Source organism: Lepisosteus platostomus, chromosome 5, assembly GCF_059453375.1.
Source record: "Lepisosteus platostomus isolate fLepPlt1 chromosome 5, fLepPlt1.hap1, whole genome shotgun sequence".
Taxonomy (NCBI): domain Eukaryota; kingdom Metazoa; phylum Chordata; class Actinopteri; order Semionotiformes; family Lepisosteidae; genus Lepisosteus; species Lepisosteus platostomus.
In genome coordinates, this window is record NC_142615.1 from 44,653,555 (window position 1) to 44,724,393 (window position 70,839).

General features: G+C 40.5%; 3 non-coding genes across 3 annotated transcripts; all 3 read left to right on the forward strand.

Moving 5' to 3' along the window:
* The first annotated feature begins 24,418 nt into the window (after window positions 1-24,418).
* On the forward strand, window positions 24,419-24,476 carry LOC148667028 (U7 small nuclear RNA). Its single transcript, XR_015938905.1, has one exon. It is a non-coding gene; the product is annotated as a U7 small nuclear RNA (small nuclear RNA).
* A 15,255-nt stretch (window positions 24,477-39,731) lies between these two features.
* trnaw-cca (transfer RNA tryptophan (anticodon CCA)) lies at window positions 39,732-39,803 on the forward strand. The gene has a single exon. It is a non-coding gene; the product is annotated as a tRNA-Trp (tRNA).
* Window positions 39,804-65,990: 26,187 nt separating this feature from the next.
* On the forward strand, window positions 65,991-66,067 carry trnaa-cgc (transfer RNA alanine (anticodon CGC)). Its single transcript is given in 2 exon segments — window positions 65,991-66,026; window positions 66,032-66,067. It is a non-coding gene; the product is annotated as a tRNA-Ala (tRNA).
* Window positions 66,068-70,839: the final 4,772 nt, after the last annotated feature.

Below are 70,839 nucleotides of genomic sequence, written 5' to 3' on the forward strand. Positions count from 1 at the left end.
TTCAGCCATTCAGAGCCCTTAGGGGGTGAGACTTCCTCTAGAAGCTTCAGGCTGCATTTTTAGCTGTCAATCATTGACTCAGAAGGGATAATCAATCAGTTTTTTATCAGTTTCTTATCAGTGCTCCTTTTTTTCACACCAGAAGGCAACTCTGAGGTTATTTTTCATTGCATAACAGCAGATAAAGGCTCTCTAGCAGTGTCTTAAGGTTTTTATAGCAATTGCAATGGTTTTTATTCTTATTTTTTCAATATTTTTATGATTTTTTATTAGAGGCGTGAAATTTCATTCCAGGTCCAGTCTTCACAAAACATGATGTATAATTTTTTCTAATTGATCAATTTGTCCCAAATTTTATCCAAGCTAGTAGCCACCTAGAACAAGGTTTTCAAATCATTCCCAGGCCCTTGACATGCATATAGTTGAAAAATCTGACATCTGAAGACCAAAAAAAAAATGTTCGCCAGCTTTTTTTTTTGTTTTTTTTTTTCATATGTTTGTCTGCTGAGTGGACACATTAAGAAATTTGACTATTCACACTCAAAGCCAAGGGGGCTAGCTTCAATTTAAGACCTGAACCAGGCTCCTGCTATGTTCTGCTGCAGAGATATAACAAATGTTTAAGGGGAGGAAATTCCAGGCAGACATTGGCTAAATATGTCACTGGTAGTAAAAGGTATTTTTAGCATATTGTAAGAGGATTTTTTGCAAACATTTTATTTTTTAAATCACATGAAACACAATCAACCCATTGTAACTTCACATTGATAATTCCTGAGCTTTATAACTGTGTATTATTTCTTTTTACCTTGTTTTAATATTTTTTTATTATTTTTTGCATTTTACAGAGCTTTTTAATATATTGTGAGCATTTTAGTGTCATTTTAAAATAGGACTATCAATGCTCCTGACTTTTAAACCTGTATTTATTCTGACATTATTCTCTCCACCTGCAGATGAGGGAGGTATTTGATTTTAAATTTGTTGATTTGGGGGGAAAATATACATTAATTTCCTTATATGTACCACCAGTGGGAAACTTGGCATTTTTGGATGAATTGCAAACATATGAAAAAAAAAACAAAAAAAAAACCAAAAAACAAAAAAACAAAAAAAGCTGGCGAAGCTGGCGAACATTTTTTGGATGAATTGCAATCTTTACTGCAAGGCCTTCAGACTGATATAGAAATAACTGGAGATTTAAATGACACATTTGATAAATCAGACAGGAACAGCATAACATCTAAAATGGCAAAACCCTCTAAAGTACTGAAAAATTTCCGGCACTTTCATAATAAATAAAATTTAATTTAAAGCATAAAATTTGCTTTAAAAAGAAAACCACAATTTTTACAATATCATATTTCAATATTGGCGTTCAGATGAAGAATTTGAGGATTTGAATATCAATGGAGAGTACATTGATTTTGGGACAATGTTTGCATCTGAATAATCCTTCCTCCTGGAAAGAAGGAAAAAAAAAGTTTTGAGTCTCAGTCTTCAGGATCCCCCCCAAAAAACGTGCAAATTTGTTTCCTATGTATTTTGGATAAAGATATAACTCTCATAGAAGATACATTTTATCAGTTGAATGCAGTCGATACTTTCGACTTTTTATATGATGATAGGACCTACATTTAGGGCTCAGTACTGATAACACTGCTGCTATTGATGGAGTAGAAATATCTGGCAGTTTTTTTTTTCTGAGGCAAGTAGTCCTAGAACACCTCCTATAAAAATGGTAAGATTCAGAGCAAGAAATATTTTTCCACCTCACCTAATGCTATTGCATTAACGAGGCTGAAGTTGGCTTCTTATTCGCCAGCTGCTGCTTTGCGTTTTTCGTTCCATATTAAATGCTGCTGCTGTGATGTTATGTCGTCTTTCGCCTGTAGATGGCTCTCTACAGTCATTTTTAAAAATACTTATCTGGATGTATTACTGTATATTTCCTCAGTAAAGGGGAATATGTAAGTAGAGACTGTCCAAATTGCATTTTTGTATGAAACACATTTCAGAAACACAACTCACAATAAAACAAACTGGCATGTTATACCACGAGTAAATAAGACAAAGGCAAAATGTAAATTCACTGGCACTTTCTGCATATTTTCCACGACCTTGCCTTCTGATCATAAAAAGACTCAAACTCTTGCATTTTACAAGAAATTTTAATATAGCAGTTTTAAATGGGACATTTAGAACATGGTATATGAGACTATATGGTTAACTGAGGATGAGCAGGGGGTGATCGAACCTACCTCCTGGTTATAAAAATGTCTAAAAGTTCTGACACAGATGTGTGAGAGACAATGGAAAAGACTATCAAAATCCTGAACTTCAGGACATTGTACTGTACCGTTTTTTAAATACAACCCTCTGAACATGGCATGAGAGAATACATTGTCAAATGGTAAATGCAATGTTTGCTATATTTCTAGGGCCCTCCCTCCTGATTTTAAAATCGTCTCATATTTCTGACATCAAGGTGTGAGACACAATATAACAGACTGTCAAAATCCTGAACTTCAGGACATTTTATGATACCATTTTAAAAATATGACCCTCTGAGCATGGCATGTGAGAAAATGGCATGTGAGAATGCATTGGGAAAAGGTGAATGCAATTTCTGCTGAATTGCTATGGCCCTCCCTCCTGATTACAAACTCGTCTCACAATTCTGACACTGAGGTGTGAGACACAATGTAACAGACACTATTAAATTGTGAAGTACAAGAGATTATACTGTTACGTTTTTTTTATATTGACCCTCTGGCATGTGAGGACTTGTAGTCAACAAAATAGCACACATTCTGCCAATTTGCTTTGTCCCTCCTTCCTCGTTACCAAAACATCTTAGTATACCGACACTAAGGTGAATGTCTCTAAATCCAGAAGTTAAGTTGTCAAAGTATATCGGAGTCAACCGATACTGATCAGGTTCTGCTGATGCTGAGCCCGCAGCCTTCACCATAAGGTCCAATTCCCCAAGCCTGCTGACCTTATATGTCCATCCCTTTGCAGTATAGAATGAAAAAAACTCCAAAAAGTTTCTCATCTGCATGTTGCAGAGCCTAACGCAACTCATACCAACAGTTGGGGTTTGATCCCTGCACGGGCTATTAGTTGAAAGACCATTGTAAATGACGTGTAACAGATTTATCCAGCTGGCTTTTATGTTTCATACTAAATTGCTATCTTGAAACCAAAATAATTAGAAATATGGAACACAACCGTTGTTCCCCATGAAGGAAAGCTGTTTTACACTGACGTCACTCCTTTTTATTTAATCCAGATTTTAAAAACAACTCCGACCTATCAAAGGAAAATGTTACACAAAAGTTGGAAAGCACACTCTGAATCCATCTGTATATTTGATTTCCGCAATCCGTTCAAGGCTGCCTATGTCAATCGTAAGTGTATAGATGAAACATTTAATATATTGTTCAGTTTAAAACAAAATGCTTTACTACTACAAGAGAGAAGTATAGTATGGGGTGTGGGTTCGAATCCCACTGCTGCTAGGTGCTTCTGTCGAGACCCCCTTTCAGCTGACTTCAGACGAAAGGGAGGGAACTGCTTTTTGGCAGTCTCTCGAGAATCTAAGCAAAGTGTTTAAAGATACTTTCTCAGCTTGACATCAAGGCACAAAACAAAAACCTTCTTGCGTCCTCTCAACCCAAAAGCGCTTTGCCACTTTTTGCGTTATGCAGGGAACGACATCTGCCCAGATCACTTTTGTGTCAATGCAAATCGTAGTGTGCCCTCCGTTTTAATGTTGGCTGTGATGGCGTGCTGCTTCTGTCTGTGAAACTTGAATGTTCTGCTTCTTCACACCAAATCGTCGGCGGGGGTTGAGCTTGTTAAATCTTTGCGCATAGCGCTCCTTTGGAAGTACTTTGTCCAAGTTCGAAAGCGATCGTGGGATTTACTTCATGCGTTCAAAAAGCATGCCTCGCACGACAGATTTAAATGGGGAATGGAGCCTGCTTCTTGCTGTTTTTCCTGTGGTTGCAGTTACAAAGTTGAATGCTTTCACATTCTGTTAACAGTATTCACTGGCTGAGCTTTATCAGTTGGTTCGAAAAGGAATCTGCTTCGGTTCCAGAAAAGTCATCTGTAGTGTGTTTTTTTCCGTGCCCATGGCAGTCTTTTAAAGCTGGTAGTAATGGCGGCGAAGTAAATTTTTTATCCTCTTTAAAAGAATAAGGACGGGCTGGGGCGAGCTCCATTTACCACTCTTTCAGCTAACCGCCGAACTCGCAAACTGATTAAACTGCAGAGCCACAGGCCCCTTGCTTTTCTCAATTCTCTGGGTCAGGGTGAAAAAAAGCTTTGCTGGTATTAGCTGGCCTGCTGGGAGTACCTCTTCTTCACTGATAAGCAAGATTTGTGTTTCATCTTTCGCAAGCTGTATAGATTTCTTTAAAAACAAGTTGTTCCAGAAAGGAAACGAACACTTGCATTCACCTGAATGCCCGTAAGGATAAATTATGTACAGTAAGACAGGAAGAAAGGCACCGCTGGGAATCGGACCCAGGATCTCCTGTTTACTAGACAGGCGCTTTAGCCAACTCAGTCACGGCACCGGCAAAGTGTTGTCCTTTGACAGCCACTTGGACACGTCTCAACTGCTCTGAGACATCTGCGTTCGGTGTGCACTGAGCCTGCTCGCCTTGCAAGTTGCCTCATTTACATGCGATAGCTCCACCACTAAGAGAAAGGATGAGAAATGGCTTTTATCTGGCACTTTTCATGTCAGAGGATCTCAATGTGCTTTCCGTGTACAAGAGGATGTCCAACTCATGTAGCTTAAGACACCTTAACACCTCTGGATAAAGTTTCATAGTGACTTTGTAGGTGACATTTTGCTAATGAGAATAAGGTTCGTAAGTGATCAATAACAGAACCAGAAAAAAATACCGGAAAGAAATTACCTGTCACGAAGAAAATTAATTGAATGAAGCCGAGACATAATTAGTAAATCGACATCAAGGAAATATTAATCACTTTACATGTTCTTTAGCTTTTTTATACATTATGTACAGTTTATGCTACATATTGCAATTTACTATATTAATATAATGATTAAAGCATTTATCATTACATTTTCATTAAAAGTAAGGTAAATATACCAAAATATAACAACAGAACTCTACAGTCCTAACCTAAAAATGCTGGCGATTTATCATTTTTGCGAAAGTTCAAGATTGGCAAAAAATCTGTGTGTAATTTTAAAACATTTTAGCTGAGGATACCAGTTCCATGGATGAATATGTTGGTCATTATTGGACATTCCCAGTGATATTGACTTAAGTACTCAATTGTTTACTTATTGTAGTTCGACCTGTTTTCGCTGAGATTACGCCACAGAAAGTCACAGACATTGCATTTCTCCATTTGTGGGTTTTTATTAAAGAAAATAAACCGCTGGAACTATCTTCACAGATAGAAGTTTTTCCTCAGCCCTGATGATCATGAACTGTACTTCATGTTTCACAACTTGCATGGATTTCTTGAAAAAAAAAGTTGAGAAAGGAAAAGGATACTTGTATTAAACTAGATCAAGACATTATCTGACTGTATTGGTTGTTCACTTATATTACTACACAAAAAAACAATAAGATATGTGGTTTTGGTTACTGCATTTTTTACTAGAACTTACTCTGACTTATCAGTAACTTTTAGATCAATGCGCACACACAGAAAAGGATAAAGATCCAAAAATGGTTCTTTCAATCACAGATGTATAACAAAGACATAAAAGTTGCTAAAAACTGAGCATCCATCAAGTTCTGCTACAGTTCTCAGTGGGTGGTCTTTATCAAATGGCTTGGAAAGGTGCACTGTGTTTCAGCTTGGGAAAAATCATCAGCAGTGTCGTTTTTGTTCTCTGTGTGTATAGCTGTCTTTAAAACCATGTAAAATCATGAATGCATTGATTTCTTAAACTAACAAGGGTCCGTTTTCAACCTGCCATAAGCATTCCAAATAATGGATTGACTGCGGGGGAAAAGGCAACAAACAACTGAGAGTTGTTAAAGCTTTCAGGGTTCTGTACCAGCTAGTGTGTGTGCAGACATCGCTCAGAATCCTGTCTGATTCTCCCTAATTCAGTTTTCGAGTAAAAGTCAGAGAAAGATTGCTTGCAACACTAGATGACCTCACGCTGACAAGGCTATTCAAATAGCGTTTCAAATGGAGACCGCTGCTGCCTTGTCCTCTACACTAGCATGCTGCCCTACTCCTTCACCTGCACTCACTGCCGGCCATGTGGAGTAGCCGCAGCGGCTGGACAGCCAGGACTCGCTCACACAAGACCCAGACATGCTGCACACGCAGCAGCTGTGTGAGTCTCCTCCCAGGTGCTGCGGGAATTGCAGTTCACCCTCTCACACCACCGGGGCGGTGCCCAGACCTCCGTGGTGAGGTCACCGCCAAACTTCAGAGGCTCCAGGAAGGGGACATCATTGAACCGGTCAACACCTCCCCATGGATGTCCAATCTGTTGGTTGCGAAGAAGAGTCCAGGGGTTTGCAAGTCTGCGTGGACCTGTAAGCAGTAAACAAAGCTGTCATACCAGATAAGTACCCACTCTCCACAGTGGAAGAGCTCACCTCACAGTTCTCGGGTTCCACTGTATTTACGAAATTGGATCTTCGTCAGTCCTATCTCTAGATTCCTCTTCACCCTGCCAGTTGAAACTTGACAGCTGTCATCACACACATTGGTGTCTTCCGACTGAGCTCTGCCCCCAGCTTTTTCAGAAAGTGATGTCGACTATCTTTGCTGGAATCCCAGGAATGGTCATCTGTCTCTATGACAGCCATCTTGCCAGCCATGAAGAGCACCACCACCACCACCTCACCCTCAATGGAGAGATGTGGCCACTGATGCCATCGGATTTGTAGGTTTTTGCCTCTCAGCTGCCGGCCTCACCCCACTCCAGTTCAACATCGATACCATTCATTACATCCCAGAACCTACCACACCAGCTCAGGTCACCTCCTTCCTTGGGATGACTGCCTACTACCTCCAGTTTCCTCCATACTACTCAGCCACTACAGCCCCACTGCGGCAGCTACTGCAAAAGGATGCCCCTTCGGTTTGGATGCCTGCCTGCTCTGAAGCCATCAGCTCACCTCACCGCCTGTCCTGGCACACTTCGACCTCTCCAGCCCCACCTTCATCACCAGTGACGCCTCCAGCACTGCTGTGGGAGCTGTACTGTCCCATCTTCACAATGGGGTGAAACAACCTATCACCAACCTATTCACCTCCTGGGCTCTCAGTCCAACTGAACAGAAGTAGTCTGAGAGGCCCTGGCCTGCGTCTGGGCATGTGAGATGTGGCACATGTATTTGAATGGTTGTACATTTACACTACAGATGGACCACCAGGCCCTCACTGTGCTGCTCGCCACTTCAGGAATAGGACATTGACCACTCAGACTCCACCACTGGTCTGAGAGGCTCTATCAATACTATTTTACACTAAAGTTCACTCCAGGATGTGAAAATGCAGTTGCAGATCTACTGTCCCGCTCCTTTCTAACCTGCCTGGAGGCCGTTATTCAGACACACTCGAGTCCGACCTCATCCAGATGCTCCACACTCCACTTCAGGCCACACTCACTCCAGGACCTACAAAGGGCCTCAGAACAGGACCCAGTGCTCTCCCAGCTGTGCACCTTTATACGCCTGGGCTGGCCCTCCAAAGTCTCTGCTGATCTGGGCCCCTTCCTTCATGTCAAAGACGAGCTCTCTTGCTGGAATGACTCCAGTGTTGCCCAGGGGACCTGTATGGTTATTCTAGCCAGTCTCCAAGTATGTGTCCTACACATGAAGGCCATCTGGGCATTGTTAAGGTCAAACAATGTTGCCAGGATCTCGTGTGGTGGCCAGGAATCGATCGTGATTTAGAGACACTGATCAGAAACTGTGGGGCCTGCCTCCTCTGCCACCTCTTCAGCCCCTGGGATCACCTCCAGGTGGACATCTGTGGGGAGCTACATGGTGTCCTGCTCCAAAAGCACTTCCTCATAGTGGTCTATGACCTACATACAAAATGGCCAGAAGTAGCCTCCACAGGATCAGTCACAACTCAGGCATTCACAGACTTCCTGGAATCCCTCTTTGCCTGCTGGGGGCTGCCAACTGTCTTCACCTCAGACAACAGGCCACAGTTTGTGTCTGGAGAGTTTGGGTCTCTGTGTTCTACAACCCAAAGGTGAATGGGGATGTGGAACGACTCAATCAGACTCTCAAAAATCAGAGCCCACCTGTCTGAGGGCTGTTCCTTCTCAGCCGTGCTCCTCTGCACTCTCACTACAGGGCCACACAGCATGCCATGACTGGCAGCTCACCAGCCTTCCTCATGCTCGGTCATGAGCTACAAACACCGCTGGACAGGCATACCCCTCCAGTGCGCACCCACAGCAGGATGGCAGAACAACCGCAGCAGATGAAAAGGTGGTATGACAGGTCACATAGAGTGAAGCTGCCTGGAATCACTGTGCAGGATTGGGTCCAGACCAGGAGACCCAAGCATGAGTACAAGCTCCAGTCTTTTAGTCTTCTCCTTTACAGGCCACAGAGCAGCTGGGTCCTGCCACCTTCCGCCTCTCTGATGGGTCATGCTAGTACACCACCTCCACCTCCAAAGCTATTGTTGAGACTGAAGGTGCCCCAACTAGACTCCCAGACGAGGTCGACACCCCTGTGGAGCCCTCCGTTCCTGTGAGAGAACAGTCCATATCCCCTTCTCCATGGCCAGACAGTCTTAAAAACTTTATAACTGACTTTTAATTGCTTTTGTTGTGCTTACCAGCCTACTTTAGGAAGTCTGGAACAACTAAGATTGTTTCATTTTCAGAAAGGGAATGTTATTCATTTCGGGTGAAGACACTTTTGCATTTTTTCTGTTACCACTTTATGGCACTTAGGTTTGTGCAGCTCTGTGACAGGAGCTATGCACAATAAAGACCAGATGTCCACGAAATCTGTCCCCCTCAGTTGCTGGTTTCCACGGTGTAACAAAACTATCACAGGGAAATGTTTCATCAGAATTATTTTATTAGAATACAAGTAAATCTTATCATTACCTATGTACTTTCTTAAATTCTTACAGGCAAGTTGTTTTTAAAGAAAACACTATTGTAAAATATTCTTTAAAAAGACAGGAGTTATTATTTTGAGTTTACAGATCATTCAGCTTTTAAAACCCGAACTGGAAAGTAGAACTGTGAGTTGCAGTGGGCTGTCAGTTGTGAGTTGCAGGGTGAGGTTACTGCAGGCTCCTGGATACAACTAACATACTATACATACATACATACTATAACATACTATACAACAGGATATGAGTACAGAAACAATAAAATCTCCTATACCATTCTAGATCTCTAGATCTCTAGTGACATTTGTCCCTTCTTCTTTTCAGATCCAGCCACCCTTCCATCCAGCAGAGCTCCCCTCCTCCCTCAGTCTATGGAAGGCCTGAAGGTGTTCCTCCTTATCACACAGTGACCGTTCAGCAGTAATTCTGTTAACTCCACCATCCAATACTCTATAAGAGGTGACCATGATTTCAGGAAATATCTTTCAGTTCCCTTCAGAACTGCACTAAGCCTTTCATGGAGCAATACACTAAAACATTCTCTAAACCAAAGTGTAACAGATGTGTTTTTCTTCTTTCTGATGATTAAGATACATTTCTTAGCTGACAGAAATTTATTTTAATCAACACAGCTGATTAGAAGGTAGGCCAAGGGTAGAGAGGCCAGGCTCCTTTATTTTAACATGAAAACCACCCCTCAGGTCCTGGGAAATAAAACCTCAGAAACATGAAAATAATCTGCAGTCTCAATAATAATGAATGTTTCGAGTTTGCTGCAGAATTGTACACATAAAGGGGCATCCTTCACTCTGTTTAAAGAAAGGTTGTGGTATGTAATCTCTGTAATAACATAAATATTGGGTTTTCCTTAATCGATTGCATGTAAACATTCATCAGACATTCATACCTGAGATCCCTTGCCCATTTATGAACTCATTTAGTCACATTACCTGTGTGTTACAAGTGTGTATAACACAGAGCAGAAGGAAGAAACAAAATGTGAAATTTTTATTCTTCCTAATGAAATTTCCTACATCGCTACAAGGAGAAATATCAGGGGATGCAGGCATCTACATCGTGACGAAGTGTCATGTGTGCAGAAAACCCAACAACGTTCTTGCAGAAGATTAAATTGTGATTGTAGTTGCTGAAAACACATTAAGATGCCATCCTCAAATAAATAAATCCCCAATCATGTGTATAACGTTTTTTTATACTATGTCTTAAAGATTCCCAAAGTTAGTTAATATGTTCATCAATCTTTCTTTAACATAAGAATGAAATGAAACCCACAATGACCAGGACAGACAAGCCCAGTTGTAAAATAGTTTGTCTGACAAGCCAAGACCACCCCTCTCTACAAGCAGCTGAAAGAAACTCAGCTTGTGTCTGGGCCTCTCACCTCATCAAATACACCTGGCATGTGGTTGTCAGTGATAACCCTCCTGGTCAGCCACATGGAGAGCAATGCATAAAAGACTTGATAATAATAATAAATATTTTATATAGAGCTTTTGAAGGTGGCTTCTCAAAGTGCTTTACAGAATGACAACAACAAAAAAATACACAAGACATACATAATGAAAACACACAATGAGAGGAGATGTTGGCACTGAAGGTACACCAAGACTTTCATTTGAACTAAACTGATCTGGCCCAGAAGGGAAAGAGGGAGATTATGCCAGAGTTCCAAGTGATTTTGGACATTTAGGATTATTGCTGCAATGTTTAGTTTCCCTAATTCTCTAAGGTTGGGTGAATTTAATCCATTTAAATGGAACATTCGGAAAGGACTCCGAAGTGTTGTTGGATCCATCTACAGAAACAGCCTCAAGATTTACTGTAATTCATTTTATCATCTGAAATGGAGTTAAATTCAGTAATGACCACCAGGACAGCTGAGACAGATGAAGACGGAAACAATAAAACAATGTCCACACAAAGGGAGAAGTTATGCGTCACGTCACCATGTTTTATGCCTTTTCTATCCCCAAGTAGTCCAATAGTTTCTGCTACTGGCTTGGCTGATTATGTTTTTAAGCAAAACAACTAGAAATGTATCAAACATATTTTTCACAAATCCTACAAATAAAAGATTAAGATTTCACTCCTGTGAAAAATGTAATGGTTCGATTTAGAGAATACTGGAGTCAATAGCATAAGCAATACTTTGTTTACCATTTACAAATATATTATGGTGACATGATAACAAGGTTTAACTTGGGAGTATTGTAATTTTGAAACCTTGATCAGACACTGTACAAATGTAAGCACCAGTGAGTTCTGCTAAGAGGCCTTAGACCTCAAATACTGATTTACTTCATGATCAAGTCATGCCACAATAGATTAGAAAAGAGACAGAGACTTAATTTTAAGGAAATCATTGTGCAACTCCACATTTCTGTGCATTGCATTATCTTGCATGAACAACCTGATGTCTTTTTAAGTGGCTTGGCTGATTAAAACTCTTCCCACACTGACCGCACCTAAATGGTCTCTCTCCTGTGTGAATAAGATGGTGGGTTTTTAAGTTGCCTGCCCGACTAAAAATCTTCCCACACTGACTGCAGATAAATGGTCTTGCTCCTTTGTGAAAGAACTGGTGGGTTTTTAAGTTCCCTGCCGAACTAAAACTCTGACCACACTGACTACAGTTGAACGGTTTCTCTCCTTTGTGAATAAGTTGGTGTTTTTTTAAACTGCATGCCACACTAAAGCTCTTCCCACACCGACTGCAAGTGAATGGCTTCTCTCCAGTGTGAACACGCTGGTGGGATTTTAGATTGCATGAGCGACTAAAGCTCCTACCACACTGACTGCAGGTGAAAACTCCCATGTGAGTGTGCTGGTGACTTAATTTACTTGATTGCTGCTTTTTGTGCTGTACAGACATTTTCTCTACTTTATCTGAACAAGGTGTTGATTGAGTCTTCCTGATCTTATGGCCTGTAGTGAGCTGGCGATGTTTTAATTTGTTTGAATGAAGTTTGGATTCCTGTTGGCCTCTCCGTTTCTCCTCCCTTTCCTCCCAGTACTGACTCTTCTCTGTGTGCTGTAACTCAGTACTGTTCTCTTCACCAGGTACATCAATCTGCTGCTCTGCAGGGTCAAACAATTGTGACTCCATCTTCTGCTCTGTAGGATTACAACAACCCAGTTCTTCTTTGTGCCGTGGTATACAGACACGGTCCAGTTCATTACAGCTTTCTGTGATATTCTTAGTTTCCAGATTACTAATCTTTTCTGTAAAGTCCTCAGATACTAAGAACTCATATGTCTCACTCTTAGGTTCTGTCTTTATCATGTGCACAGCATCCAGATCTTCGACACTCTGTCTGCTCTCTGTGTGCTGCTCACTGAGTGTCTCTTTCCCTTCTGCAGCAGTGAGCTCTGTCTCCTGCATCAGACTGAAGCCCCACTCCTCCTCACTGTACTGCTGTTCAAGAGGAGCCCTTTCCCCAGCATCAGGGAGAGCACTGTCCTCTGAGCCTGAAAATACAGGACAGGACCTTTAACATGAGCTTAGAGTAGTGCTCAAAAGGAAGTAAGACCCACACAAAAAGCAGCTTGAAATGTAAATTTGAGATAGCAAAGAATAATAGAAGAACATCTTAAATAAAACTCATTTTCAAACCTGATATATACAAAAGTCAAACACCTAAGAGCTGTTTGAAAAGAGAAAGATAAATGGGACTGAAAACTACATTAACCTAAAAACATAATAAATACACTGATAAGGAATACAGACGATGACTGGAATCTACAGTACATTAGCAGTACACTGAGAGAAGGCTTAAGACAATGAAATTCAGTTTCTGGCTGAACCATGATTTTTTTTATATATACTGTACATATGTTAGTTTATATATATACACATACAACAATGTCAGCAATGACACTACAATTATACAAGATAGATTCGGATGTACAATATCGAGTCAATAATCATCTATATACACAATACAATACACAAGTCTGCTACAATACTACAAGTCTTTCCCACTTCACTCTGCATCTCTCCACTATATTCTCACCAGTGAGAAAGTTAGACACTGTTTTTAAACACACACACACTGACTTCATAAAAGTCACCCCACTGACCTGACAACTGCAGTTTCGTGTCCATTTCTTCTTTCATTTCTGCAGTCACTTCACAAGGAAGCGTGTGTCCAACATGATCTGTCAGTCCCTGATCTCCTCCTGCTTCCGACTCCTTCTCCCACAGCTGCAATCTCCACTTCAGGCTCTCGTTCTCCTTCTTCAGCTGCGCAATTTCACTCCCGAAACTGTCCTCCAAAAACTGTGTGATTTTAACCATTCTTTTTCGGAAAACCTCTGACACTTCATCCACGATCGATTTGAGCAAAACCTCCATGAAAGAGAAAAGCTCGTCTTTCAGATTTAACAACGACTTCGCCATTTTTCTTCAGATTCGATCAGTGTTGATCTACTGCTCCTGACTTCCCCTGCAGGTCCACTTCCGGCTCTTATTCTTTTTCAGCTATGACATTTTGCTCCCGAAACAGAAGCTCTTGCGCAGAGGTGGGTTTTTATAATCGCTCTTTAAATTAACATCTGAAGCAGGAAGTGTCGCTCACTCTCAAACAGGAAGTGAGCGAATGATCCTCCCACAATCTAACACCGCAATTCGAGGTTGAAATGTGTCTCCTTAGTGACTATTGCTATGCATTACGCGAGAGGGACTTTCATATCCGACTGTTGTATCTTATTTGGATATGTTTCTCATTGAAATCTTTACTAGTATTTCCTATCCATTGCTGAATAATAAAAAAAATCATTATAAATCTTCAATTATAGAAATGTAGGGATCAAGCTATTCTAATGCAATAAGGTAGGTAGGTATTTCATTAATCTCCTTTGGGAAATTCAAGTGCTACAGCAGCCAGGCACAATCAACACAGTACAGTACAAATATAGTAATACAGTAATACAGTACAATAAATACATTCGAATAAATAAATAATAAATAATTCCACATATCAATAATATCTGCCAAATAGAATTTAAAGTGGTCATTTCTTGTTGTTAATTATTCAACACTGAGCAACACTGTACTGTACAGCACTACTGCAGATAACACTCCTGTATTGTGTCCTGAGATGCTGACAGCTACTGTAAATGTATAAATTACTGCTTCATTAAAACAATACTTACAACTATACAACAGCTTAAACAGCAGCTCTAATTCAATGCCATAGAAATGTAAATTAAATAACACCAACACATGCATGCACATGCAATTCTTATAGTTCTTATAGTTTTGTCTTATCTTGAGATATTTAATTGGATTGTTAATTGGATTTCATAATTAACATCCACATTCAGTTTATGAGGCATTCTTTGCCAGCCCTGATAGAACTGAACCTTTCAAAATCCTTAAAGGCATCAGGAAATTCAACTTATCTGTTGCATTTCTGGGGTTTTGTGCTCTAACTCATGCTCAGTGATTGTGAGTAAATGCAGTGGAATCTAAATACATCAAATGTAGATGCAAATGTAAAAAATCATAGCAAAGTATTTTTTAAACCTGCGATTTGGGTCTTACATCTTAAAAGTAAAACAATTTCATTACAAAAAAACCCCAAGATAAATTAATTGCAAACAAAAAAGATGAAATAAAAATAAAGAAATTACGTATTTAAATTACCACCTGAAAATGCAGCTCTCAAACTGGTCCAGAGCTCCTCTGTGACTGAAAGGACAGAACTGTTACTGGGTGTTGACAGCTGAGAAGAGTCCTGTGCCTCATCAGTCTCTCTGACAATGGAGCAGCAGGAGGAGAGACTGCAGTGACAGTGGGATTGTTAGAGAGAATGTGAGGGAGACAGAGTGTAATGGAACAGTTATTTCCGGACCCTATGCGGACGACACAATCCAAGGGTAGTAAGGAAACACTGGGGAGAAAAGCACGCAGGATACGAGAATGAAAACAGGGGGTGTTCCCTTGCTGCGCTGGTGCTCGGGGGAGGTGTGGCCGAGGCAAACAATCCAGGAGAAAATCCAAAGGGGAATCCAAACAAAAGCAAAAGGTCCAAAGCCGGGTGGTCCATCCAAGACTGACGGTTAAAAACAGGAACCGGTTCGGAACTGGCAGGGGAAACGGGAACGGGAACAGGAATTTTAAAACATAACAGAGCCAGGCGCATCCAGGTCCCGGGCTTGCACGATGCGGGAATCAATGGAGAGCCCCGAACTGAGTGGGTGAATGGGTTTTAAGGGGGTCGGGAAGGAGGCTGGAACAAGGGGCAGGTGCACAAAATCAGGTCCGAAGTGAAAGAGCCAGAGCGCCCTTAAGGAGGAGGGACTACAATCGTGACACAGAGCCACTGGAGAGCTGTTCTCACACTGGCAACACCAGTTAATAGCTCTGACCTCTCAGTCACTCTGCTCTTCTGGACAAATGAGTAAGCAACAGTTTACAGCAGCTATCAGGATGATGATGGTTTTTCAGAGAACTGCAAAATGTAAAAAAATGCTTTAGTCAAATCACACTTGCTGTTATGAACTTTACTATTTTCATTCTATCCTCATTCTGGTTTTTTTTTCTGAAAAATCAGACAAATGGATACTAAACATTATAATAAAAGTCCATATTTATATTTTAAGTAGAGTTATAAAACTGATTTTAGCCCTGTTTAACCCTTTAATGTTTCTGCACAGTATGTATAATCAAAATCAGCGACTGATGCGTTGTACTTTGATTATCCAGAATTATAATTTGGAAATTCTCCTCAAAAGAGGGGCAGAAAATGTGTTGACTGACACCCTTTCTAGAGTTTAAAGATTTATTTTCCTTTGTGTTTTCCATTTGTGTTTGTTTTTATGGGTGGGGGTGTTATGTCCCAGTGTGGTCCATGTGTGTTTGTTTTGATGCTATCTTCCACACTTCCTGACTTTGGTTGTTCTTCCTCCCCATTGGTTCATTAATTCATCCAACTTGTTGTATTGCGTCATCCGTAATGAGCTTCTCAACCAATCAGAACTCAACTTCTTCAGTATTTCACTTTTTTAGAGGTTTTTAGAATGAAGGGACCTTTCGCTCGACTTTGGTTCCACTCGTCTCAGCTTTGGCTTCGATTTCGCTTCGCCTCTCTTCGTTTTCATTTGTTTTGCTTCATGTTTTCATATAGCTTCGGCTTTGTTTGTATTATCCTTTATTTCACCATTACCTTGCCCAAACGTGTTATATAAACCTTTGTATTTGTCAGGGAACCAATACGTGGAATAGGAGGATCCTTATGCGTGACCGGAATCCCACAGGACACAGAGTAGCAAAGGGACAATCCAAAAGACAAAATCCAAAGGCAGGGTCGAAAGGGAGGCAAAGGGTCCGGTAACGAGAGATAGTCAAAACAATTCAAAGGCAAAATCCAGAAGGCGAGGTCAAGAGGCGGAAGCAGAAGATTCATAACGGGAGATCAGTCAAAAGGTTAGGAAACACACACTGGAGAATACTAAGATAGGCTTCTCAATAGTGAGCGTGGGAAGGTGTGCGAAGGGGGTTTAAATACTGAAAGGAAAGGGGTGTGATTGGATGATTGGTTAGGGAGTGAGAATTTGAGGAATCTGATGCATGTGAGAATGTGCTGGGTTCAATCAGGGATGAGATTGGGAAGCAGAGGTTCCGGGAATGTAACGTCGTTTGCGAGGGAGAGTGTGGGGCGTGACAGTATTCGTAGCTCACTTGTGTAATGGGTTAGTTTAGCTTGTCTGGTTCATTGTGCACACGTAGTTTGTATTAGAAACACTAGTTTAGGATGGCCTTTTGTCTTGTATGGTTTTTGGTAGTCAGTGAAGGTTAAGCCAGGGTGTTAGACGCCGAATACCGAGTATTTTGGGTTTTGTTTTGGTAGTTAGGTCAGCTTCCCTAACTTTATCAGCCATTTTTGTTTGATATTTTCGTTCCTTTTCCCTGTGTGTTATTGTGTTCTGTATACACAGAACTTATTCACTTTTTAAACATAAATCACTTTTGAACCAAACTTGTTGTCACACTTCCTAAGTCTCTCACCAGAAACCCACCTGCATCCAAGTCCATCCTAAATGTTACACACCTAGACACCTGGGGTCATAACAGCAGCATTGTTAAGTTAGGACTATAGAGCTCTATTTTAATATATTATTAAATTTATCTACAGTAAATTGTAATATGAATGTAAACATGAATGCTGTTCAGAATATTGTAAGTTTTGTTATATTTTATATGTATCATTGATCAAATTGAAAACAATCAAAAACCAAATTTCTTTCCTTGAGCAGATCATGCAAAGTCTCTACCTTCAACATATTTGCACCTGCACTCGGACACAGATTAACCCAGAGGAAATCTTCCCACATTATAATCTGAAACTGCAAGAGTGAACAAATTGTTAATTATCTAAACAATAAGGTTCAATCTTTACTTACAATTTCTCTCCTTTAAACAATTTACAAAATCCACAGTGGTTGACATTTGACTGGCACACCACAATGCTGTATTGGACTAAGTTTATCAAAACTCAACTATTAAGCCTCTAAAAAGTGAAGAAAACACCCCCCGTCAGCAGCTACATCTCAGAGATAAGGATCTGAGTCCCATATTGAGCTGTGTGTATCTTATTTACAGTAAAGCAAGTTAATTCTTGTACATACTACACCTTAATTGTACCTATCAATACATCACAAAACACATACTAATGAAAATATCTGACGAACAATCAGATCAAATATGTCTTTCCTTCTTTTAGTAGACAAAGACTCTGTGCCCAATAAAGAAGCAACAGGTACTCAGGCACTGAAAAGCACAATGAAAATCTTTTCTCTGTATAATATGTTACTGCATGAGAGAACTGAGTGTTTTTTTTTTTGTTAAAATTGTAAATTTCTGTGATTACTGATGTAGTGTGCTCTCTGAAGGCACCAGTTCTGTAGGGTTTGGGCATTTACTGGGAATATTATTAATTGTAGCAGTAAATCACAAAATTGATTCTTTTGATGGCTTTAGAATCCAACCATGCGACATAACTCAAACAACGCACACACACAGGTACTAATACACGAGGATACATTTATTAATACACAGAATATGCATATAAACCTAACAGATCTTATTGAGAGGGTTATCAGAATACAAAAGATATATATATATATTATATAGTATAAGATATATACTATCTTATATATATATAAGATATATAGTTACAAAGAGTTACATATATCAAGAGGACATACGTTCAGTATATCATTCATTTAGACCGTTTCGTAAGTGAACTTGGTTACAACTTCTACATTAGATACTCAAAACAAGTACATAACTCTTAGGAATTAAATTGATATCAACTGCTTGGGATAACAATTGAATTCTCGAGCTGTAATGCATTGAAGTTGAATACTCATCCAATCTCTGGGGATTCAGATCTCCTGCGGGCACAAAGAAACAGTTGCAGGCTTGTTGCTGTCCAATCCGATTCTCTGGCTAGGTGCCAGGCTGTGCTGTGCGGTTTGCGACGGTGCGCTGCTGATGCTCACTGACCGGCTAGTTAGTGTTGGCTTTAACTAGCAAAGTTTGTGCACAGGAGAAAAGATGACTGTGGGTCGCAGCAAGTCAGGAAGAGGACCGGTTCGTTCGTGATGAAGAGCTAGTTCTGAATAGTGATTCAGCTGTCCACAGTTCTGACCTGTTCGAGGCTTGCTGCTGGTGCTAACCTTGGGTGGATCCTCTGGTTACTCTCTGGCAACCTCTGCTCTAGACTCTTAGAACAAAGGAAAGTTCTGGCATTCGGACACACTGGCCGTTCCGTGGTTGTCCGGGCTGAGTCTCAGGATGGTCAGGAGGCGCTCTGCGACAATGTCCTGCCCTTGGGAGCCTTCTGCTCCTGGGCCGTCCTGCCCTGGAATTCTCCTTTGAATTCCCTTTAGAAAAGTCCACAGAATTCTCCACTGAATCTTCTCAGGCCCTCTGTGTTGCCTGTTTTTACCTGGAGGAACTTCAGCTCGTTGATTGGCTGAAAGTTCCATGGGCATCAGAGTCCCACGTGGGTTACTCGGCCCTACCAGTCCCTGATTGGTTGATCAAGGTGAGATATGAGTCACTTACTCCTGACACTTAGGAATGCAGTCCAGATGTCCATCTGGCACTCCCTAGACAGATAGGCGCCAATGGATGACCATTGATCATGATAGCCAGGCTTAGCTAAGTGCATCCCCCTTTGGGAGCTCTCCCTTATCAAAGGAAACCTTAAATCAGCCTGCATGAATAGTTTCTCTGTGGCTGCACCACAGAGATGAACAGAGATGGGACCATTTGGGAAAGCTCAGAACACTTAATTCTTTCTTATTAATAAGCCTCGCCGCTACAGTAGGCATGGTGCATTTGTCTGTGAAACTTGAATGCTGTGCTTTTTCACGCAGAATCATCGGCAGGAGCAAAGCTTATTCAATCTTTGCGCACAGCGCTCCATCAGAAATACTTTGTCCAAGTTTTGAAGAGATTGTGGGATTCTCTGCACACGCTCACATCGCGTACCTCAGACAACACCACCATTCGATGGGAAATTGATTCTACTTCTTGCAGTTGTTCCTGTGGTTGTGATAGTTACAAAGTTGCACTTTCCTCCACCTTCTGCTATAGTATTCATTGGGTGAGCTTCATCAATTGGCTCAGAAAGGTCAATTGTGCTTCGGAAAAAATCAGCAGCAGTGTCTTTATTTTGTCGGTGAGTATGGCTGTCTTTTAAAGCACATGAAAAACACGAGTTTGTGGATTTCTCCAAATAGCAACGAATTCAGTTGTGCAGAGCCTTACTGCTTTCAGAGGGTCTTTTACCGACGCTGCTGTAGTAGAGAAGTGACATAATCACAAACGCAACCATTTGTGCTGGCTGTTTAACTAAGTATTAAGCTTTTTTAACTATCACATGATTTTAACTAATTTAACATCATCTCCAGAAGAGCACCTCGCACTGCTCACTGAGCTGATGTATGTGCCCATTTCTCAAAAAATTAAATATCATCTGAACTGATTTTTTTCTACTTTAAATGCTTTCCTACTCTTTTAATATTTCAGTTAAATCTTTTATTTTGAAGTACTTTCCATTGATATTAATCCTAGTCCCGATGAATGATTCTGGGACATGGTGCGTCTTGAATAATGTTCTTATAGGTTTCAGTTTGGAAAAGTGCGCTCTCCAGAAGCTACCGAAACCTCTAATGGTCACACAAAGCTTAATGCAATAGCAACGTTTGGGGTTGAAAAAGAATATAACTTGCTATGAATATGAACACTGTTCCAGGAGGCGTGTAAGGACTATTTTGGCTCAGATCACCAATTTACCTTACATTTCTACTCCATTAATATCGCTATTGAGTGCTAAAGGTAGGTCCTGGCAATACTTCTTGAGATCTTCTTTAGAAAAATTTAAAAAATATATATTTCCAGTACTAAACAAAAAGTAAAAAATACTGATTACGTGCAACTGATAAAATCTCTCTTCCAGGGACGTTGTAGCTACATGCAAATTACAATGGAAAACTTTATCAGCTTTAAAAGTTTCTTTTGCATTTATAAGACGATCAGCATGACACTCAAAACATACCTGTATTCAGTAAGCGGTGAGTCTGCTGGCTGAGCAAGTTGCCTCCTCTACACACAATGTGCTTCACTAGACTCTGGTCCAAACAGGATTAAAAGCCAGCAAGTATACCTTTTCAAATTGACGTCAGCAGGGACTAGATTGGCACTTTAACCAGTGCCTGATTGGCTCAGTCAGTAGAGCATGGAATTCTTAATCTCAGGGTTATGAATTCAATTTTGGGTGATACAGGTGCTCTCATTAATTAAGTTTCCTGTTCATCTTTGACCTTGTTACATCTTGATGGTGACTCAAATTGAGAAAAAAAGGACTGATCTAGCTCCTCATCTTAGTAGATAAGTCAAAGACTCCGTAGATAACCTATTCATACCAAGCACTTGGATGCAGCTTCACCTATCACGACTAGTATTTAACATTATAATAGCTCCTGTCTATTTACACTATAATTTACACTAGTGTTTCCTTAAAAATTGCTTGTAAGAATGAGACATTACACATGTATTCCAATAAAATAAATATTATTAATCTTTTCACTGTAACAGTTTCACTGTGACTTGGCAGATAACTGGCAGTGATCAATAACCACACCGAAAAATATGGGAAAGCAATGGGGAAAATCGACTCTTCAACATGTGGAAATGTATTACTGAGAGTCCTTTTCTCTTAGGTCAACACTCTGTTACGATCCCTGCCTCTCGGCAACGAAAGAGGCAGAAGAAGGCGTAGCTTTAGTTCATCAGTCCACCTATCACGGTACGCGTTCACCACCACACCTCCGTCTCATCTGGTATTTAAGCATTAGTCTTTCCCTACCTCCTCGCTCAGTATTGGTTTCCCTTTTGAGATTCTTAGTTGCGCTACGCCTTCAACTTCCTCGTACTGTTCTGGTTCTGACTTCGGTTTTTCCCCTTTTACTACGTCTATTGGATTACGGCTCGGCTTCGGTTGCTTTCTCTAGTTTGGTTCACTGGCTTCTCTTGGACTCTCGGATCTCCCCTTCGTCTACGGTTTCGGATTACGGTTTGGCTTTGGCTACTCCCTCTCGGTTTGGATCACTGGCTTCTCTTGGACTCTCGGCTCTTTCCTTCGGCTACGGTATTTGGATCACGACTCGTCTCTGTCAGCTCCCGGAAGTGGGTTCACTACTTGGTTTCGGTTTCACTGACCGAATCCGTAACACACTCTTTGTAAGAGTCAATTCTCCCAGCTCACATCCGCGGGTTTCCGTAGTGTGCATGCAAAGAGTGATCAATTTGAGATAGGTAAACGTCCTGATTTTATTTAACAAAGCTAGATGCACATTTGCTAATGCTGCCTTTATTGTAATAGGCAGTTTATTTCTCGAAAGCATGTTATGTAAAAAAAGAAAAAATGAAAACATGGATAACAATCTTTCAAAGCTAAAGATTTTACTTTTGAGAAATGGACATTTTATGTTTCTGGGTGCTTTTCAAATGCTGGTTTTAGAACTTTGCTGTGCTTCAAGCATAATTTTTCACCTTATAAACTGGGTATTGAGTGTTAGGGTTAGTGTTTTTTATTTTGATGACTTAGTAAAATGTCTGGAATTTTTTCACTTTGATATTATAGAGCACATTTTGTTGATGAGTGGCAACAATTCTCAGTTAAATACATCATGGTTCCATACTGTAACACAATAAAATGTGAAAAGGCCAAGGGGGGTGAATAGTTTTTATAGGCACTAAACGTATTACAAAAATATAATGCTTCATTTTATGGAAACTTCTTACTATAACCACCAACGCACTCGCTGTTTAAGCAATGGGGGTTTCACAATCCTCTTTCTCACTGGTAATGTTATGAGCAGGAAAAACATCATTGAAAATGGATTTCAATCACTCAAAACTAATAGCTGTCACACCCTCTACAGCTAGAGGGCGCTCCCACTCTGTCCTGTCCTAGTTTCCCTGTGCTTTGCTTGTCCTTCTGGTTTTTCTTTGTCTGGGGCTATATATTTCCGGGTCACCCTTTCCTCCTCATTCAGTATTGAGGGTTCAAATGTCTTCAGACCTGCCTAGCACCAGGCCATCTCCTCCGCGGCCTGAGGGCTTAAGTTTCTACCCGACATCATCTGACCTCCTAAACGGGCTAACACCCGTTTTGCCACTACACATAGGGCCTATTTTGCTCTCTTGGCCATTCCACGGCATGCCCTTATAACATCCGTGACAGAAGTTCCAATGCTGTGCTGCCCTTTTAATTAACATTGGCTGAAACAATGTGTTGTTTTTGTCTCTTAAAGGGTCTTCTCCTTTACTCCGTCTTGCCAGTGTCGTATAGAATTGAGTACCCATAAAATCTGATACCCCTTTCAAAGTCTGCATGTGCAGTGGACATAAGAGGCTTGTCGCAATTGTTGCCCTATCTACTAAGCCCATCCTCCAAGTTTGCACTTCTGTGATGTAGTCTCACAGGCCTGAGAGACATAGATTTCACACATGTAATTACTTATAAAAGCCAACAAACCTTTTCTGAGTGGTCTAAGGCTCTGTGTTAAGGTTGCAGTCTCCCTGAAAGCTGGGGTTATAGTCCTGACGTTATACTTCAACTAATTCTCAGTAAATAGATCTTGCAGTACTCTGAGTGCCAGCTAGCTATGTAACAAGTGCGCTATAAAGACAGAAATTACACATTGTTTGTGAGGCTGTGTGCTCCTGTATGGTCTAGTGGTTAGGATTCTGGATTTTCACCCAGGTGGCCTGGGTTAAACTCCCAATAAAGGAAACTTTATTTCCACATTCTGGAGAGGAGATTTTTTCCATTCCCCCACTTTTGCAGCCTGACCTCCTCTATTTCTAGAGATCTGTAGAATGTGGAGAAAACGTTTGAAGTTGTTACTGCTACCTCCCCTTGCTTTGAACAATGTGTGGAGTTGTTTGAGTCAAAAAGAATGATAGTTCAGGCCTATGGGAAGATCCATATTCAACTGTGCATGTTGTTTTGTTCTCAGAGTTTGCAAAGATGGAGGACATTCGCACCTGGCTAAGCCAGTATTCTATAGTCCTTCATGGAACTGAGTTCAGAGGTGCTGACGGAATAAAAACAGGAGGTTGAGGAACACGGGGGTGTTCAAGGCATTGAGGTTCCAGTCAAGGGGACAGGTAGCCTGGCCCTGTCCATTATTAGAGCACTATAACCTAAATAGATGGTTTCATATATATTGTTTTGGGTATATTTATTAAAGTTTCCTATTTTGTGATTCTTTGTTTGTGAAATTAAAATAGTTCTTAAAAAATAAATGGAAGGTTTTTCTGAAGTCAGAAAGCCAATTTATTTGGTGGAAAAACAGATTGGTGAAGCTCCAACAAATAAATCCAGTTTATATGTTTATTTCTTTTTCTGAAACAACTGAATTAGATGAAATGTGCTAATATGTAACCTAACACCAGTGTGAATAACTAGAAGAGGGGAGCAGCTCCATTCCAGACCAAGGGAGCTTTGAGATTGGCTGGGCCAGATCTCTCATTTGCATATCTGATTTGGAAATGTAACACTAAACCCCTTCTTGCATGGATTTAACTTGCACTCAAGAGTCACCTACTGTGTATTGCCACTTCAGTTTTTTTTATGAGTAGCTGTGATTACCAGTTGACAGCTTTTATTTGTTGAATTATAAATGGTTTTGTATTATCACCCTGAATGGCCTGTACTCAAGGTTTGGTAGGGTATGTGTTTTCATTTCATTTACCAAATGGAATTTTTGCTCTTTTAGTATTTGTCTAGAAGGCTTTCTGAAGTCAGGAAGCCCATTTATTTTGTCAAAAAAGATTCTGTATTAATATTAATGTTTCTCATACAACATAAATAGGGTCTTTTAGGAATAAAAAGATCTTGCGCTTGGAAGTCTTAATAAAGCTGTGTGCTTCCATACACTCGAACAGTTTTGATTCCTACTATTTGACCTTAGGTGTGGGAACGGGTCTTTTTTGCCATTTGATTTCCAATTGATCAGCACAGTATAGAAAATAGACCCATAAAGCAATGTCAGCAGTGACCAATGTGCAAAAAGTGATCACTTGTTTTCGCCCGCTTTCAAACTGAAACTCTTTGGTGTGTTAAGAGAATGTGATAACCACTACACTGCGCAAGGTGGGAATGGGTGACTTGCAGAGAGTGTTGAACTTCGAGAAAGGACTTCTCTCAGGAATATATTTCCACATTCTGAAGAGGAGATTTTCTCCATTTCTATAGTCTGACTTCCTCTTTTGCTAGAAAACTGTAGAATGTGGAGTCACCTATCCAGCTCTGGGAACAGTGTGTAGATAACAAGTTTGTAACTGCCGGATGAGCACAGTAAATTAATACAGCAGAATAAACACACTGTGAGTATTTGAAGGTAATTAACAATCTTTTACGTCTCGCCATGTTCAATACTGCTGTCATTTCTGTAATATTGTGATTATCACGTTCATCACACATGCGCAAGATCCCCTGTTTGAAATTGGGCAGAAACAGGTGTCTTTTTATCTTCTCACATTTTGCACTCCTGCCAGTGTTTTATGGATCTTGTTTTGTCTTATTGCAAGAATTCGAATTTCCTGTGTCATTCATCACATCACATCACATCAAACAGCCAGCAGATCATGTCACCTTTCAGATAGTCATTCTTCTGCTTCCTAAATTTCCTAGAGACAGGTCTTTTCAGCAGAACTGAAAGCAACCTGATAAGACCAGGTCCTAGAAGTCACTACTCAGTCAGTTACTACTGCCGAAATGCAAGCCCTTCCTCCAGCCTGAAGAAGTTGATCCTACATTACTCATGAAGAAGATGTATCTACCAAACCTCAGAGAGCTGAGCTGGATCACTCCCCTTCTGAATGACGTTGCAGTAACACTCTACCACTCCTCTTCGTGCACTCATGCTGGAACTTTGGGAGGCTACTGCAGACAGCAGAGGTTGGATCGTACACAGAGGTTGAAATAACTCAGCTGAGAAAGCCTTAGACTGATGCTCTAAAGGTCCCTGGTTCAATCTGGGGTTTTGGCATTTTGTTTCGTTGCGCCATTTGTTCCTCTCTGCAATGCCCTGTGTCCAAAGTCACACTTCCCTTTCTCAGCCTGAATCCCAAACTAGAGTCTTTGTGTCCTTGAGTCCCTCTTTTACCGACACTGATGAAGTACAGAAATAACTTAACATGTTTTGCACTCCTTATGGTGTTTTATGGTGGAACCTGTATTTCTCTATGAATTTCCTTAGTGACAGCCCATTTGTTTTCAATATATTTCTGGTGACGTTATTACATCGGTCTCCCCTGGTGGCTTGTTTTCATATCCCACTTCTGACAATGACTTTTCTTATGTCACTTTGATGGGAGTACAATTGGAAAAAAAAATAAAATGTGTGTAGTTGTTTCCATATCAAACCTGTCTTCCATTTTATACAGTATTCCACAGGAGTGAATCAATTCCTTGTTTAATTTTGCAAATGACCCTGCTGTCAAAAAAACTAAATTCCCATGTAGCCAAGGAGTTGCTGAAAAGCAACTTCACTTTGATGTTTTGTGTTGTTATAACTAATTCATCTCCTTTTTAAAAAAATAGATTTCTGTAGAAGAAAGGTATCTCACACTACAGTTTAAATTGTAAACAGGTCATAGAAAAAGCTCCTTAGCTCCCTGTCAAGAATCAAACCCCACTCTCCTGTATGACAGGCAGGGATTCTCACCATGGTTAAATTGCAACCGTAATAATATTGACAACATTAATAAATACATATATAATTGAAATTGAAAACATATCTAACACAGCATCTTTTCTGGTTATACACCACAATGCATTGCTGATATTTGTTGTTTGCCATTTAGGTTAAATACTGTCATGTTTTTCTCAGCAATCGTCTTTTGATGCGTAAGTATAAATAATGATAATACTATTTGAATACATACAGGTCTTAATATTATTTTGATTAAAATAGGAACAAGTTATAGGTTTATTCCATGCTGAAAAAAAGAAGAAAGAGAACACAACGTTTCGGCCGTGGAGCCTTCTTCAGGTGTGAGAGAGATAGGGCAGTAGGCAAAGCTAAAGTAGTGGGAGAAAAAAGGTTGGGAGGGAGGAGGAGTGAGAGGCGGGAGCAGGGGACAGAAAGAGAGGCCAATCAAGAGGTGTGAAGTCAGAATGGGTGCAGAGAGGTGTGAAATGAAACTTCCAATGAATGGAGAAAATTTCAAAGAACAGTAGTGTGTCGTTAAGGGAAGGGAGAATGTGTGATCCTAGCTGCAGAATAATTTTAGTTTCAGTGGTCTTTCTGATGTATGAGTTCGGAAAACCGTCTTTGAGAACACAGACGGAGAGATTAGAGTGGTTGTGGCCGTCAGAGGTGAAATGAGAAACAATGGGCTTGGAGAGATCTTTAATCTTCACAGCCCTGACACGTCCTCTGAAGCGGTCTCCGAGTCTCCTTCCTGTTTCTCCAATGTAGATGGCTGGGCATTTACTGCAAGAGATACAGTAAATAAGGTTGCTGGAGGTACAAGATGCTGTCTGGGTGATCCGGAATTGTCCTGAGGGGCCTTGAATGAGTGTGGTGGTGGCTGTGTACTTGCAGGTGATACAGCGAGCTCTGTTGCAAGGGAAAGTGCCTGGTGTGGATGGTTGTTGAGGGGGGTCAAGGGAGCTGTGAACAAGGAGGTTACGCAGATTAGGTTATCGTTCAGCGGGGTCCGGACGTGTCTGTGAGGCTGAAACCGGACGGTATCGTGTATCAGGCTCCGGTGCACTGCAGCGTAAGTATAAGTGTATAGATAAAACCTTTAATGTATTGTTTGGTTTAAATCAAAATGCTTTACTACTACAAGAGAGATGTATAGTATGAAGGATGGGAAAAAATGATTTCTTGGAAGAAAATGGTTTTTATTTGCATTCAAAATGAAGCGGAATTTTAGCGCGACACACAAACCCTTTGTCTTTTTTAAATATATTATATATACGTATAATTATATATATTTTTTTTTGCTTAGAAATTTTGGACTGGAGGTGATGTATTACTAGTAGTGACGCTGAGTTCACTATGGTGAAGTTAAGTCATAAGACCAGGGCCAGTAGCTAAATAAAAAACGCTTTTTCATCAGGAGATTGTAGGTTCAACTCCTGCCTGATTGACATGTCTCCCTCCTGATTCAGCTCATGGTTCATATGAGTGAAGCGATTCCTCCTGCTTCTCGTACAACCATATCAGAACAGAAGCCCATGTCACCCAGCTCTGATTCAAGAGCGACTTGCATCTTCAGCCCTTTTTTTTTGTTCGTGATTATTATTTTCTTTAGTTATGATCAATATTGAACTTTTAAAAAAATAAAACGACAATAATCAAACGCAGACAGATTTTCTAAAAGTATTAGCAGTTGACAGGGTGCCCCTTTAGAATAGTCGTCAGAAAATGTGAGAAAAGGAAAGTTACGTAAACTCTCACACAGCATTAGAGATTGGAATCTGATTGTTAAAAAAACTACCTGTCTCCCCAGCATTTAACGGTGCTGTTGTTTTTATTTTACACATTGTTAGCAATTTAATGAATTGAAAGATTGTTATAAAATAAGTTAAAATATTGATACACAAATCGCTAAATACGAAACGTAAAAAACCCAACTGTAAGCAATTGACCATTCATATTCCTGAATTTTAAATCCGTGTTTATCTGTGTCCAAGTGCCTGGTGCAGCTACAGATGCAGCCATTCAAGGTGCCCGGTACAGACACATACCGGAGGTAATTGGCTACGGCGTCGTGCATCGTGATGCGCGATGACGCAAAATACAGCGGTGCGTGATTGGTTGACCGACAGGGGCACTCGTGGTCCGTTGGTCTGTCGTAGAAAGACTAACTGTAAACGTCTTTACTGTGCCCGTTGTAGATATTGAATTTTACCACTGAAGGGAAATCTTAGTAGCTGAGCATAAAAAGAATAGGAGCATACTGCAACGCGTGTGAAGTCCATAAACGATATTAATTTTGGAACTTAAACATACAGTATATGGCTGGTCTTGGTACTTTAAAGCAAACATACACACCAGTATTTCATTTTTCCCTAAACATTTTAAGCATCGAAGTCTTTAACTAGCAATTCATATTGCTTGACTAATTTTAAAAACTAAGTTATAAATGCAGACGCTCCCTCGGTGCGCTGCTCTGGTGCGCCGGCTCTTACACAGTGCCTGTCTGCCGTAAGCGTTACAATATACATACCCAACACTGCTTGTACCCATCTGTCGTGCAAATAAAACACCTTGAATTGAAGGGGAGAGGGGGGGAATACTAAAGCCAATACTGGCTCAATGGGCTTTGACGTGCTAATGCGTTGGTTTAACAGTCCGGGTGTGGCAGGCTTCCAATGTCAACTCGACTCGATTGGAAGACAATGAACGTATTTTAGCCCTAAATGAATTAATAGCAAACATGGTTTACATAAAATACATTTTTCCAAGAAAGTTTATAATAATACTATCTATAGTTGAAATCTGAGCCTACTTTAAAAATAAAGGAAAAGCATTTTCAGAGAGCTATCACGCTGTGTTTATGTAGAAAAAGTGATTAGGTTTATGAGCAATCTAATTACCTATTCGCTTAAAACACTATATAAAATAAAGTTTATTTAGAGATGAATGATCAGTGTCGCAGTTTGAATAATGGGAGTCAGGAAACTAACACACAGCGCCACCGGATTTGATAACGCTATAAAAACGCTATAAAATAATGTGACTTGGCACAGAACAAGTTTACAGCACAGTACAATAATAAATGTTGACCATGACTTTAGAAGCATAAATTGCCTTACACTCAATTTAAACACAAGCTGTCTTTAGCCCTCTAAGCTGGTTCATACAGAAATGTAGAGATCCAGGCTCAGAACACACAGCTTCATTAGCGAATACATATGCAGGACAACTAGAGAAGACGTTTTACAGAGGATGGATTTTTAGAAACATCCCATCAGTGACATCACGGAAGTCAACTCCTAGGTACTGTAACTGTCGTGTGGATAGTTTCACAAGAATCAGACAAAGGTTTAAGCATCGCTTGTTCTAGATAAAACTGCAAAAAAAAAAACAACAACCCATAATGTACTTCTTTGCTGCTCTGTTTGCCCAAATCATATATTCACAACGTGAAATCTAGAAAATAATATTACGTAACCAAAATCCGCAATATGGAAACAGAACCTGTGTAATTGTTGATAGATGATGTACTCGTAACATTTTTTCAAGACGAACAACAAAATTTAAAAAATGACTTGTATGTACTTGAAATCTCTAATCAATCCACGGGTCCCAGCACAAAACGAAACTAAAACGCATACCGTTTTGCGCTTCTTATTAGTTGCTCAAAAGTAATTTGACCGCATAATATAAACCTAGAAACATATACGTGAGCAGTACTTAAGCACTGTAGTATCGGTGTTAAGACATACCTCTCAAATACTGTAAATCAAGTTAAAAATATCTCAAGACCGATTCTGGTCATAATGAAACCATGTTTCGTGTATGTTTTCTTTAAAGTACCGAGACCAGCCATATACTGTATGTTTATGTTCCAAAATTAATATCGTTTATGGCCTTCACACGCGTTGCAGTATGCTCCTATTCTTTTTATGCTCAGCTACTAAGATTTCCCTTCAGTGGTAAAATTAGATATGAATATTCAATACTTAAACAGGCACAGTTAAGACATTAAATATACATATACATACTGTATACAGTACAGTTTGCATACGGTAATATGTTTATGTTACGCGATTAAAAAATAAATAAATAAAAATGAAAAGTCCAGCACCAGCTGGATTTGAACACACAACCTGCCAATTGGTAGTCACGCACCTAGACCAGTAGGCTACAAGACAGCTCGCATGAACAGACAGGCGAAACAGCCCTACACAGCCCTGTCGCAGCACAAGAATTCTTTAGATACGCGATTCCATATTATATTAGCAGAAAAGCTTAAAAACGACCACTTTTTCACACGCTATTTCACATGCTAGTTAAATACTTTGATGCTTAAAATCGTTAGGGAGAAATGGAATACCAGTGTGTATTTTTCCTTTAAAGTGCCGATTCCTGGAATCTGACTGGCTGACACCCCTCTGAAGTGGTTCCATAAAATCTGGTATACGGAAAAGAAAGCGTTGATAAATACAAGTGTCTTTTAATACACTCTTTCCTGTGCTCTTGAGGATCTTTGTGATATTTTAAGCTCTAGTTGAATGATAGGTGTCGCATTTTAAATCATTTTCGTAGTTAGAAATTATGAAACGCCCTGTTAAAAGCAAGGAAGTTTTTATGCCCGTTGAAGTAAAACAAAATGCCTGACAAAGTATGGCTTGGACATATTCCAAGTGCTTGTACAAATGTGCTAAATAAATTATACTTTGAGTATACAGCTTGTCTAAAGTCATCCATTATTAATACTATTAGTAATATCTTCAGTAAAGGCTTTGATGCATAAATATTTCTGATAAAGGTAGGTTGTGTACTTTTGTCCAACTGAGCAATCTTGCTTTCATAAAATATACCAACATTTTAATGACTGATGATTAACATGCTGTAATACACAGTTCAAAATTAAAGGCTCAAATGCTGTACATGAGAGGTTAAGCTCCCCCCGGCGGTTTTACAAGGCGACGCCGGATAGTTAACCATGTGACACCGTGATACCGCGTGATACTGCGACACGCCCACCGGGGTATGCCGCGAAATACCTCACCCATTTTGAATGGCTGCATCTGTATTTTGAAAGCAGAGTCTATGATTTATTGCAGAAGCGCATTGTTGCCACCAAGGAAAAAAATCCTGAGTTCTCTTAATTAAGAAATACCAAATTATCTCCTAATTACGAGATAGCAACGATATCATATGTGTGTATGAACAACCTTTTACATTTGCAATGGCAGTACCTACAGGCTGTCGATTGGTTTGCTGGCACTGTGGGTTTAGTGTTCCTGACAATGTGCGTGCTGAGAAATGCGCACAATCTGACTTTCTTCTCGGAATGAAAAGGTTACTGTTTGTTCCTCATGTAAACACAGTTTTAACCATTATCACACTCATATATATGAATTAAGAACGAATGTGACCTGGAATCCATTGTACCGCTTCAAACTGAAAGTCAGATATTTAGTCTCAAAACTACATAACTCAAGATTTTTTTTCCTTGATGGCAGCATTGGCTTCTGTAATTTAGATTCAACCACTGAAGAGGTTGGTTTTGTGTTTTTAGCTATTAAACATAACTGGTAAGTTTAAGTCAGTTCTTGTTACTCTTTCCACTCGAAAGAGCTGTATTAATACCGGCGCACCTGTCTCCACAGGAAAGTTATTGCTGTTCCCAAACCAATGTACTGCAGCTTGTGGCCACGTGTTCCTGCTGTCAACCTGTGATACCATGTTCGTCCACCACTAGAAATATTACTGCTCCAGTACAAGAGTAGAAGAGGAAACAAATGCAAACACCGTTTAGAAAAAACACACACGTCTCAGGCCTTAACCATGACAAGGATGGGATTTGAACCTAGACGAGCAGAGTACAATGGATTAGCAATCCAAAAAGTGACTCCTGTTTAATTTTCTTTTCGCTTGCTCGATTTGTAGTACGCTCCTTAATCCTTACAAACCAAAACGGCTTAATGTGCCACAGCATTCTGCTGCAGGTACGGGTTGCACCGTGTATTAGGCGAACCCGAATGGAATATTTCAAATATGTGAAGAATTTCATGAAACCTGAAAAAAGATGATCACAGCCAATGTCAACAGTTCAGAGCCTGTAGGCAGCTTCAACAGAACAAAACGATCTGAAGCCGCAATAATTTCAGAGTGTATTGTGACACTCTAACCATGCTGTTGCTATTACTGCTACTTCTGCTGCAGTTGCTTTAAACTCTACTCAGCGGGCAAGTAAAGTTGTACAAGGAATAGACTACTTTGAGCCGTCCAAGTTCCATTATGTGAATTTAAGTTTTTTTTATTAATAACAGCATGAGTAATACAATGCATGCTCAGAAACGTTACTTATAAGCTTATGAAGCAACAGTGTTTCGACAATTTGTGGTCTTCAAAAAGTAAACGCTGAAGTTTTTATACTTCCTTGTGAGCAGATCACCTTTGATTTAGAAAAGGAAAACTTACTCCCCTGTTGCTTTCATTGCAATATCTGAATCGAGACCCAAGCGCTAAGAAAGCTGAAAAACGCAGAAGTCATAAACCCGATTTTAATTTAGATACACATTTTCTAATGCAGCCTTCATTACAAGACACTCTATTTCTCGAAAGCGTGTTATGTTAAAAAGAGGAAAATGAAAATATATGGATGACAATATTTAAAAGATGAAGATTTTACTTTTGAGAAATTGTCATTTTATGTATCTAGACGCTTTTCAACCGCTGTTTTTAGAACTTTGCTGTGCTTCCTGAATCATTTTCAGTGTTATAAACTGGGTGTGGAGATAGCGATCACTTTGTAGAGCAGTTGATAGGCTGGAGCTGTTCAGACTACTTTTGTTATTTCTCAAACGCTTCCATCATTTTTCTTTCATGCTAGGACGCGAGTGTGTACATGTGTTTGGTTTTCGTTTCACTGATTCTCATTGAAGATTTGGGAATTAACGAAGAAAGAATCAGTAACCAGGAAGGCAGAAGCTTTGGTTCTCAACGATCTTGAAGACGCCCATGTAGAGCAGCGTGTGATGATTTGTACTACAAAAGACCAAGTGCTCAGTGACGTCTGCGTTTACCGTTGAAACTTTTCATCTCAAGTGCAAAAGCAGTTGTGTTAAACATAGCTGAGTGGCGCAGCAGAAGCTTGCTGGGTCTATAACCCAAAGATTGATGGATCAAAGCCATCCTCTGCTATACATGTTTAATGCATGACTGATAAGCACACCATCAGTTTAATGATGTGCATTGAAACTGATTTCTTCTCTCGTGTGTGCAAACTTCACACTTACGGTGCTCTTTAATCTTTAAAAATATGCAGATGCCCAAATGTTTCTTTGGTTGTTCTGACATCCTTTATAGATTCCTCAAATCCTTCAAATGAACATCCATATCAGCACAGTTATGTTTATATATTTTAAAATTAAAGTACATACAACACAAATATCAATGTACATTTGTACTGTGCTCATTTAATAATGATTGTCAAGTTCTCCAACAACTCTGTGTTATAATTTTAAAATATTTTTGCTAAGGATACACAACGGGTGTATAAGGCATTCTAACTACAGCCAGCTGAAGATAAAATTCCACACGTGAAAATGGTTTCACGCACATTTCCTGCAAAGTTCAAGAGGGCTTTTAGCGGAGATTATGTTTACATCGAAACAATCCGAAGCGCGTCCCTGACCACCAGCCCTTTGTATAACAGCTGTACAAAGACACACTCCCGTGCATAAGGAAATGTTGTGTTTAGCAGAAGTGAGTTAACATGAAAAGTGACCTAATTTACCAGAACAAATACTCACCCAGCAGGGTCTGCTTTACTACAAGAGAGAAGTAGAGTGAAAGACGTGATCATTTCACGCCGTTGTGGAACAAAACGCTTTTGTCTTGGAATTCTAAATCAATTAGAAATTCAGAGCGACACATAAAGGCTTAGTCTGCTTAAAAGTGATGATTTTTAAAAACTGATAAAAATGTAGAAAACACGTTTCTCACGTAGAAATTTAAGATTGGGGTGGGATATTACTAGGAGCGGCGCTGAACTCACCATGGTGCAATTCATTTACATGACGGGCTGGTGGTTTAATGGATAACGCGTCTGATTTCGGTTTATTAGATTGTCGATTCGACTTCTACAGGGGTTGTGTGATTCAAATCAGGCTCCTCAGAAATAGATGTCCATTATGTAAATGAACCCCACCTGAAAGCAAATGTTGGTTCTGGGTTCCTTTCTTTCCTGCATGTCCAATAGTCCAATAGTTAGTCATTTAAGTAAACATGAATATACTGTAAGGTCTTGGTACATGGGAGTGGATTTCAACCACAATTAAAAAAGGGCAAATTATAATTACAGGCTTCTGACACTTTTTCATACAAAAGTGACCAAACACTCCCTAACTTTCAGGTTTGCTTGAACCTGTAACAGAAAAGCGGTCTGAAACTTCCATTCTCTGATGTCACTGTCTCTAAAGTCGGACGTGATGTTTCGCAGATGTGCAATATGCCTTTTCTCTTGCCGTGTTCAAGATGATTCGCTGAATAAGCTCCTGACTGGTAGTTCTGTACTGCGCTGTTATTTCATTCAGATTACTTATGTGGTGTACAGCTGAAACACAACTGTATGGTGTAATTTCCAGGTTCAGCACCAGCAGCACCTGCAAACACATCAACTGACCTCAACCTGATTTGAACACGCAACCTTCTAATTTGGAGTCAAACACGCTACCGTTGCACCACGAGGTCACTCGCCATGTGTGCTTTTAATTCCCCCAAAGAGAATAACAGTAATGCTAGAATAACAGTAGTATTAAAACTACTACTACTACTGTTAATTCTCTAACAGTAACACTATAATTATATTTAATATTAACATGAATATGAACATTAAAACTAAAACTATCAGTAGCGCTATCATCATTAATACTCACATGAACACTAGCATTAAAACAACCAGTTGTACTCTCATTAATATTAATATGAATACACTAGTATTAGTATTTGTTGCTACCCATGACGTCACATCGCTCTTTGTGACGAACGCGATACACCTAGACGCGCACAGTGACATGGCGCCTGTCCCCGTGGTTACCATACTTATGATTTATAAACACTGGAAAAAATACATGTAAACTGTTACTTACATACATTTATCAACTTGGAATATATTTTTTTAGCTCTAGGATACAGTTACCTAAATAATAATAAGAATAATCATTGTTTAATTTCGGTTTGAACATTTTTTACACTAAACGCACTACGGTAATTGATCGATACAGTCTTTATTGACTGTTTTCTAGATATTTAGAACAGGATCAAAACCAGAAAAAGAATCAGTACTCACCAATCGGTGAAGCTAATTGTTTATTCTACGGTTTTTTAATTGAATTAATTGGTTTTCGATAGATAAGTGATCAATAACTCTCCTCCGTGCGCACCCTGCGCCTCCCGCGGTCTTGCTCTCTGATCCAGGCGCTCAGGCTGGTGTCTGTGATGTCACAGCGCTCTTTGTAACAGAGCAGAGCGCGTCTCCGCTGGAGGAGACTCCTGTCCGGAGCCTGGGGGGCTTTTCTTACAGATATAACATCCCCCCCAAAAAAGAACACACCGGGCTGTGAAGAGAAGCGAATCATAACAGTTGTAAAAGGAGAGCGACAAACCAAGGAATGAAATTCATTAAACAGGAAAAAAAATAGTTTACTTCGCAGATTAATGTGTTACAAGGCGTACCCGTGTGGAGCAGTAGAGAACGAGCACAAGTCCCTGTAATAAGTGCTTTTAAATGTTTTAAACGAATCATCAGAGTATAGAAGCCAGGAGGATCAGGAACCTGATCCTGGAGGTTAAAATGTGTATCCCGGTTTTATTTCCAGCCTGCTCTCAGTTCCATAGGTAGTCTGATTACCTGTTACAATAATTCATCTAATTGTAAATTTATAAGACTGTGAGACACCTGTGAGAGACATATGAGAGCTGGTGATTCCCTGGGCTGGTGTGGAATCACACACAGACAGGTCTTCTTCTGTGTGATCTGAGTCCCACTGCTGAGAGCTACAGACTGGTCAACTGGTCACTACTGTAGACACGACCATCGGCCCATTGGCTACTAATAATCAATATACAATGTACTGACCAAAGTGTCACTACTTGTGTTTATTACATAAAAAGATAATTCCACACTCACGTGTGTTATAAAACATTTATAAAACATGTTTGGAGACTGACATACAGTAAAGAAAGTAATACTGAAGGGCTGGAGGTCCTGGAATGGGTTAATAGAAGCTTCTTGCTTCTGACCTGGAACAGAGTCCACAGCTGACAGATCAGTGAGTCTTGAGCCCAGTTCACAGAGAGGAGAACCAGGAGCTCATCTCTGTCTCTAAGTGGCTGTGAGGAAGGAGAAAATGGGGAGATGTGACCTGAGTCCAGGCTGTTCTGCCTGATATTATTCATGTAAAAGCACTGATTGACTGAATGTCCTCTGGTTCTGGATTGACGGATAAAAAGAAGTATGGAGCTTCTGTCCGATTGTCTCTGAGCTGTGAATCTGACTGAGAAGAGAATAATGATTTTTTATTCTGCCTCTGATAATTTTTCTGTTTGCCAAGTGGTGTTACATCCCCTTCAGAAACTCTGCACAGACTGTCAGAGTGAGAGAAAAGTAGAGAGATGGACAGATAAGAGCACACGCAGCGAGAGATACATACATCTTGATTTACTTTGAACCAAGTGTTCATTTCCTTTGTGGAACAAGTTGTTTCTGAACTTCAAGAAATTCATACAACTTATATAAAATATAAGTCTTGCAAATCAGGACAGAAGAAATACCGCAAGAAAATGTCAGTGATTTTTCTCCTTTTAACGAAAAGTGGAGAAAAACAACGGCAGTGCATCTCCGTCGGCTTGATTTAGCTTAATACAAGTATTCACTTCATTTTCTGTGGATTACAGACTGCGAAAGATGAAATAAAGTTATTGGTTATTCATGGTCAGTGCAGAAGAAATACTGCCGGCTGGCAGGAAAATGTCAGTATTTTATAATTCTTTAACTACAAACGTGTGAACGGCAAAAAGCAACGGGAGTGTGTCTCTGTGCAGCTGTTAAATGAAGGGCTGGTGGTTCAAACCCACTAAGGGACGCGCTTCAGACTGTTCCGCTGTAACCATAATCTCTGCTAAAGCTTGATGGGATTTCTTCGCAAGCCCTCTTGAAATTTGCAGGAAATATCTATTTTACTCATGTGGAACTACAAGTAAACAATTAAGTACCTGTAAATGTCCAAGAAAACCATTTTCACGTGTGGAATTTTATCTTCAACTGGCTGTCAGGAGAATTCATTTATACACCCGTTGTATCCTTAGCAAAGTATCTTTTTTACATAACACGCTTTCGAGAAACAAACTGTGTATCTAGCTTTGTTAAATTAAAATCGGCACATCCCAGTTGGCAAAAGAAGTAGAATATACGACTATTAAACGCATACTTTAGACGTATAAATGTGCTCCGTAACTGGTCTACAATGAAATTCTAGTATACGTATATGGTTATATGTCAATTAGACATCTATGATTATATGTTTATTATACATAAATGGTTGGAGTTCTATTATACGGATAAATTTAGAGGACTAATATACATATATAGTTAAAGGTCTATTATACATCAAATAAATATTTTATAGGTGTAGAAACTAGTAAATAAAGCCAATGATTTGTTTTAGAAATTTATTCTTAAAATATACAATTATTCACACCTGAAAAATATGTAGTTCAAATTATACATTATATACAATATTGTAATCAACAAATGGCTAATCATCATAAAAACACAACTAGTAAATTTCAGTTACAAATTCTAGTAAAATGGCAATATATATAGTAATGACAAACAAACTAATCACATGATCCCGCTAATATTTAACTCAAAACCACATTTCGATTCAAATATAAATTTTAACATTTACAACTTCTATATTTCCACGAAAATATAATTAATGTAGCACAAACGCTACTTTCTAAAAAAGACAGAATGAAACTGTTTGTTTTGTGTTTCATGGTGATCCTCCTCTCGATACTAATGCAATGTTTAATATGATCCCTCGAGAAACAAAAAGGAGTCCAAAGGAGAGCGGAGGACTGTAGTGGAGTCAGCAGGGAATCCTTAAGTCGCTGGTTCGATTCCAGCTCGAAGGAAGGTGCTTTTTGTGTACTTTAATCAAAGAGTAAAAATAGCGAATCTTTTTCTCTCAGACATTGATCAAAAGCTCAATAAACGACGAAGCAGAGGCTCCTGTTCCAAAGTCAGCCAACGTCTGATTGTCTTGTTTTGGCCAATATCTGATCTTTGAATTAAGGGAATACTCTGTTTGCTTTGTAATTTAAAAAAAACATACAGTACAAATGTCAATTTCATTTTGGTTTCAAGATCGCAATTTAGTGTGAAACATAAAAGCCAGCTGGATAAGCTTTATTAATTTCCCTCACGGGATCAATAAAGTATCTATCTATAAATCTCTTATACGTCATTTACAGTGGCCTTTCAACTAATAGCCCGTGCAGGGATCAAACCCTAGCTGTTGGTACACTACGAGTTGCGTAAGGCTCTGTAACGCGCAGATGAGAAACTAACTTCTGCTTCTTCATTATATACACAGTGAGCTATATATATGCGAGCTTACTGCCTCCTACGGGCTCTGTATTTGTTAGCGGTACAAGACCGGCCGTGGAGAAATGAAGTGAGGAGGGTGTGTACGTTAAAAGGCTCGTAGCGTCCCTGGAAGGGCTCAAACCACCACCCTTTTGGTTAACAACTGAGCCACAAAGACGCATGTACAGCTTAACACTTCTCGGTCTCAGTGAAAGTGATACACTCCGTAAAATTTCCAGAGATTCATTTATTTTAAAAGGAAAATCACCAACAGCGGCCGAGATCTACTGGAGTTTTTTCATTCTATACTGCGATTTCTGAAGGGTACCCTGTGAAAATACGAGTTTTGACGAGAAGGGATGGACATATAAGGTCAAAAGGCTTGGGGAATTGAACTTTAAGGTGAAGACTGCGGGTTCAGTAGCAGCAGAACCTGATCAGTATCAGTTGACTCCGAAATACTTTGAAAATGAACTTGGGGATTTAGAGTCAGACGTGCTACCGTTGCACCATGGGGTACTTAATTTAAAAAAATAGAAAAAACAATCAGTGTTCCTGGATCTGTAATTGAGAACAACACCTGCACAAGAGCTGCGCAGGAAGAATAAAATGTGGTAAGAAGAGACTCTCTTCGGAAGAGCTGCGCACTTCACATGAGATTTTTTTTTTGTGAAGCTGATTTGTGTCCTTTGGGGAATTCAAAAACATTGACAGCCATGACTTCGTGGCGCAACGGTAGCGCGTCTGACTCCAGATCAGAAGGCTGCGTGTTCAAATCACGTCGAGGTCAGCTGTTACTTTTTCAGGTTCTGCTGGTCCTGAACACGGAATTCACACCATGCAGTTGAGTTCTATCTGTACACCACATAGATTAGTACATAGAGCAGTACAGGACACGCAGTGTGGAGCTCACACAGGCTTACAGTCTCCAGCATTGGAGTGAAGGGGAAAAAAAGAACTTTGTTTTTTTTTTAAGAGAAAAGGCACAGTTCGCATCTGCTTAACATCACGTCCAACTTTAGAGACAGCTACATCAGATAATGGAATCCCGGAAGTTTCAGATAACTTTTTTTAACACAGATTCAAGCAAACCTGAGAGTTAATGAGTTTCCGGACACTTTTGTTTTATTAAAAAGTGTCTGAAGCCTGAAAATGTAATTTGAAAAAAAACCCCGCTATTGGACATTAGCAGGTGCTTTTTGTAACGATTTGCTATTTCATGCTGGAAAACAAAGGAAACAGACCCAACGTTTGCTTTCGGGTGCGGTTCATTACATAATATACATCTATTACTGAGGAGCTTGAATAAAATTTACACGAGCCAGGTAGAAGTCGAACCTACAATCTTATGATCCGAAATCAGACGCGTTGTTTATTAAACCGCTGGGATTTCACATACCCTGAATTTCCCCATAGTGTGCTCAGCGCCGCTACTAGTAATGCACCGCTCCGTCTAAAATTTCAAAGTGAGAAACATGTGTTTTCTGATTTTTTATGAGTTTTAAAATATAATCTCTTTAAATCAGACAAGGGGTTTATGTTTCGCACTGAAATTCCGAATGACTGAGAATTCAAAGAAAGACTGTTTTCTTTCACAACACCGTATAATTATCACATCCACCAGACTCTCCAACCTCTCCAGACCTTGCTGGTTGAGCAATTGCTCCGATAAATTAGGTCACGTATCATGTTAAATCATTTCTTCTCAACACAACATTTCCTGGTGCACGTTTTCTCTATGAAAAAAAAGACATTTTTCCCTTGCACGATTTCTCGTTTTTTATCAAAGCTACAGAAATAAAAAAGAAGAAGAAATAGTGTCGCAAAAGAACTCTGTCGCCCTTGGGAGATATCAAACGCATTGGACATGAAAATGCCAGATAAAAGCCAGTTCTCTTCGTTTCTCAGTGTCGGGGCTGCTATGTAAAAGAGGCAATTTGCTCTGAGCGCAGGTTCAGCGCTTACTGAACGCAGATGTCTCAGAGCGGTGTGTCCAAGCGGCTGTAAAAGAGGATGGTTGTCCTGTCACCGTAGCCTAGTTGGTTAAAGCGCTTCTCTATTAAACAAAAGAACCGGGTTTCAAATCCCAGCCGTGTCTTTCTTCCTATCTTGTAGTACAGAACGTATCATTTCGGGCAATCACAAAGGGCTTGATTTCGTTAAATGCATGTGTTCATTTCCTTTCTGGAAAACTTGTTTTTGATTACATTCACACAGCTTACGAAAAATGAAATTCAATTCTTGGTTATCAGTGCAGAAGAAATATTACCGTCTGGCAAAATAAACGGTAAGAGAGTTTTTTTTAACCGAAAACTTGGCACAATCGGTTAGCGCATTTGGCTTTTAACTGAAAGGTTGGTGGTTCGAGTCCACCCAGGGATGGGATTCTTCTGCAGTATAAACGTTGTCTTAAGTCAATTGGATTTCTCAGCGAAACCATAACCATTTTAATATATGCAGGAAATGCGAGTGTTTAACACGTGTCAGGGTCACCGGGAAATGTCCAATAATGCCCAACATTGAAACTCCCCAGAAAACCATATTCACCCAAGAAAAAGTATCGTCGAATCTTCATTTATACTCCAGTTGAATCCTCTGCTGAAATATTTTAAAAATAAAATGCAGGTTTGTTTGAGAACTTGACAAGCATTGTTACGATAGCACTGTGCAGTTGGATTTTGATATTTTGACATATTTACCTTAATTTTAAACATAAATACTATACAGTCTATTGTAATTTTAAAATATGTTAGCTGAGGATGCAAAGGGGTGAAAGGGAAAGGTCAGAGGGTATAGTAAAAACAAGGTTAGGATTGGTGGAGGTGGTAGGGGTGTTGATGGTTTTTCTCTGTAGAGGATGATTGAGTTTTTTATCCTTCTCTGAAGTGAGAAATTGGAAGAGTTGGGAGTTGAGGGATCTGATGAGGTTAGTTATAAAAGGAAGTTGATGTGGAGCTGTTAGCCGTAAAACTTCCTAAAGTCTTTAAACTGCAGTAAGCAAAGATAAAGGAAATGATCTTTGCTTACAGCCCTGTCTTTCTCACACCTGAAGAAGGCTCCACGGCCAACACGTTATGTTTCCTTTCTTCTCTTTTCAGCATGGAATAATCCTTTACTTTTTCCTATGCAGCCTACGCATGCTGACACAGCTACCCACCTGATATATAACATTCCTATAATCACAACTATGAATGTCCACTGTGGGTATTTTTTCCATTATTATTTATTTTGGCATTGAAGCATATTTTATGTAATACTGAAGTGTCATAATCACTGAAAAACATATTTTTTCATTTAGAAAGAATTAAAAAAATATAAATCACTATGAATTACATTTAACCTGTTCTGATCTAGGTTTTCTATATACTTTAACATGCCATGTTCAGAATGTCACAACGCAGAAATGCAACAGTGAAGTTTTGTAATTACAAATGTTCGTGATGAGTGATTTTGTCTCTCTTACCTTAGTGTCAGAATACTAAGATGTTTTGGTAACGAGGAAGGAGGGAAAAAGTAATTCAGCAGAAGGGGTTCTATTTTGTTGACTATAAATCCTCACATGCCATGTTCAGAGGGTCATATTAAAAAAATGGTACAGTAAATTTTCTTATGCTTCATGATTTTCATAATTTGTTACATTGTGTCTCACACCTTTGTGTCAGAATTCTGAGATGTTTTTTTCTAAACAGGGGCCATCGCAATACAACAGAAAGAGCAATTAGCTTTTCCCTATAAATTCTCTCATGCCACATTCAGAGGGTCATATTTTAAAAATGGTACAGCAACATTTCCTGAAGTTCAGGATTTTGAGAGTCTGTTACATTGTGTCTCACACCTCAGTGGCAGAATTGTGAGACGATTTTATAATCAGGAGGGAGGGTCATAGCAATAAGCAGAAAGTGTCATCACCCTTTGCTCATCCTCCGTTAACCATATATTCTCATATGCCATGTTCTAAATGTCCCATTGTAAACTGCTATAATAACATTTCTTGCAAAATGCAAGATTTTGAGACTTTGAGAATTCACGTTTTGCCTTTGTCTTATTTACTTGTTGTCTAACATGCCAGTTTGTGTTATTGTGAGTTTTGAAAATTGGTTTTCGATTTTCTGAAATGTGTTTCATACAAAAATGCAATTTGGATAATCATTACTTACAAATTCCCCTTTACTGAGGATATGTGCAGTAATCAACTCGGATTAGTATTTTTAAAAATGACTATAGAGAGCCATCTACAGGCGAAAGGCGGCATAACATCACAGCAGCAGCACTTAAGGTGGAACGAAAAACGCGAATAAGAAGCTGGCGAATAAGCAGCCAACTTCAGTCTCGTTAATGCAGCAGGATTGGGTGAGGTAGAAAAATATTTCTTCCTCTGAATCCTAACATTTTTGTAGGTGTTCTAGGACTTCTGGACTCAGATAAAGCTGCCAATACATCACTTATTTCTACTCCATCAATATCAGCAGTGTTATCAGTACTGAGCCCTAAGTGTAGGTCCTGTCATCATATAAAAACTTGAACGTATCGACTGCATTCACCTGATAAAATCTGATAAAATTGAAAAATACATCGGAAACAAATTTGCACTGTTTTTTTTTTCAGATCCAGAAGAGAATCATCATGAGACTCAAAACAGACCTGTTTTTAATTCTTTCCAGGAGGAAAGATTATTCAGATGCAAACATGGGTCCAAAATCAATGTACTCACCTATCGCTGTTGCTTCTTCAAATCCTTCAACTGAACTTCGATATTGAGGGATGATTTCATACAAATTTTGGTTTTCTTTTAAAGCAAATTTTATTAAAATATGAGCCTCTATTATAGTTGTCTTGGATGTTTCGCAAGGTATAATAGACCCCCTTGTGCCCTCTGCTAAAATATTATAAAATACAACAATCTTTATATATATATAGAACAGCATTTATGGTTACATGTATATGAAAATTAAGATAAATATACAAAAGTATTGAAATACAAATGTACAGTCCTAACATAATCATGCTGTCCAACTGTCTTTTTTGCTTTTCAAGTTCTCCAACAAATCTGTGTTGTAATTTTAAATATTTTAACTAAGGGTGCAACGAGAGTATAAATGAATTCTCCCGCCAACCATTTGAAGGTCAAAGTCCGTGACTAAATACAATTCCCTTGAATGTTGGCCATGACTGGTCATTCCCAGTGATAATGACTAATGTACTCACTTGTTTACTTGTTGTAGTTCGTCACACAAAAAAACTGCATTTCCTGCAAATATCAAGTGGGTTAAGGTTTTACTAAGAAATCCAATTAAGTAGAATAATGAGAAATGGGCTCAAACCACTAACCTTTCAATTAACAGCTCCCAGAGACTCACGTGCATCCCTTTTCTCCATTTGCAAGCTTTTTGTAAAAAAAAAGACTTTATTCTTGCCGGCCTGTGATATTTGTTTTGCACTGATAAGCAAGATCTGTGTTTCATCTTTCGCAAGCTGTATGAATTTCATGAAAAGCAAGTTGTTCTAGAAAGAAAATGAAAACTTGCATTTAACAAAATCAAGCCGCACATGATCATCCATAGTGATACATTCTATAAGACAAGACAGGAAGAAAGACACCACTGGGATTTGAACTCAAGATTTCCTGTTTAATAGGAAAACGCATTAACCAAATCAGCCAAAGTGCTGTCAGAGTATTAACATCATGTCTGATGTCAGTGATTGCAGCTGACTATCGCTGGAGGACAGTTCACTGTGAACAAGTCAGCCTGCATAATGAGGGGAAGAGACTGGCCTCTGTGATGCACTATAGAGTTACACTAACCTTCTGCCCTACTGTTCTCTGCTGCATTCTACCCTAGCAGATAAATATTGGTTTCCATGCATGTAAGGTTTCTTTTTTTTTGTCAAATATTTTCAAGCATATTTTTGCTGTTGAAAATAAGTGGTTTGTGGTTTTGAGTGTTGTGTTCCTCTTCCCTTAGTGTCACCCAAAGTGATACATTGTGCTTTGGCAATTCTTCAGGCTATAGTGTTAAGAGGAGCTCAGTTGAATTAGTTTGCATAGATAAAGTATTTATTTTCCTTTTAATCCTTTAAAGCATATTACATTGTCAATACATTGTATCTTTCTTCTTACTAATTGTCATCATTTTTTTCTGGCTTGATCTCGTAATCAGATATTTCAGAATCTTCCTTAAAAACTAGTAAAAGAAGTGGGACAGATTCATGCACATTAAAAAATATGAAAGGGTAGCAGGACACAGTAACCACCAAACATCTCGTAGATTATGAATGTGCCTAAAATATTTCAGTACTTTAGAGGGTTCTGCCAGTTTAGATGTTGTACTGTGCCTGTCTGATTTATCAAATGTGTCATTTAAATCTCCCGTCATTTCTATATCAGTCTTGCAGTAAAGATTGCAATTCATCCCAAAATGCCAAGTTTCCCACTGATGATACGTACAAAGAAATTAATGTACATTTTCCCCTAAAATCAACCAATTTAAAATCAAATGCATCCCTCCTCATCTGCTGTTGGAGAGAAAAATGTCAGAATAAATACAGGTTTTAGAAGTCAGGAGCATTGATAGTCCTATTTTAAAATTATGCTAAAATGCTCAATATATTAAAAAAGATCTATAAAATGCAAAAATAATTAAAACATATTAAAACAAGGTAAAAAGAAATGATACACAGTTATAAAGATCAGGAATTATCAATTTGAAGTTACAATCCACTTACAATATGCCAAAAATGGCAAGAATATGTAAAACAGGTGTATACAATTTTTTTAAAATAAAACAAGTTAAAAATAAATACTAAATACTTTTAAAATTCAGGAATGTGATTGGTCAGATGCTTACGATGAGTGTTGTTGGTGTTTCGTGTGATTTAGCGAAATTAAAAAATATTCAATTTTAAAACGGCAAGAGCTCGTATGAAAAAAGTAGTTCGTAAGTATCTTTGTTGTAACAGCAGCGCCAGAACTATTCAGATACTGTACATCAGAAAAGTACCTGAACTTGACTGGTTTATATTCAGTTATGTGCATTGGGAACAAAAGGGAGACTAACATGGATGTTATTAGGTTTTAGGAATCACAAAATGTATTTTTACACGTTTATGCCAACGAGCAGAAATAACTTCCTGCTTTCAGCGCTTTTTTTGTTTCCGCTTGTAACCTCGAACAGAGAAACCCAGTACTGACTCACAGAAACGCCCCGGAGTTTCTGTTTCTGGGATTTAAGAGGGATGTATTAAGACAGTAAAGGGGATTTTTTTTTCCCGCTGTAGAAGGCGGTGTGACGAGTCTGGAGGGAGGAGACGCGCATTCCCCACGGGGAGCGCAGAGCAATGAGTTTCACCTGCAGCTCGCCGAGCCCTGTCTTATATAACCGCTGAGCCCGGACACACAGAGTCTCCAGCCAGTGTTGGAGACGCACTATATCGATAGTTTTTTTTATGCAGAAGCTGGGATTCTTTTGCTTTTATAATAATAATAATAATAATAATAATAATAATAATAATAATAATAATAATAATAATAATAAGTGGATTATTGGAGTTAGTGGTTACTATGCTAAACTGGCGCGAATGGCGCTTCTATTTCTTCTGTCTGCTCAAACACTGCTGGGCAAAGCTTAAATTAAAACCCTTTTTCTGAAACATTGAGTGTGAGGGGTAACAGGTGGAGTTTAAAGCCAAATAAAGGGCTGTATTGGATGAAAGTAGTAGATTGCGTGAGTGACGAGTAACGAGCTCGATCAGACCCAAACTCCATACGTGCGGTAAAGAGAAGAGTACAGATGCAGCCATTCAAAATGGGTGGGGTATTCCGCGGCATACCCCGTTGGGCGTGTCGCAGTATCACGCGGTTAATCACGTCATTTGATGGCATGCCGGAAACTATCCGCGTCACCTTGTAAAACCGCCGGGGGGAGCTTAACCTCTCATGTACAGCATTTAAGCTTTTAATTTTGAACTGTGTATTACAGCATGTTAATCATCAGTCATTAAAATGTTGGTATATTTTATGAAAGCAAGATTGCTCAGTTGGACAAAAGTACACAACCTACCTTTATCAGAAATATTTATGCATCAAAGCCTTTACCGAAGATATTACTAATAGTATTAATAATGAATGACTTTGGACAAGCTGTATACTCAAAGTATAATTTCTTTAGCACATTTGTACAAGCACTTGGAATCTGTCCAAGCCACACTTTGTCAGGCATTTTGTTTTACTTCAACGGGCATAAAAACTCCCTTGCTTTTAACAGGGCGTTTCATAATTTCTAACTACAAAAATGATTTAAAATGTGACACTTATCATTTAACTAGAGCTCGAAATATCACAAGGATCCTCAAGAGCACAGCAAAGACTGTATTAAAAGATACTTGTATGTATCAACGCTTTCTTTTCCGTATACCAGATTTTATGGAATCACTTCAGAAGGGTGTCAGCTAGTCAGATTCCAGGAATTAGGTACTTTAAAGGAAGGAATACCTGTGTGTATTTATTTCTCCCTAACGATTTTAAGCATCCAAGTATTTAACTAGCATGTGAAATAGCATGTTAAAAAGTGGTAGTTTTAAGCTTTTCTGCTAATATAATATGGAATCGCATATCTAAAAAATTGAATAACGATATGATTATATTTGTGTACTGCGACAGGGCTGTGTAGGGCTGTTTCGCCTCTCTCTTCATGTGACTTCCCTTGTAGCCTACTGGTCTACGTGCCTGATTACCAACTCACGGGTTGTGTGTTCAAAACCAGCTGGTGCTGGACTTTTCTTTTAACAAACATTTCTTCGAAAAAGTAGAATAGCGATAGTATGGACAATCGATTGACTTTTTTATTTCAAAATATCACAGCATGATCGATTCTAAGTCATTTTTGATAACAATGAATAGTCACCTTCTTCCCTTCTGACAACGGTCCCTGCTTCTGCTTCCTGCTTCTATTGTGTGTGTGTGTGTGTGTGTGTGTGTGTGTGTGTGTGTGTGTGTGTGTGTAATAGAGTAAATTTTTATAGGGAAATGGAGGCTGGACAGTATGCGTTACAATATAAACATTTTTCTTAGATTGTAATCGTTTTTATTTTTCAAGTACGTTTTAGAAAAGTGTAATCTATACCTGCCCAGACTGTACGCCTTCCTAAACCTCGCCTTTCACTCCTGTCCTGCTCTTCCCCACGCACCCCAGCCGGGCGCTCTTCGGCCTCTGTCTGGGGTGAATGTATATTTTGATATTTACACCCGGCACGGCACTGAGGGAGCGTCTGCATTTATAACTTAGTTTTTAAAATTAGTCAAGCAATATGAAGCATCTCCTTTTACTTTTAAGTCCCTTAAATACATTGAGCACAGCTTTCTCACCACTTAAGATTGCTTTTTGATACCATCCTTACACAAAGCAGAAACTTTCCGATGACATACAGTACAAGTATCATCTTTAGTTTAATTAACATCTTTAATTTTGTTACGTTATACGTTTTAGGAATGTTTCATCTAAACAAACACCACAAAACTATTCTCGATTATATTTCTGAATGTTATGTTACACCTACAGTAGTTCACTGCTTTAAATACATCGAATTAAGAAAGTTATGTGTAGCACTTGAGATCTTTTTTTCTGAACCAGGGAAAATCTGATCATGTTTCTCTATAACAATAATAAAAAACTTTATTTTACATATCTCCTTTAAAAGTGGTAGTACTTTTTTTAGTACTATATTTTTTTTATTATATTCCCTATTAATCAAACTCTAAGAGTATGTATCGGCTTGTCCCCTCCTCCCGCCCCTCTCTGTGTACAGTAGAGCCTCCTGTCCAGCCAGCACATGTCCACAGAGATTCACAACAGCGACATATCATAAAACAAAATTAAAATCTGTAATCTTTCCACTTGTACTGTATGTCATCGGAAAGTTTCTGCTTTGTGTAAGGATGGTATCAAAAGGCAATCTTAAGTGGTGAGAAAGCTGTGCTCAATGTATTTAAGGGACTTAAAAGTAAAAGGAGATGCTTCATATTGCTTGACTAATTTTAAAAACTAAGTTATAAATGCAGACGCTCCCTCGGTGCCGCGCCGGGTGTAAATATCAAAATACATACATTTTTTCATCGCCTTCATACACGTTACAGTATGCTCCTATTCTTTTTATGCTCAGCTACTAAGATTTCCATTCAGTGGTAAAATTCAATATCTACAACGGGCACAGTAAAGACGTTTACTGTACTGTAAGTCTTTCTACGACAGACCAACGGACCACGAGTGCCCCTGTCGGTCAACCAATCACATACCGCACTACCCCGCATCATCATGCGTCACGATGCGCGACGCCGTAGCCTATTACTTCCGGTACGTGTCTGTACCGCGCACTTTGAATGGCTGCATCTGTACCTCCTTGTGATGCATCAAGAATACACAAAACTACGGAAGCCCGTTTCCGCCAGGAAGTGGAAAAAAAACGCGCTATGGTATCTCATATTTGCGATTTCGAAATTAACCCCATTTAATTCTGTCCTTTTGTTATTGTAACGGATTCAGGTTCTAGGGCTTGTGCACTTGCCGCTCCTGCACTACTTCGTGCCTCACTGTATAGGCTCGAACCCAGGTCTTGCCAACTAAGTTACGGCAGCGTGGGGAGTCTGGTGAGGGCCGTGACTTCCCGGGGTGTGAGCGCCAGCCGCGGCCGGGTGTCAGACTGGTTGTCTGGCCAGCTGACTTATACGCTACACAAGCCAGCACGTGTGAGCTTTAAGAGAAACAGGACGCTGGTACCTGAAATGGACTGGCAGTGGCAGGCCGACTTGGTGAACATGAGAGACTACAGTGAGTTCAACGATGGTGTCTGTTACATCTTATCACGTATAGACATGTTGTCTAAATATGCCTGGGCCGTGCCACTGAAAAGTCTGGAGGTGTCGTGACAAGTGATTTCCGAAATATATTTCAAGAGGGTCGTACTCCTAAAATGCTACAAACTGATGACAGAAAAGAATTTCTTAACAGGACCTTCCAAAATTTTCTCAAATGTGATTATGGCCAGTGATGTGAAGGTTAGTGTATTAGAGAGGTTTAACAGAACTTTTTCCACAGCACGTTTCATTTCATGCATGAGCTGATTGATGTTGCAGTAGTACCCTCTAGGTAAGGTACATGTTCATCAGCGATGAGACTATATGGACAGAAAATCTTCATCTTGATCTAAACGTGTTTAGTGTATGCGGATAGTGCAGCTCGACCAGACCCACTTCCCAGTTCCCGTCCAGGTCAATTGCCTTTGCTAGATGCTCTGTAAAGTACGTGCTGGTGTTCTTTGGAAACATCTTTGAGGATGAATTACTGGGCAGCGTAACAGAAGACATTGGGGTTCATTTTTCAGCACCTCTATATTTCTCTGACCTCAGAAGCCTTTACCCAACTATTGAATTTATCGCTCTATCTGCGCTACTTTACCAAAAGCTGTTTGTTTTTACCACACCCCTTAAATATTTTGGATGCGACAGACACTCTCAGCAGTGGGGTTTATCTTCTGTAGCTCTTCTGTGTAGAAGGAGCCCTTAATGTCATCGCCTGCGTAGTCCTGCAGTTTGTAATAGGGTTTCAGAGCCGGCGTCCGCTCTTTGACAATGAAAATTTCATCTGTGAAGGACTGTTCATACCCCTTCTCAAACACTCCCTTTATTTTGGACACCCGCACATGATCACCCACATTAAATGAAAACTTTGACTGTTTTCGCTTAAAGTGTTCGCCATAGACAGTTCTCCACATCTCAAGGGAGTTGTCAGTCGTAACAGAAGCCGGGGTTCGTTTAATAGTCGTGTGGTAACTATGATTATAAAAGTAAATAAGATCAGACAGATCGGCAATATATAGAAGTGTTTTTGTGTGTCGGGTACCTCCACAATTTTGTTTTAATAGTTCTGTTAAACCTCTCTATCACACTACTGCTCGGTGGGGGAAGGCGGGACATCCGCCCTATAACAACACACCATTGGTTGAAAAGGGGGCGGGACATGGGGTTTTAAAGTTTTGACAGACGCTGCACACCACAGTGGGGCAGACTTGAGTTTTTCAAGTAGCTCTCGGTTACCAGCGTTGGCTAGCAAGGTACCTGGTACATTGATTGTGAACATATCCCAACCCCTGTGAACACATCCCAATCTTTTAGCTTCTTACCGGCAGCAACTGATTGCTGTTGTGTGAGAGCTCTGACAAGATCAATCATGTGAGAGCCCTCAACGGGTGCCCCCTTGTACACAAATTTTCCTTTTTAATTCCAGGCTATTAATGGTTTATTGCATGCCATAGTCTTTAACAATATCTCGGCATTTCTCTGGAACCACTGAGATGCGCTGCCTAAAATATACCCAAAGTCAGCGCTGGTCGATGACGGCTGTTGTGGTGATGCGTGTGATAGATCGGCGGGTGCATTTTCAGGTAGTACAACAGTTAAAGTCCCATCTTCAGAAACCTCCTGGCGTACTAATGTCAAATACCGTTGTAACACCTGACTATACAATCTCACTTTTTCATATTCAGGCAGATGCGAGTTCTGAAAAATGTCTCTCATTTCATCATCCAACCTGCGGGTTGTTATTTTTCTCACATCTGTTTCGTTGCCGGACCGGTCTCGGAGTTTATCGAGCTGTTTCTGAGGTACAAGGTACATTTTTTTTCAGTGTGGTCCATTATCGGTGTTGTAGAAGCTCCGTAATCAATGGTACTGCAATACTCAACAGTGTCCCAATAAAACTGCTGGACTGGTTCACCAAGAGTCTTTCTTTTAAGAGAAAGACCCTTTTGACTCAGTCTTTAAAAGCTTATGCTTTCTCTTCAGGGTCCCAAACTGCTTAGCAGGCTTAGCTATTGCCTGTACAAGATCATCTGAAGCCCCACAGAGAATAGCTTTCCGGTGACTGGGGCTGGCATGGTTGCGAGATCACCGACTTTTAGATTCTTTAAATACATAAGCCACGGGTACATCTGGGGGGAAAAGACCTGTTCACAAGCGATAGTCATCTGGGGTGTCAGCATTTAAATCCACCAACGAGTAACCGAAAGGTTTTTTAGTAGCGTCATCAAACGCTTCCATAAAAAATTTGGCTTTACCGGGGTACATCTGCCGGGACAGGGTTGTAATCTGTAGTTTATCTCTAGGGTTTTTAAACAGCACCATGTACTTTGTATTTAATGATATGGTTCTACTTTTCCGGCCTTGATAAAACACATTTTGGACGATATACATGATGCTGAGGTTTCGGTGGTGTACGTATTTGGTAAAAGGTTTTTCTGTCTCATTATTTTCACACGCAGACTCCATCAAATCATCAACTATAATCAAATTTACTCTATCCGGTGGCAGTAGCTGGTTGTCGGAAAACTACGTCAGTAGCCCTTCTATAAACTGAATGTATGGAAATTTCACAAGCAACTCGGCGTATAGAGGTTGCCAGCAGCTGTAACACCAGACTGTGTTTTCGGGTTTACGAGTCATAACGGTATCACCGTTCTCCAAGAGTTGTTTTATAAAATAACTTTTACCGCAATTCGAGGGTCCGGACAAAATGCATGAAAAAGGGTGTTTTAACCTGACATCCATCGTGTTAATATCCGTAGGGCAACGATGTCAAATTTTCTTGCAGCACCAGCTTGTCGTACACCACCTTCTGGGTTTTCTTTAAGGTCCGGGTCTCACTGCGCCAATCCTTTTTAACACGCACGATCATCGGCTGTTGAATAGAAATGTGTTTAAATTCCCAGCACTCTGCATTAGGGTTAACGCTATAGTCAATAACCAAGTCCCGCAGACTCTCAAAGTTAACTTTTTCGCAATTGTTCACATTGAGCGTAATGCCTTTTACCTTTAAACAGGCTTTCCCTCCAGACAGTTTGTACCCATACGAGGTGGGTCCTGTTGATACAAACTCGGTGATGTGTTGTCCAGCATCGATTTCGCTGGTCAGCTCACCCAAGTAGTCACCCAGTTTCGGATTCCACTCACCCTCCTGGCTCACAAAGATAATGGAATCTGTGTCGTGGTACAGACAGCAGCCTTGCAAAGCATTTAGCAGATTGTATAACTCTAAGCGGGCATAGGTGGTTGTAAAGCTAGCGATGAAAATGTTAGTGTTTGAATGGCCCGTATAGTGGTGTTTAGTGTGTTTCCACGTAACACAGGCTGTGTTTTCATGATAAACTCGCAGGCTGACACCTCATGATATGGCGTAAATACAGTGCCTTGCGAAAGTATTCGGCCCCCTTGAACTTTTCAACCTTTTGCCACATTTCAGGCTTCAAACATAAAGATATAAATTTTTTATTTTATGTGAAGAATCACCAACAAGTGGGACACAATTGTGAAGTGGAACGAAATCTATTGGATTTTTGAAACTTTTTTAACTAATAAAAAAATGAAAAGTGGGGCATGCAAAATTATTCGGCCCCTTTACTTTCAGTGCAGCAAACTCACTCCAGAAGTTCAGCGAGGATCTCTGAATGATCCAATGTTGTCCTAAATGACTGATGGTGATAAATAGAATCCACCTGTGTGTAATCAAGTCTCTGTATAAATGCACCTGCTCTGTGATAGTCTCAAGGTTCTGTTGAAAGCGCAGAGAGCATCATGAAGACCAAGGAACACACCAGGCAGGTCCGTAATACTGTTGTGGAGAAGTTTAAAGCCGGATTTGGATACAAAAAGATTTCCCAAGCTTCAAACATCCCAAGGAGCACTGTGCAAGCGATCATCTTGAAATGGAAGGAGTATCAGACCACTGCAAATCTACCAAGACCTGGCCGTCCCTCTAAACTTTCAGCTCAGACAAGGAGAAGACTGATCAGAGATGCAGCCAAGAGGCCCATGATCACTCTGGATGAACTGCAGAGAACTACAGCTGAGGTGGGAGAGTCTGTCCATAGGACAACAATCAGTCTTACACTGCACAAATCTGGCCTTTATGGAAGAGTGGCAAGAAGAAAGCCATTTCTCAAAGATATCCATAAAAAGTCTCGTCTAAAGTTTGCCACAAGCCACCTGGGAGACACCCCAAACATGTGGAAGAAGGTGCTCTGGTCAGATGAAACCAAAATCGAACTTTTTGGCCACAATGCAAAACGATATGTTTGGCGTAAAAGCAACACAGCTCATCACCCTCAACACACCATCCCCACTGTCAAACATGGTGGTGGCAGCATCATGGTTTGGGCCTGCTTTTCTTCAGCAGGGACAGGGAAGATGGTTAAAATTGAGGGGAAGATGGATGCAGCCAAATACAGGACCATTCTGGATGAAAACCTGTTGGAGTCTGCAAAAGACCTGAAACTGGGACGGAGATTTATCTTCCAACAAGACAATGATCCCAAACATACAGCAAAATCTACAAAGGAATGGTTCACAAATAAACGTATCCAGGTGTTTGAATGGCCAAGTCAAAGTCCAGACCTGAATCCAATCGAGAATCTGTGAAAAGAGCTGAAAACTGCTGTTCACAAACGCTCTCCATCCAACCTCACTGAGCTCGAGCTGTTTTGCAAGGAAGAATGGGGAAGAATTTCAGTCTCTCGATGTGCAAAACTGATAGAGACATACCCCAAGCGACTTGCAGCTGTAATCGCAGCAAAAGGTGGCTCTACAAAGTATTAACGCAAGGGGGCCGAATAATTTTGCACGCCCCACTTTTCATTTTTTTATTAGTTAAAAAAGTTTCAAAAATCCAATAGATTTCGTTCCACTTCACAATTGTGTCCCACTTGTTGGTGATTCTTCACATAAAATACAAAATTTATATCTTTATGTTTGAAGCCTGAAATGTGGCAAAAGGTTGAAAAGTTCAAGGGGGCCGAATACTTTCGCAAGGCACTGTATGTACCTGAACAATTCATCGGGGTTTCTCACAATGGTGGTCTGTGGTAAATTGTCTCTTTGTCCATACTTCCCCCACAAACTGTTCAAGCCAATTTTTGAAAGCTGTCTTTTGGCCGGATTCTTTTTAATGTTGCCGGGGTCCAGCCGGACACCCTCTTTTTCATAATATTCGCTGATATATCTTTGTTGTTTCGCGACATCTGTACACCACTCTGGAAACCCCGAAGCTTCCTGCTTCCCTTTCAGATGCAGTTTGATGTAGTCGGTAAAAAGATCGTGTGAGGCCTTTTTGAAATGCCAAATTTTGTAAATTTTACACACTCTATACCCCAGATCTAAGGCCTTCTGTAATTCGGGGGTGCACCAGACACCAGTCAAGGCGCGATCTTCATCACCGTGCTCACAGGGGGTGGTCTGTTTTGTTTCAGCACACGTACGACACAGTGTGAAAAAAAGTTTTTTGTCAATTTTGGCTGGAAGAACTGGAAAGTACAAACGTCTGGGTGGGTAAATTTTCACCTTCGCTAAACCGAAATACCGTTTTAAATCTCCAAAGTTGTTATATATTATTCGGGGGTGCCCCAGTGGGTATTTTTTAGTTTTGTTCACAAACGGTGAACAAAACTAAAAAATTCATAGTAATGAATTTTTTCACCGGGCTGCGCTGTGTAATGCAAACAAATCACATTTGTTCTCCCCCCAAAAAGCGACTCGCGAGGTTGCAGAGGCTCTGGTAATTGCGCGGCTGTTAGAAATTTAGCCAAACCCCCATTTTTAACAAGCGTGTCTCTGAACTCGTGCTCCCACAAAACACGCACGTTAAAACCTCTCATTTTGAGAAAATTAATTTTCACCATCGTCTTTCTGTACAACCAACCAAAAGTAGTGTTTGTCAGCTGATTAAAATCGTTTTCACAATAACAAACGCTACAACAGTGAAAAAAGCAACCGTTGAACTCAAAGGCTGTCGGCACGCCGTCAATTACAGCATAACCATCCAGAAAATATGGGCCAACCTTGAACTCACCGGCCGTGGTTAACGCGTGTTGGATTTTAACGCGCTCTGTGTGTTCGATGTACATAAGCCATTGAATGCTGGGTGTAGAAAATCGTTTTTGCTGGCGGTGGTAATTGTCATGGGGTAGCAACGCAATCGTCTCTTCCTGTAAAAACATAAGTCTGAACATTGCCATGCAGACACTAGCGATGGTCACAAATTGAAAGGGGTCGATGCAGACAACGCAGGCGGCCCCTGACTCAGTCACGCGTGTCTGTCTGGTCATATTCATGACCTCGTTCCGAAACCTGATACAGCCTTCTCTTAGAATTGTCACATCCAACTGGCAGTAACGTTTCAACTCTCTCTGTAAGTTAAACACACTTCCCCTGCATTCTTCATACCAAACCAAAAACTCGGCTTTCTCGCTCGGCAGCATGTAGTTAACACCGTAAAGTTCAGGCGGAGGCATCAGTCCGACATAATTTTTCTGAAGTGTTCATCAAGTGTTGAAAATGACCCTTACACCCGGGGAACCCCATGGCGGCCGGCAGTTTGCTTAATTTCATAGGCAGAAAGTTTAAAGAATCGATAAATCTGATGTTCAGAGCGTTTACGGTCATACACATTATCTTACCACCCTGATTAATTAGTTCAACGTCCATCTTTTCAGCTAACAACTGTCTGATCACTAGGTAATTGTCATATCCCTTGCCATTGTGCAATATGAACGTATGGTTTTTGAAACGTCTATCGATAAATTTACACACAAAACCCTTTAGACAAGTTTCATCATAAAATTCCCAGCTGCGTTTATTGTCAATATGAAGGGCGTGGACGTAATTTGGTATGTGTGTCCCCGTTTCTTGCATGCATTCAAAGTCGAAAAAAATGTACTTGTTTGAGATTTTGGGGTTGTCCAAAGGCGGTATGTAGCACAAATGTGTGTCAGGGGTGTCGATCACGTTGTTACAACGCGAGCACAGTTTCTCTTTACATTTGTGACTTGCCAGGTTATAAACCCCACATTTCTCACAAAAGACCCTGCGCTCACACTTACTCACACCCGTCGCCGCATTTCGAAAGTGTCTCGCCAAACACTGAGAGCTATGACAAAAGACCTTACAGGTCGGGCAATTCTGAATTTCAGCATCAATTTCGCAACACTGGGGATCTAAACAGGTTTTACAAGCTTTAACACAGGCGTGTGCGTTCTTGTGGCTATACGCCGCGTGGCAGTTAGTGCAAAAATACGCCGCCCCCACAAAAGTTTTAATATTTAAAACCCCATAAAAATGCTCTTCATGCAGTAGAACAAAAAGTATTTTAGAATTTGGTGGTGTGGGCCCTGTTGTAAAATATTTCCAATCACCCTGGTCGTGGTACAAAATTTTAATGACCACCTTTAAATGTTTTTCAAAAGCGGTAATGTCTGACAAACTAATTTTCCGATTCTCTGGAAAACCCAACTCTTTGTGCATTCGTTTAGCGCCCTGTAACATTTCCCCATCGGTACAACTCACATTCAACAAACCGTACACACCCCCGGCGAAACACAGATTACCGCCCGTGTAATGTAAGTCGATAAGGTGAGCTTTTTTCTGCGCAATTACCCGGCTGTACAGAACGGATTTAAATCTTCGGAGGGCACCCCCCTGCATATTCCTAACTATCGTCACCACTAAGCGGAGGCTGTCATCGGTGAGAACCTCTGTGTGGCTCTGTAAGAGGTCCGAGATGTGGCTTAAAAAATCGGCAGGATTTAATTCTCTGGGGTGTCTCCTGCATGAGAACAAGGGTTTGTTAAAACCACCCGCAGTCAAACGCAGCTGTACAAAATCATTCGCCCCGATGTTTGGAGAAAGTTCATCCAATATTCTCTGGACTGCACCATGCACAGCGTCTATAGCCTGTACATACGAGGTTATTCTGTCATGATTAACAAAACGAAATTCTTCATGGTGCTCTGTTGCTCTAAAATTATTATAAGACCTGTTATAACTACGTATACGCTCCAAGAAAACTAAGGGGTCTCTATTCGCCCCTGCACCGCCACCAACCTGATTCAGATCGTTCAGTACAACCGGTTCTCGGTTACCGACATCCTGTTCTGCTACAACAGCCTCAGGCCTTAAGTTATTTTCTACCACGGCATTCTCATTGCGTGGTTCGGGCGGCCCTTGGGAAATCTGATGCCTCTCTCTGAATCTTTGACGACGCAACAAACATGCTTTTGCCAGTTTAATTCTTTTATTTATGTACAAACACTTGCTGTTGGCAAGCGCTCGGTCTTTTAAACACTTTTTAGACCGCATGTTTAGTCATTTATCACCGGGGATTTGCACCAGTGAAGCATGAAATATCATCATCATGGTCTGAAATCCTGAGCTTAGAGCGGCATCTTCTGTAGAAATTATATCTAAGAGGTTAGCGGTGAAAACCTGGATCTGTTATGGAAACAAGGTCTGTACACCGGCTAAAACCGCTCTTAGACGCTCTAAAGCTAGTTTTTTGGCCACCTCATTAGTGATCGCCGTTGATAGTGACTGTGTAATACCGCGCACTGAATCTAGCACATCACCCAACACCAAGTCTTTAGGCGCGTTATGATTTCTCTCCGCAGGCTTGACACGTCTGGCTTTGGTCAGCGTCTTAACAGCCGTCTCTGATGCAGTCACCACCTTAGGGTCCGACGTTTCCGCCACATTTGTTTCGCCGCTCGTCAAAACACCGGCTGTGTGAAAAAATAAAAGACTTTTTATTACCACGCCAATGCTCCACATCTCAAAATCAGAAAACTACACTTAAAAATAAGACTTTTCAACACAACAATCAATGAAAGCTAAAATGTCAAAATCAGAAAACTACGATAACTATGATAAAAACGCCACACATGTGGCACATCCTTACACACAGGGCTGCGGGTGAATGGAACAAGTTACCCGGACATGTTGTTACACCGGTTTCCTCTACGGCTGTGGTGGCGCTACTGGGTCAAGCGGCGTGGTTAACGGCCTATAGACCCGCGCACAGACCAGTCACTTTTAACTTTAAAAGCTAAGCAGTTTTAAAATAAGGTTTTTTAACACTCCCAAACAGAAAACTACGCGATGTAGGATCTTTCAGCGAATTAACATCCTAACAAAAGAAGCAACGTTTGCCGTAAGTGGATCATAACACATCTTGACCACGCTTATATTATATTAACCTTTGCTTGTTGATTTCAGACATTTTGAGCTCGTTGACCCAGTTAACGTGTTGGCGCATCGCAGTTTATTTATTGAAGGTCCGGGGTCTGCACGGAGTGGGAAAATACCATTAGTGAAAGAACTCAACACCGCAAATTACCAAAAAACGGTTGGGGGTTTTTATTATAAACACGTTTAAATGGCCATGCTAAAAGAATGTTTTATATAATACCGACCTCTTCTCTCAGGCGATCTGATAATATGCCCCGCACCCTCTGGTATGGCGTGAACATCTGCATGTGTCTCCACAAGGTTTTGCGGTGGGATTGTAAACCCCAAACGAGGTTTTTTAAATGTGTAGCGACTTGTCCCTTCTCCCGCGTCTGTGGAATAGACACACGAGTTTTGGTGTGGAGTATATACCCCGGTGTCTTTAAGACTCACATGGTCGTAAAGTGTTATTCAAAACATTGTCGTAAATACTCACCAGTGTTGGACTGTGCGGTAACTGGCCTTTTTACAGCTGTTATTTTTGGGGCTAATGGAAATGAATGGATACACACAGTCACGACCACATTATGGAGCAACTCCCTGGTAATTCCATTATAATAATTCAATATTGTCTAGTATACAAATATTATACAACGTTTTGTAACTATATCAAACATGAGACATGCACCGTGACGTTGTAATTGTCTCACAAAAAGCCGGATATACATACCGCTGAAATTCGTGGAGTCCTGGCCTTCGTCTACCAAGTCGAGCAGTGTTAAGTCTGTAAATAGAATATCTTCAGACTGTTGAAATTGATCGGTGTGATCCATTCTGACGAGTTAGGCGATAACGTGAGACTGTAAGAAATGGAATGCAGCCAAAACTTCGCCTGTTAAACCGCTGGTACTTATACACAAACCGATAAACTCTTCTAAGAAACCCCCCCACATAAAACCATTAATCTTTGGTATCGTTGGGTGTGCACGTACTGGGCTGTAGAAATTAAGAAACATTTTAGAAAACGTTTTAGTCCGTTATAATGTTAAAATCTATATTATTTTAAGACATACAACGGTGTCTAAATTTCATAGCTGTTAAACGTGGTGAAAATGTGTCGCGGTGTCTGTGTTTGATTCACCAACAGACCGCTAAGAATATTATCAAACAAAATGTTTTTTATTAACGCTATAAGAAAATGTATCTGTTCTTTATAGGCATGTGTTCACAAACCAAGCTTGACGTTTTGAGGTTTTCTCTACTGGGAAACAATTTTAGAACATTAGGACCAATCCGTTAAAGTATGAAAAACAACACCCCATCATTTTTTGTCTGTTAATACCTTAAAAACTTTTACGCTTGCGCTGTGTGGAAATTTATCTCAAACTTTCAAAAAAGCTGTGGCGCGAATGTGTTATTAAAAATAAACTGTGTCTTATTACGTTATTTTAAAAACTTTAAGACCAACCCCTGCGTGTTTAAAATTTATTTTCTGGGGAAACACATCATTTGTGTTTGCGTTGCGTGTTAATACTTTAAAACTTATAAACTGATAAGTGAATATAGACCGTTATAATGTTAAAATCTATATTATTTTAAGACATACAACGATTTCTAAATTTCATAGCTGTTAAACGTGGTGTAAATGTGCCGCGGTGTCTGTTTGATTCACCAACAGACCACTAAGAATATAATCAAACAAAATGTTTTTTCTTAACGCTATAAGAAAACTTATCTGTTCTTTATAGGGACGTGTTCACAAAACAAGCTTGACGTTTTGAGGTTTTATTTTTTAATAATGTTAAGAACATTTTTGCATGAAATACATGGTGTGCTTGTAAATGAGAAAACTTAAAATTTATTTTCTGGGGAAACACAACATTTGTGTTTGCATTGCGTGTTAATACTTTAAAACTTATAAACAGATGTGTGAATACTTTTCGCGCTCGATAAATCGGGGGGGTCATCACAACCAATTGAAAAATGTCTTGTGTTATGTAGGCGTGTTACACCATTGGCGCATATTCTTAAATGCTCCGGCCTGACAGGGTCGCAGTGCATGCTTGGAGCTGTCAGACACCACAGAGGTGCTGAGATGGCTTCTTTGTGTGAAGAAACAACGGGGTCCGCTACTCTACAAAGTCAAGAGGTAGGCGGCTAAAATATTTTTCTGATCGTACTTGTATCGGTGCTTAGCCTATGTCATTTTAATACTTGATCTTCTTTTTAGCAAAACCCGACCCCACCCTCTGCACCCTGTGACAGCAGCGGGGGTGTGAGTTCAGCTAGGGTACCAGATGTTGAAGAACTGCTGGGTCCTAGCGATGATGCCACGCTACAAATGGTAAATATTAACGAAAAACCTTAGCTCACAAGCGCGTTAAATGCTCAATATTTTAGGTATTTTAGCTCACACCCCGGGATCTCGCGGCCTGCAACAGACTCCCCGCGCCGCCGTAACTACCCGATTTCCTAGGGTTATAATAGAGCGCACTCAACCCCGCGGCAGACATGGTCCCCTTCCAAACCAATACACACTTGCACACACCTAAAGCGAGGGATGCGCCGCCTTGGGGCTTTGGGACCCTGAGGCTCCGGACCGACCGGCCGGGGGGAGGCGGGGGTTCCGACCCACACCATTGGCTCCTGAGGGGGCGGGACATGCACAAATAACAACACGGCATTGGATGGCAAGGGGCGGGACAACCAGACACCGTGGACGACCATTGGCTGGAAAAGGGGGGCGTGGTACCTGTCAAAAGTTTGACGAAAGGTGTCGCTTTATACTACCGATGTGCAGTGTGCCTTTCCTCTTGTCGTATTCAAGAGTACTCACTGTGTGAGCTCCTCACTGCGTGTTCTGTACTCTACTGTGATTTAATTTAGATGATTACGTGGAGTAGAGTGACAAGATCTACTTGAACATTTTTGGTTTGTGAAATGAAACACTAAATACACTACTGTAAATACAGGTAATGGACATTTAAAATAACCACAGTACAGCTAGAAGAGTGAAAGATAAAAGACTATTTAGAATGACATTCACAATAGACTTAAGAACAGTTCAACCACCTGAATAGGGACTTGAACCCTGGCCCCTCAAATTAAAAGTTTGATGCTCTACCGACTGAGTAATCCAGGCTCTGAAAGAAAGTTGACACTGTCGGGATCCTCGCAAGTCACGTGTCTCTTGTGCCGAAGAGCAGTCATACCTGACCTGTCTGGAATGACCACTGACAGACTTTATCCAGAAGCGACGGCACCACTCCCAGTAGAATGAGTGAGAAATACAGCATGACATGGGTAGTTAAGTGGCTCCTACAATCCATCTTTCCTCACATTACTGATTTTTCTCAATAGCATTTTGACCTTTTTTCACATTCAGATTTTTTTCACATTTAATAAAATCTTTTAATCAACAACATTAAAAAGAAAACAAATGGAACATTTTTTTGGAACCATAATTAAAAAAAAAAATTTAAATGCCTTGGTTGTATACGTGTGCACACCCTTTATAAAGGGAGTTGCAACAGTGCTGAAATTTAAAGAGCATTTCTGTAGAGAAAACAGCATTTTTTCTGCCTTGATGTTAAGCTTAGGGAGCCTCTCTTTTAGAAATTCTATTTCTTAACACCTTGCACAGCCTCCCGGCAGACTAACAAATATTTTTTTGGAGAAATTGGCTCACACACCGGAAAACACTAACGTTTATTACCGTTAGAGTATGTAAAACTCAGGCTTTAACAGATGTTCATGATGTTTCACACGGGGTGTTACCTGTTGTAGTGTTTCAAAAGATGTTAGCGGACCATAAATTATCTTGAAAAGATTTGTGTTTGTACTGGCTGGGATTCATACCCGACTCAATTATTTGGAAGGCGCCTGTACCACCAACGCACTTCCGAGAAGCACCTGCAAATTAGCACAATCCTCTCTCTCACCTACAAAGTTATGGAGACACACACGTCCAATGAAAACTAATTTTATTCACTGAAGGCTCCACTCTTTTGTTGTGATGTCATTTTAATTAATATTAGCTTTGATAAGGTGTCGTTTTTGCCTCTTAAAGTTAAAGTCTGCTCCTTTCTTCCTGGTATAACTTGAACTTGAACTTGAACTTTATTGCCATATGTAACCGGTACTGGTACAATGGAATTCTTACTTACAGAAAGTCTCTCGATTGTAAAACAAAGTGCAAACAGTGCATCAAGACAATGTGCAAACAATAGACAATGTGCAAGTAAACATGTAGGCAGTTTGAATGTAAACAATACAGACATGTAAACAATGACTGGAGACGTACAATAAATAAATTACAATGAGGTAGATGGTGATGGTGTGGGTGTGGTCCGAGGGGGATGGCTAAATGTGTTCGCCAGTCTCACTGCTTGTGGATAGAAGCTATTGAAGAATCTAGTGGTAAGTGTCCGTATGCTCTTATATCTCTTGCCTGAGGGCAGTGGGGTGAAGAGCTCATGCCCGGGGTGGTGACTGTCCTCTGTGATGGCCAGAATTCTACCACGGCAGCGGTCCTCGTAGAGCTGTTTAATCTCGGTGAGACCGCAGCCAATGATCTTCTGGGCCATATTGACCATTCTCTGCAGTGCCTTTCTTTCTCGCGAAGAGGTGTTGCCATACCACATGGTGATCCCGTTGGTGAGGACGCTCTCGATAGTGCAGCGGTAGAAGTTCACCAACACATGTATTGGCATCCCCCATCGCTTGAGGCACCTTAAGAAATAAAGGCGCTGCTGAGCCTTCTTAATGATAGAGTCAGTGTTCACAGTCCAGGTTAGATCTTTAGAGATGTGAATTCCCAAAAACCTAAAGCTGGTGACTGTTTCCACTTCCGTTCCATCAATACTGAGTGGGCTGTGAGTGTGTGGCCTGTGTCTCCGAAAGTCCACTATTAGCTCTTTCGTTTTCTTTATGTTCAAGTCCAGGTTATTGCTATGACACCACCTAAGCAGCTGTACAACTTCATCCCTGTAAGTGGACTCGTCATCATCACTGATCAGTCCTATTATAGTGGTGTCATCGGCAAACTTGATGATGCGGTTATTGCTGTGTCTTGCTGTGCAGTCGTGAGTAAATAGGGAGTACAACCTTGGACTCAGACAGCAGCCTTGTGGGGTTCCAGTGCTCAGGGTGAGTGGTGTTGATGTTTTATTGCCTATCCGCACCACCTGTGGTCTCTCGATAAGAAAGTCCAGCAGCCAGTTGCAGACAGAGTTGCACAGACCTAATCCCCTGAGCTTTGTCACCAGTTGACTGGGTATGATGGAATTGAATGCTGAACTGTAGTCCACAAACAGCATTCTCACATACGAGTTCTTAGTGTTCCAAGGCTGTATGCAGAGCCAGGGAGACAGCATCATCCACTGATCTGTTGTTCTGGTAGGCGAACTGCAGGGGGTCCAGGGACTCTGTGATGGAGGAGTTGATGTGTGACAACACCAGCTTCTCCAGGCATTTCATCACCACAGATGTTAATGCTACTGGGCGGTAATCATTCAGGCATGTCACTTTTGTCTTTTTGGGGGTTGGAACAATAGTGGTTTTTTTTAAAGCAAGTGGGGACCATGGACTGTGACAGGGAGGAGTTAAAGATGTTTGTAAACACTGTGGTCAGCTGGGCTGCACATGTCCTCAGGACGCGAGGTGGTATCCCATCAGGCCCTGCAGCCTTACGGGTTTTCACCCTGCTCAGAGTCTTCTGCACGTCCTGCTCTGAGAGTTTCAGAACAAACTCGCCCTGCACACTTGGGGTCTTCTCAGCAGTGGCCGTGTTCAGAGCATCAAAGCGTGCATAGAAGTGGTTCAGCTCGTCAGGCAGGGATGCGTTGTTCGTGTCAATCTCCTGGCTGCAGCCCCTGTAGCCTGTGATTGACTGTAATCCCTGCCACAGCCTCCGGGTGTCAGCGCACTGCATTTCGAGCCGCTCTCTGTAGCTCCGTTTGGCGCGTTTTATGGCTTCTTCTAATGCATACCGTGATTTCTTGTACAGCTCTTTGTCCCCCGATTTGAACGCGGTGGATCTATCTTTTATTTTATTGCGAATGTCGTGGTTGAACCACGGTTTCTGATTGGGAAATGACCTAATTTTCATTTCTGGTACACAAGCGTCGGTGCAGTATTTAATATAGCTGGTGACCGCGTCCGTATAGTCATTTAAATCTGTGTCGGGAGCTCTGAATGCGTCCCAGTCTGTACTATCAAAGCAGTCTTTTTTGCTTTCTTGCTTTCCGCCTCCTCAGACCAACAACGCACTGACCTGTTCGCAGTGGGGGAGGTCTTCAGCTTCTGTTTGTACTCAGGAAGCAACAGGAGAGCGATGTGGTCTCCTGTAGAAATTTATAGAAATAACATGTTCCATCTTTGTTTAAAAACACCACTAAAAGTAAATTTTTCAGCTCTAACGACTGTGTGCATTGCCAAGACATCTCAAAAGGACTTATCAAATAAGAACACGATCCTTCCTATTACCATTCCTGTGGTTGGGGCGTTGTTTCACCCTTTTATTTTCTTCTACAATATTTGCAGACAGGGCTTTATCACTCGAGTTGTACAGAACAAGTGTGCATCGGTCCATGAAAATCATCAGTAGTGCTGTTTTTCTATGCATAGTTTAATCAAGAGCACTTAAAAGATGCAAAAAGCTTTCAAATAAAACAGAATTGAAAGACAGTCGAGTAAGGAGGTAGAAAAAAAGCACTCCCCCGTCTGGGAATTAACCACCGTCGCACGTGTGACTGGATACAAAAATAATAGATTTATTTGTGCCCAGTCTCTTGAAGCTTTTTCCTTCCTTATTTCTTCATTCCCATTAATTTACTCTGTAGTAGAGGAAACGCGAAAGTGGGAAACTGGAGACATTCTTCGTGAGTGGTGGATTGTGATCAGTGAGCATCTGGACAAGTCTGTTCCATTACCTTTGCCATCGGGGATGTAGCTCAGTGGTAGAGCGCATGCTTCGCATGTACTGTATGAGGTCCCTGGTTCAATCCCTGGCATCTCCAGGTGCTTTGTATTACATTACTTACATCGCAATCTTCTGTTGAGTGAAAACTCTTTGCTTGTGTTGCGAGTGTGCAGGCACACTCGACTTGCTGCAGAGTTGCGCTGCTGTTTTAAATGTACCTCATTTAGTTCTGTTAAACCTTAAATTATTTGAACTAATAATTTAGTATTAGTTCACTACAGAACACTGCAGATTTTAGTTCTCTTGCTGGTAGAAACGAACTTTTGAATTTTCTGACTGTTCGTTTAGCTTGCCCATTGGAAGATATGGCAGCCGCGCCGAGAAGCTTTGCTTATGCCCGGCTTTTTTCACCGCTTCTACTGAACCTCGTAGCTCCGGATTTGTATACGGAATACAAGATATGGATGGAGTCGTACAGTTTTTTTTAAATAGCCGGTGGATCTACAGAAGCTCAGGATGCCGTGAGACGTGCTACATTACTGCACTGTATCGGGGCTCCCGTGCAGCGGATTTTCGCCAATCTCCCTGGAGAAAAAGGTACATATGAACAGACTGTAGCTGCCTTAGACGCTTACTTTACACCGCGGAGAAATGTGGTTTTGGAACGGCATAAATTTAGGCAGAGAACTTAGTCTCAGGACGAATCTGTTGATGCTTTTGTGACTGCACTAAGAGAATTGGCTAAATCTTGTGACTTTGGAGTATTGGAAACTGACATGTTAAGAGATCAACTTGTGGAAAAATGTGCACATAAGAGACTATAAATTGCTGCAGGAGGAAGGGCTGACTTTAAAAAGAGCTCTTACAGTCGCTAGAATTCATGAAGCAGCTCAAGCAGAATCAAGAATGCTTTCTGACCACAGTGACAAAGTGACACTGAACGGGGCGCTCGCTCAAACTTTACAAACAAAAGCCGAGCAGCAGGACACAGTCATGCTAGAGAAATAGAAGAAAAGGGGACGGCTGACATTACATGTTACAGGTGCGGACTAACAACGCACAAAGCAGATGAATGCGGAGCGTGAACAGCAAAATGTCTACACTGCAAGAAAACAGGACATTGTGCACATGTCTGCAGAACATCACGTCCGAGTTTAAGGACAAGTATACCTTTTATTGTTGTTGCTGCATCCAGGCGATGTAAACCAGATTCAGAAAAAAATAATTTGAACAACCTTATTCCCATGCTTACTCAAAGGCGCGTTGGCCAAGTGGTAAGGTGTTGGACTCGTAAACTGAAGAGCGTGGGTTCAAGCCCCACCTGTGCCTGTTTCATTTGTCACCGCTTTCCTTTAGTTTCAAAGTCTTAAAAAAACTTGCAATGTAGGGATCTCAATAGTAAGAGAGCATAACTGTCGCCAGTGATTAGTATTCGTGCATATCCTGCCTTGTTTTTTAGTCGACAAAGCTTATCTCTCTTCACACCCATCTTCTGAATGATCGCCTCAGCATTGGGAAGGAACGTGCACTTGGTACAGCCCCAGACTCCATGGTCTGATCACAAACAGATCTGGTGAGCTGTCAGTCCAGGTTGGAAGTAACGTTCGAAAGCACTAAAAATCTGACTTAGGAACGAGAAGACCATGTTTTTTTATACGAGTAAACGATAAAATAATATACTGCCTGCAAGACTATGTCAAGTTCAAGTTCAAATTCAAGTTAAAAGTTCAAGTTTATTGTCATTATACTCATACGCAGGTATATGGAATAACGAAATGGTATTTAGCTAGCTCTCGGACAAAAGTAGTACAAAGAAAAAAACACAACAACAATACAATTGTATAACAAAAGAAAGAGACAACAGCCGATGTGCAAAAAACAACAACAGGCAGTGTGCAAAACAACAAAAAGGTAACAGGTTATGTGCAAAAACATGCATCAAAAGAATGAAATAAAGGGATAGAAATGATGGGGAGTGAGCTTTTGACATGTATGGTAGAGATAGATTTTCAATGTGTGTTTGGGTTTTTGGTAAGAAAGAAGGCACTGTGAGGTTCAGATCATAGGTGAGAGGTGAGGAGAGAGTGAGAGAGGCTGGGAGTTTAATAGTTTGATAGTGCGAGGGTAAAAACTGTTTCTGAGTCTGGTAGTCCGGACCCGAATGCTCCGGTACCGTTTTCCATGTCATGCTAAACGCCACAAATTGTCTTTGTCCAGTCATATCAATCGTTCTAAAGTTACGGAAAATCGGATGCGACTGGTGCAATCAGCACACATTTTTCAGGATAGCCAAGCGGTTTAAAACAGCAAATTCACAGCTTCATGTCTTTTAAGCTTTGCGTTTCGCTCTCCAAATAGAGGCACGGGTTCAAATCCCACTCCCGACAGTCAGGCGTTTTACCCTGACTTTTTTATCTGTCTTTACACTGTTTCAGTGTTGTTGTGCTCGCTCACAATCACAGTACGAGGAAAATGGAGAAACTGCTTAGCAAAAACATAACAGACAGAAAAAAGCTTCGTAAACACGTGAATGTGATTAGCAGCAGTAAGGTATGCATTCAAATGTTTAAGACTGATTTAAAAAAGCAACAGAAGAAAGGTGCAGCACAATGCAACACAATTTGTGAGAATTCGCGGGTTTTTATGCTGCTTGGACTTCTTTCAAGCCTATGAGGTGACCCCCGTTTTATTTTCATTTTCAAACTTCAGAACCGAAAAACAAAAAGGTTTCATGTGTGACAGCATTCCGTTGCAAATACCGTTTCCACGATGTATTCAGCGACGGGAATGAAATATTTTAGTGATGGCTCTGCTTTAAAAAAAACACTATTGTTCCAACCCCCAAAAAGACAAAAGTGGCATGCCTGAATAATTACCGCCCAGTAGCATTTACATCTGTGGTGATAAAATGCCTGGAGAAGCTGGTGTTGTCACACATCAACTCCTCCATCACAGAGTCCCTGGACCCCCTGCAGTTCGCCTACCAGAGCAACAGATCAGTGGATGATGCTGTCTCCCTGGCTCTGCATACAGCCTTGGAACACCTGGACACTAAGAACTCGTATGTGAGAATGCTGTTTTTGGACTACAGTGCAGCATTCAATTCCATCATACCCAGTCAACTGGTGACAAAGCTCAGGGGATTAGGTCTGTGCAACTCTGTCTGCAACTGGCTGCTGGACTTTCTTATCGAGAGACCACAGGTGGTGCGGATAGGCAATAAAACATCAACACCACTCACCCTGAGCACTGGAACCCCACAAGGCTGCTGTCTGAGTCCAAGGTTGTACTCCCTATTTACTCACGACTGCACAGCAAGACACAGCAATAACCGCATCATCAAGTTTGCCGATCTCTACATCACACATCTCTAAAGATCTAACCTGGACTGTGAACACTGACTCTATCATGAAGAAGGCTCAGCAGCTCCTTTATTTCTTGAGGTGCCTCAAGCGATGGGGGATGCCAATACATGTGTTGGTGAACTTCTACCGCTGCACTATCGAGAGCGTCCTCACCAACGGGATCACCGTGTGGTATGGCAACACCTCTTCGCGAGAAAGAAAGGCACTGCAGAGAATGGTAAATATGGCCCAGAAGATCATCGGCTGCGGTCTCACCAAGATTAAACAGCTCTATGAGGACCGCTGCCGTGGTAGAATTCTGGCCATCACAGAGGACAGTCACCACCCCGGGCATGAGCTCTTCACCCCACTGCCCTCAGGCAAGAGATATAAGAGCATACGGACACTTACCACTAGATTCTTCAATAGCTTTTATCCACAAGCAGTGAGACTGGCGAACACATTTAGCCATCCCCCTCGGACCACACCTACACCATCACCATCTACCTCATTTTAATTTATTTATTGTACGTCTCCAGTCATTGTTTACACGTCTGTATTGTTTATATTCAAACTGTCTGCATGTTTACTTGCACATTGTCTATTGTTTGTTTGTACATTGTCTTGATGCACTGTTTGCACTTTGTTTTGTTTTTTTTACACTTGTTTTACAATCGAGAGACTTTCTGTAAGTAAGAATTCCATTGTACCAGCACCGGTTACATATGGCAATAAAGTTCAAGTCAAGTCAAATGCGAGGAATTTCAGAAAAATCTGGAAAAGCAACGCTTGCAGTAAATTACAAATTTAAAGCGTGTAGTCAGCATGAACAGAACAATGCAATGCTCTGGAAAATATGATCTGAAGCTGCAATTACTCTTTTATCTCGGGCAGTTCATTCCGATACGATGTTTGCGCAGAATAAATGAAATGCCGAACTCCAAACATGTTCTTGCCATTATTATTACTCCTGCTACTGTAGTTTTAAGCTTTAATCAGTGGGTATGTAATGTTGTAAAGGGGCTGGACTACTTTGTTCCGTCAAAATTCCATTATGTGAATTTATGCTTTTTTAATATAAGCATTAACAATACAATGCATGCTCAAAAACCGTTACTTATTAGCTTAAGAAGCGGCAGTGTTTTGACAAAGTGCGGTATTCAAACAGTAAATGCTGAAGTGTTTAATACTTGATTGAGAGCAGATCTCCCTCGATTTAGACAAACTTTTGTTCGGCCGATGATTTCAGATCAATATCTGAATCAAGTGGAAAGAAAGCTGAATTACGCTGGGTACTGGGTATCACTGTTACACCATCAGGTCATGCTAGGAGGATTTGGGGGATCAAACTGACACAGAGGGACCCAATGTGGGGACTGAACCCACAGTTCTGAGATTAAGAGATTAATGCTCTATCAACTGCACCTATAACTCTTGTGCTACAGCAGTAATGTTTCTGGGTGTGGATGAACATGACATAATAGGCTGACAGCAGGAACACGTGGCCCACAGGCAGTGACAGTAT